This window comes from Eleutherodactylus coqui, chromosome 5, assembly GCF_035609145.1.
Source record: "Eleutherodactylus coqui strain aEleCoq1 chromosome 5, aEleCoq1.hap1, whole genome shotgun sequence".
In the NCBI taxonomy this organism is placed as follows: domain Eukaryota; kingdom Metazoa; phylum Chordata; class Amphibia; order Anura; family Eleutherodactylidae; genus Eleutherodactylus; species Eleutherodactylus coqui.
This window is the reverse complement of record NC_089841.1, coordinates 170982534-171054622: the sequence shown is the minus strand read 5'-3', so window position 1 is coordinate 171054622 and position 72089 is coordinate 170982534. Positions and strand designations below refer to the sequence as shown.

Sequence of the window (72089 nt, the reverse complement as noted above, 5' to 3'; positions counted from 1 at the left end):
AGCTTCCAAATGCAAACCCACACACCTGGAATCAACCCCAGACCTTTTAACTACTTAATTGATTACAGGTTAACGAGGGAGACGCCTTCTGAGTTAATTGCAGCCCTTAGATTCCATTGTCCAATTACTTTTGGTCCCTTGAAAAAGAGGAGGCTATGCATTACAGAGGTATGATTCCTAAACCCTTTCTCCGATTTGGATGTGGAAACTCTCATATTGCAGCTGGGAGTGTGCACTTTCAGCCCATATTATATATAAAATTGTATTTCTGAACATGTTTTTGTAAACAGCTAAAATAACAAAACTTGTGTCACTGTCCAAATATTTCTGGCCCTAACTGTATATAAATATACTTAAATATGCTCTTTCCTAGGCATACAAAATCTTCAAGATATAAAAATTCCAGAGATAGCCTACTCTATACTTAATCATATACACACTAAAATGACCACCCGGTCATTCTATGACACTCTTACAGACTTCTTGAGACCCGCAAAAAAAGGCCACTTGTTTAACTGGTAGACGGGCAGGACTCTTGGCATGAAACACTTATGTCCTCCTCCTGCACTAAGCCAAAGTGCCTAAATTCTATGTTATACAATAAATTAATTGCCCCCCCTGCAAATATCAAACTATATTTTGTGGGTGTATGGAAAAGGAATAGAGATGAGCGAGCACCAAAATGCTCGGGTGCTCGTTACTCAAGACGAACTTTTCTCGATGCTCGAGGGTTCGTTTCGAGTAACGAACCCCATTGAAGTCAATGGGCGACCCGAGCATTTTTGTATATCGCCGATGCTCGCTAAGGTTTCCATTTGTAAAAATCTGGGCAATTCAAGAAAGTGATGGGAACGACACAGCAACGGATAGGGCAGGCGAGGGGCTACATGTTGGGCTGCATCTCAAGTTCACAGGTCCCATTATTAAGCCACAATAGCGGCAAGAGTGGGCCCCCCCCTCCCCACAATTTTTACTTCTGAAAAGCCCTCATTAGCAATGCATACCTTAGCTAAGCACCACACTACCTCCAACAAAGCACAATCACTGCCTGCATGACACTCCGCTGCCACTTCTCCTGGGTTACATGCTGCCCAACCCCCCCTGCACGACCCAGTGTCCACAGCGCACACCAAATTGTCCCTGCGCAGCCTTCAGCTGCCCTCATGCCACGCCACACTCATGTCTATTTATAAGTGCGTCTGCCATGAGGAGGAACCACAGGCACACACTGCAGAGGGTTGGCACGGCTAGGCAGCGACCCTCTTTAAAAGGTGTGGGGCGATAGCCCACAATGCTGTACAGAAGCAATGAGAAATCCAATCCTGTGCCACCTCCATCTGGAGCTGCACACGTGGGCATAGCAATGGGGAACCTATGTGCCACACACTATTCATTCTGTCAAGGTGTCTGCATGCACCAGTCAGACCGCGTTTTTTTTATAAATAGTCACAGGCAGGTACAACTCCGCAATGGGAATTCCATGTGCACCCACAGCATGGGTGGCTCCCTGGAACCCACCGGCTGTACATTAATGTATCCCATTGCAGTGCCCAACACAGCTGATGTAATGTCATGCTTAATGCAGGTGGGCTTCGGCCCACACTGCATGCCCCAGTCAGACTGGGGTTCTTTAGAAGTGGACACATGCAGTTACAACTCCCTGTGGACCCAAGGCATGGGTGGCTCCCTGGAACCCACCGGTGGTACATAAATATATCCCATTGCAGTGCCCAACACAGCTGATGTAATGTCGTGCTTAATGCAGGTGGGCTTTGGCCCACACTGCATGCCCCAGTCAGACTGGGGTTCTTTAGAAGTGGACACATGCAGTTACAACTTCCTGTGGACCGACAGCATGGTTGGGTGCCAGGAAGCCACCGGCGGTACATAAATATATCCCATTGCATTGCCCATCACAGCTGAGGTAATGTCGTGCTTAATGCAGGTGGGCTTCGGCCCACACTGCATGCCCCAGTCAGACTGGGGTTCTTTAGAAGTGGACACATGCAGTTACAACTCCCTGTGGACCGACAGCATGGTTGGGTGCCAGGAAGCCACCGGCGGTACATAAATATATCCCATTGCATTGCCCATCACAGCTGAGGTAATGTCGTGCTTAATGCAGGTGGGCTTCGGCCCACACTGCATGCCCCAGTCAGACTGGGGTTCTTTAGAAGTGGACACATGCAGTTACAACTCCGTGTGGACCCACGGCATGGGTGGCTCCCTAGAACCCACCGGCGCTACCTAAATATATCCCATTGCAGAGCCCAACACAGCTGATGTAATGTCGTGCTTAATGCAGGTGGGCTTCGGCCCACACTGCATGCCCCAGTCAGACTGGGGTTCTTTAGAAGTGGACACATGCAGTTACAACTCCCTGTGGACCGACAGCATGGGTGGGTGCCAGGAAGCCACCGGCGGTACATAAATATATCCCATTGCAGTGCCCAACACAGCTGATGTAACGTCAGCAGTAATGCAGGTGGGCTAAAAATTAATTTGATTACACTGTAGGCGAGGACTCCCAAAAATTGGTGCACCAACAGTATTAAAGGGGTTGTCCCGCGGCAGCAAGTGGGTCTATACACTTCTGTATGGCCATATTAATGCACTTTGTAATATACATTGTGCATTAATTATGAGCCATACAGAAGTTATAAAAAGTTTTATACTTACCTGCTCCGTTGCTAGCGTCCTCGTCTCCATGGTGCCGACTAATTTTCGCCCTCCGATGGCCAAATTAGCCGCGCTTGCGCAGTCCGGGTCTTCTTCTCTTCTCTATGGGGCTCCGTGTAGCTCCGTGTAGCTCCGCCCCGTCACGTGCCGATTCCAGCCAATCAGGAGGCTGGAATCGGCAATGGACCGCACAGAAGAGCTGCGGTCCACGGAGGCAGAGGATCCCGACGGCCATCTTCACAGGTAAGTATAGAAGTCACCGGAGCGCGGGGATTAAGGTAAGCGCTCCGGTGAGCTTTCTGTACGTCCCTGCATCGGGGTTGTCTCGCGCCGAACGGGGGGGGGGGGGGTTGAAAAAAAAAAAACCCCGTTTCGGCGCGGGACAACCCCTTTAATGTACCTCAGAAAAATTGCCCATGCCCAACCAAGAGGGCAGGTGAAATCTATTAATCGCTTTGGTTAATGTGGCTTAATTGGTAACTAGGCGTGGAGGCAGCCCAGTTAAAATAAAAATTGGTTGAGGTGAAAGTTTCAACGCTTTAAAGAGCATTGAAACGTATAAAAATTGTTTAAAAAAATTATATGACTGAGCCTTGTGGGCCTAAGAAAAATTGCAGGAGGAGGAGGAGGAATATTATACACAGATTGATGAAGCAAAAAGGTCCCCGTTTTTGATGGGGATAGAGAACGATGCTTCCATCCGCGGGTGCAGCCTACGTATTGCTTAGGTATCGCTGCTGTCCGCTGGTGGAGAAGAGAAGTCTGGGGAAATCCAGGCTTTGTTCATCTTGATGAGTGTAAGCCTGTCGGCACTGTCGGTTGACAGGCGGGTACGCTTATCTGTGATGATTCCCCCAGCCACACTAAACACCTGCTCTGACAAGACGCTAGCCGCAGGACAAGCAAGCACCTCCAGGGCATACAGCGCGAGTTCAGGCCACGTGTCCAGCTTCGACACCCAGTAGTTGTAGGGGGCAGAGGCGTCACGGAGGACGGTCGTGCGATCGGCTACGTACTCCCTCACCATCCTTTTACAGTGCTCCCGCCGACTCAGCCTTGACTGGGGAGCGGTGACACAGTCTTGCTGGGGAGCCATAAAGCTGTCCAGGGCCTTAGAGAGTGTTCCCCTGCCTGTGCTGTACATGCTGCCTGATCTCCGCGCCTCCCCTGCTACCTGGCCCTCGGAACTGCGCCTTCGGCCACTGCGCTGTCGGATGGGAATTTTACCATCAGTTTGTCCACCAGGGTCCTGTGGTATAGCATCACTCTCGAACCCCTTTCCTCTTCGGGTATGAGAGTGGAAAGGTTCTCCTTATACCATGGGTCAAGCAGTGTGTACACCCAGTAATCCGTAGTGGCCAGAATGCGTGTAACGCGAGGGTCACGGGAAAGGCATCCTAACATGAAGTCAGCTATGTGTGCCAGGGTACCTGTAGGCAACACATGGCTGTCCTCACTAGGAAGATCACTTTCAGGATCCTCCTCCTCCTCCTCAGGCCATACACGCTGAAAGGATGATAGGCAAGCAGCATGTGTCCCCTCAGCAGTGGGACAAGCTGTCTCTTCCCCCTCCTCCTCATCCTCCTCATGCTCCTCCTCCTCACCGCGCTGAGACAGGAGGGTGCTCTGACTATCCAGCGACATACTGTCTTCCCCCGGCTCTGTTACAGAGCGCAAAGCGTCTGCCTTTATGCTTTGCAGGGAACTTCTCAAGAGGCATAGCAGAGGAATGGTGACGCTAATGATTGCAGCATCGCCGCTCACCACCTGGGTAGACTCCTCAAACTTTCCAAGGACCTGGCAGATGTCTGCCAACCAGGCCCACTCTTCTGAAAATAATTGAGGAGGCTGACTCCCACTGCGCCGCCCATGTTGGAGTTGGTATTCCACTATAGCTCTACGCTGCTCATAGAGCCTGGCCAACATGTGGAGCGTAGATTTCCACCGTGTGGGCACGTCGCACAGCAGTCGGTGCACTGGCAGATTAAACCGATGTTGCAGGGTGCGCAGGGTGGCAGCGTCCGTGTGGGACTTGCGGAAATGTGCGCAGAGCCGGCGCACCTTTCCGAGCAGGTCTGTCAAGCATGGGTAGCTTTTCAGAAAGCGCTGAACCACCAAATTAAAGACGTGGGCCAGGCATGGCACGTGCGTGAGGCTGCCGAGCTGCAGAGCCGCCACCAGGTTACGGCCGTTGTCACACACGACCATGCCCGGTTGGAGGCTCAGCGGCGCAAGCCAGCGGTCGGTCTGCTCTGTCAGACCCTGCAGCAGTTCGTGGGCCGTGTGCCTCTAATCTCCTAAGCTGAGTAGTTTCAGCACGGCCTGCTGACGCTTGCCCACCGCTGTGCTGCCACGCCGCACGACACCGACTGCCGGCGACATGCTGCTGCTGCTGACACATCTTGATTGTGACACAGAGGTTGCGTTGGAGGAGGAGGAGGAGGAGGGTGGTTTAGTGGAGGAAGCATACACCGCCGCAGATACCAGCACCGAGCTGGGGCCCACAATTCTGGGGGTGGGTAGGACGTGAGCGGTCCCAGGCTCTGACTCTGTCCCAGCCTCCACTAAATTCACCCAATGTGCCGTCAGGGAGATATAGTGGCCCTGCCCACCTGTGCTTGTCCACATGTCCGCTGTTAAGTGGACCTTGGCAGTAACCGCGTTGGTGAGGGCGCGTACAATGTTGTGGGAGATGTGGTCGTGCAGGGCTGGGACAGCACATCGGGAAAAGTAGTGGCGACTGGGAACTGAGTAGCGCGGGGCCGCCGCCGCCATCATATTTTTGAAAGACTCCGTTTCCACAACCCTATACGGCAGCATCTCCAGGCTGATAAATTTGGCAATGTGCACGTTTAACGCTTGAGCATGCGGGTGCGTAGCGGCGTAGTTGCGCTTGCGCTCAAACACTTGCGCTAGCGACGGCTGGACGGTGCGCTGAGAGACATTGGTGGATGGGGCCGAGGACAGCGGAGGTGAGGGTGTGGGTGCAGGCCAGAAGACGGTAGTGCCTGTGCCCTGAGAGGGGGGTTGGATCTCAGTGGCAGGTTGGGGCACAGGGGGAGAGGCAGCGGTGCAAACCGGAGGCGGTGAACGGCCTTCGTCCCACCTTGTGGGGTGCTTGGCCGTCATATGTCTGCGCATGCTGGTGGTGGTGAGGCTGGTGGTGGTGGCTCCCCGGCTGATCTTGGTGCGACAAAGGTTGCACACCACTGTTCGTCGGTCGTCTGCACTCTCAGTGAAAAACTGCCAGACCTTTGAGCACCTCAGCCTCTGCAGGGTGGCATGGCGTGAGGGGGCGCTTTGGGAAACAGTTGGTGGATTCTTCGGTCTGGCCCTGCCTCTACCCCTGGACACCACACTGCCTCTTGCAACCTGCCCTGCTGCTGCCCTTGCCTCCCCCTCTGAAGACGTGTCCTCAGTAGGCGTAGCATACCAGGTGGGGTCAGTCACCTCATTGTCCTGCTGCTCTTCCTCCGAATCCTCTGTGCGCTCCTCCCTCGCACTTACTGCCCTTACTACTACCTCACTGCAAGACAACTGTGTCTCATCGTCATCGGCCTCCTCACCCACTGAAAGGTCTTGAGACAGTTGCCGGAAGTCCCCAGCCTCATCCCCCGGACCCCGGGAACTTTCCAAAGGTTGGGCATCAGTCACGATAAACTCCTCTGGTGGGAGAGGAACCATTGCTGCCCAATCTGAGCAGGGGCCTAAGAACAGTTTCTGGGAGTCTGCCCGCTCCTCAGAATGTGTCATTGTAATGGAGTGAGGAGGCTGGGAGGAAGGAGGAGCAGCAGCCAGAGAATTCTGAGTTGCAGCAGTGGACGGCGCAGAACTGTGGGTGGACGATAGATTGCTGGATGCACTTTCTGCCATCCACGACAGGACCTGCTCACACTGCTCATTTTCTAATAAAGGTCTACCGCGTGGACCCATTAATTGTGCGATGAATGTGGGGACGCCAGAAACGTGCCTCACTCCTAATCCCACAGCAGTCGGCTGCGATACACCTGGATCAGGAGCTCGGCCTGTGCCCACACCCTGACTTGGGCCTCCGCATCCTCGGCCGCGTCCACGTCCTCTAGGCCTACCCCTAGCCCTCAGCATGCTGTATTACCAGTAATGCAGAAACAGAATGCTGTAATTAAATGTGCCGGTTATTGGCCTGTGTTTGGAGGCTGACTTCGCTTACGGAACGCCAGGAAATAATTTTGCGCAAGCCTGCTGTAACACTTAGCTGGCTGCGTATGAATGAGGAGGACTACTACACCCAGCACAGACCCAGAACACTGAGGACAGTCACAGCCAGCCCAAATAGATTTTTTCCCCAATTGTTTTTGCAAAGGCCCACTGCCTATATTCAATCAATATATCTCTTCTCTCTCTGCGTTACCACTTCTGGCCCTGGAGTATGTCAAAGAACTGCAGAGTGTTGCACTGTGGACTGCAATACAGCGGTGATTTAACAGCCCAGAGAGAGCCAGGAAATAATTTTGCGCAAGCCTGCTGTAACACTTAGCTGGCTGCGTATGAATGAGGAGGACTACTACACCGAGCACAGACCCAGAACACTGAGGACAGTCAGAGGCAGCCCAAATAGATTTTTTTCCCCAATTGTTTTTGCAAAGGCCCACTGCCTATATTCAATCAATATATCTCTTCTCTCTCTGCGTCACCGCTACTGGCCCTGGAGTATGTCAAATAACTGCAGAGTGTTGCACTGTGGACTGCAATACAGCGGTGATTTAACAGCCCAGACAGAGCCAGGAAATAATTTTGCGCAACCCTGCTGTAACACTTAGCTGGCTGCGTATGAATGTGGAGGACTACTACACCCAGCACAGACCCAGAACACTGAGGACAGTCACAGCCCAAATAGATTTTTTTCCCCAATTGTTTTTGCAAAGACCCACTGCCTATATTCAATCAATATGTCTTCTGTCCCTGCCTCACAATATATGTGTTCTGTCCCTGCCTCACAATATATGTCTTCTGTCCCTGCCTCACCACTACTGGCCCTGCACTATATCTAATTACTGCAGGGCGCAATGCTCTGCACGACCGATATACCAGAAAAAAAAATGTGCAACACTGCAAAAAGCAGCCTCCACAGTATTGCACACGGTTAGATGTGGCCCTAAGAAGGACCGTTGGGGTTCTTGAAGCCTAAAATACTCCTAACACTCTCCCTATAGCAGCTCCGGCACCAACAGCACTTTCCCTCCTCTATGTCAGAATAAATTTGTGGCGAGACGCGGGAGGGGCCGATTTTTATACTCGGGTGACACCTGATCTCGCCAGCCACTCACTGCAGGGGGGTGGTATAGGGCTTGAACGTCGCAGGGGGAAGTTGTAATGCCTTCCCTGTCTTTGTATTGGCCAGAAAAGCGCGCTAACGTCTCAGAGATGAAAGTGAAAGTAACCCGAACATCGCGTGGTAATCGTTACGAATAACGAGCATCTCGAACACGCTAATACTCGAACGAGTATCAAGCTCGGACGAGTACGTTCGCTCATCTCTAAAAAGGAGCTTATGTATTAAATTCTACGCAGAAGACACAAGGCAGATTCTGAAATGATCCCATGGTACCTCTCGATGTATTGCAATACAAGAAAACTTCCTTACGATGGTCTCTAGATGGTACTTTCCTCCCTTCAGAATTGCAAGAATGCATCCTAATGCCTCTTCAAAGTGTTGGAGATGAGGTTTAGACGTGGGGACCTTTCTCCATATTTGGTGGGAATGCTATTCAGTTACTTCTTATTAGAGGGCAGTTGAGAAGATGATAAATGAGGCATGTGACTCAGATGTCAAACTCATAATGCAATTGGTTTTTTTGAACCTGCTATCAGATAAATCCCCTGACCCGTCATTCCCTACCTGGACACATGCTCATAGCAGCTAAACTTATCATATGACTGTTTTGGTTGTCACAACACACACCAGACACACTGTACTGGCTTAATTGAATATCGCTGGTTCTGAATGGCAGAAGTCATTAAGGCATTCTGAGACCATATATGGGAAATAGAATGACATGAATCAGGGAAGACGCTGCCTGTGATCACTACAGGTAAGTACACTGTAATCACAAGACTGAAAGGCGTTCAGCAGTATAATGGGACTTTATGCCCAAAAGGAATAGAGAGGTTAGAAGAAACATAAGCAGTGGAGCTTGCCTGTTTAATGGAGCAGGCAATTGTTGATTTTGAAGCTTTATTCCCCTTATTAGGGCCTAAAAAGGCCAAAAGATTTTCTGCTTTCCTTAGCATCACTGTTGTAGCAATGCAGGTTAGAAGATAAAGTCCCAAATCTAAGAAACTCTTAGAAATTACTGTCTTTGCTTGAAGAGCAATTGGGAGACATATCTCCTGATTAATGTTTGTGAATTAAGGAATTTATTCCTGAAGGAAGAAAGAAACCTAAGGCAAGCTCTATCTGTCCATGAAGGGCAGATTCAGTGCTTGAAGCTACCCGTTTCTTTTAGCAGAATTGATTACAAGACTTAAGGAGATCTTCTAGAAACGATGCTTCAATTAATCACTATAAAGTGGTTCAAATGGGGGATTGCATAAGAACTGGATAATTAATGGGAGATCAGATAGAACATCCCGACTTAAAGGGGTTGTCCCGAGGCAGCAAGTGGGTCTATACACTTCTGCATGGCCATAATAATGCACTTTGTAATGTACATTGTGCATTAATTATGAGCCATACAGAAGTTATAAAAAGTTTTATACTTACCTGCTCCGTTGCTGGCGTCCTCGTCTCCATGGTGCCGACTAATTTTCGCCCTCCGATGGCCAAATTAGCCGCGCTTGCGCAGTCCGGGTCTTCTTCTTTTCTGAATGGGGCTCCGTGTAGCTCCGTGTAGCTCCGCCCCGTCACGTGCCGATTCCAGCCAATCAGGAGGCTGGAATCGGCAATGGACCGCACAGAAGCCCTGCGGTCCATGGAGACAGAGGATCCCGGCGGCCATCTTCAGCAGGTGAGTATGAAGACGCCGGACCGCCGGGATTCAGGTAAGCGCTGTGCGGGTTGTTTTTTTAACCCCTGCATCGGGGTTGTCTCGCGCCGAACGGGGGGGGGGGGGGTTAAAAAAAAAAAAACCCGTTTCGGCGCGGGACAACCCCTTTAATATACTAGGTCTTAATAATGGCCTCTGCTAGAGGCTTGATAAAGAAGTTAAGATAACACTGAAATGTGTTGCCCACCATTGTATGTGTTTTTTACTGTTTGCCTATGTATGGCTAACTAAACCTAGACATTGTATACTTCAATAAAGACTTGGAAATTCTACCCTGCTGGACTTCTGTGGAACTATTCCTGTGATTGATCTATTAACAGGATCAATGGGTGTTCTAATCTGAGACATCCCTGTGAAGTAAATGACCTATTTATCCACTCTCAGTTTATGGTTTACCCCCTGGAGCGCTGGGGTCATTTTTTGACGCATTGTTTACTCGCTTTCTTGTTACCCGATATTTGGATTCGGAGTCCTCACTGATGCTCTTCCTTCCTGTTGGATGTCCGTGTGACCAGGGCTGGCAGACTGAACAATCTATAATTAAAGGAGATGTCCCGAGGCAGCAAGTGGGTCTATACACTTCTGCATGGCCATAATAATGCACTTTGTAATGTACATTGTGCATTAATTATGAGCCATACAGAAGTTATAAAAAGTTTTATACTTACCTGCTCCGTTGCTGGCGTCCTCGTCTCCATGGTGCCGACTAATTTTCGCCCTCCGATGGCCAAATTAGCCGCGCTTGCGCAGTCCGGGTCTTCTCCTCTTCTCTATGGGGCTCCGTGTAGCTCCGTGTAGCTCCGCCCCGTCATGTGCCGATTCCAGCCAATCAGGAGGCTGGAATCGGCAATGGACCGCACAGAAGCCCTGCGGTCCATGAAGACAGAGGATCCCGGCGGCCATCTTCAGCAGGTGAGTATGAAGACGCCGGACCGCCGGGATTCAGGTAAGCGCTGTGCGGGTGGTTTTTTTAACCCCTGCATCGGGGTTGTCTCGCGCCGAACGGGGGGGGGGGGGGGTTAAAAAAAAAAAAACCCGTTTCGGCGCGGGACATCTCCTTTAATAACACTGCCTGCTGAGACTTCAGGCATGGTGGACTGCCCTCACTTTGGGCGGCACAGTCACGCCAGGTAAGTTACCTCTTACACTCCTTTGGTGCACTTTTACTCTGTATTCCTGATCCCAGAAGCGATGCCTTTGCTGACTGCCTTGATAATGATTGAAATGGTAACTTTATGTTCTTTGTTAATGGATGTTCAGTTTTAGGCAAACCACAAAGCAAACAACATGGAATTATTGTTTTGGTCCATCTCAACTGATACTCTGCTGTAAAGTAAATGCTCAACGAGACACAAAGCTAAGTATCATTGACCATTATCTATTATATAAATTCATTAATTGCCAGTTAAGAAATAAAAATGCTTCCTTTGTTGCCCTTCCATAGCAGGCGGGTCATTAAGAATCTACAGAAGATATAAGCTTTTCAGATGATGATATGACCTCTGTAGAGGCTGATTTAAGCTTTGTAGGGTTATCAGATACAGAAATCATCAGCTCTGGTCATATGTCTGCTCCCGTAGTTCAAAAAGATGTCAGCCTAACAGTCCATAGTATTGGCCTCACAGCACTAATATCAACCTCTCCTCCTTTGAGTAAATATTGATTAAACTAAGATTGGCAGCAACCCGATTGACCTACCAGGGTGCAGCAGGCCAGCAGTCTGCAGGAGCTGGCTACTAAAGGGTACAACTGTGAATGTACAATCAGTGGTGCCTGGCACACTACAGGTGAAAAGGGGAATGAAGCCAAGATATTTATTAGGGATCTGAGCCGAGCCACAAACGTAGTGAGACATTGATCTCTGCACATTGAGTCATGGTTAGTGTTGCTTGTCTTGTTCTGCCAGGTGATTTAATCATCACAATTTTAAGAAAATCCAATTAAGTAAGTTTGAACTGATTTATGGCAAAAATGTGGGAAAATCGGATTTCCCATAATGCCTGCCGCAGTGTTCAGCATGAAGACAATCAGCAGTCACCTTGTTGATATTAAAACAGAGGATATATTGTTGCTGATGTGAAAGCTTGTATACCAGCAGAGAAGTTAAATGGGGTTCTATTAGAGGGAGCAGAAAAAGAAGCTGCATTACGTTTATATAGGAAACATAGTCTATACATTAGGAGAGGGTATATTTCTGTTGCTGTCAATGTATATAGAAGCAAAGCAGATCAACAAACTACACTTTGGTGTGGGGAATATTGCAGTTCTCTGTTTGTGGCCTCAGACATCATTCAAAGTCCCCAGTCTGGTCACTACAAATTATTTGCAGGCTTTATGCAGCTAGCAGTGGGGTGCAACACCCCAGAGGGGTGACCTGGGGCCCCAGGATAACGTGAAGAGCTGGGAGGGATAAGTGCTGACTTGTCACAGTGGCACTTACCATGCTCTGGTCCCAGAGGGATGACATGCAGCCAAAGCCAGAGTAGGATTGCAGGCCAGCTTCGACACCCCTAGGTTAGGGAGTGCCAATAAACGGGATGGGAGGAGTAGTTGTACTTATCAATTGTGACACCACCGTTCCCACACACCCCTATGCTACACGGCAGAGAAATGAACACAGAGACTTGTGTATAGTACCTCGGGTCTCCAGTAACAGTTAGGGCCCGGTATAACTTTTACTCTATAATAACTGGTATAACAGGTAATGCAGGTACAATTCACTTTAAACAGTAACAGCCTATAGCTCAGAGGTACGGAGGATACACAAGATGAATACGGTCCTACAGCCCACATTATCTGTATCTCACAGGTCCTGAATTGGGAGGAAGGGGGTTACTCCGCAGACTCTCCGGCAGACAATTACTAAAGAAGGCTTAGCCAATAAACACCAAGTTTGGGAGTCGTGTGGGTGTCACACAATAAAGTATCTCTGCGGTGATCCTAACTATGGACATCTGCACAGGAAAAGCTTGCAGTGTGAACTGGTACCTGGTTTAGAACTTTGGTAGGGCTTTCTCTCTCTCTGCTGACGGGACTCACTCCTCTCACATCCACACTCCAAACGCTATGGGATATTGCTCCTCTTCCTCCATCTTCACCTACATGGAAGCTGAAGGTGCTTCCATGTGGCTCTGTGTTAACACTCTGTAGCAGGCAAGATGGAAGACCTCACTACTGCTCTCAAGCACTCATATTTATCACCTCACTTGTACCACATGACAAGACAAACTGATACACCTATATGCAGGCAGTGATTTTATTACTGTTAACCTCTCGAGTGCCGCAGCTGTGCAACACACACACTGGATATGACAGGACAAGCTTTGCACAGTGCATCTACATAGGACAAAACATGTATGAGATTTATGGAGGGGACCAGAATGGTATACTGGGCCACTACAGGGGTTTGGCGAATTCAATTATGCTACACCAAACAGGAACAGCTCACAAAGATACAAGCTGTACCCTGTCTCTTGCTGTCCTCACATATTGTGTCTCCCAGGGATTGCAGCTTATTTAGTTGGTGGTGCTATTTTATTAAAAGAAAACAAAAAGAAAACTAAACAGGGAAACAACAAAAACATACAGTGCATGTCAATGGCCTCTGACATCATTTGAAGTCGCCAGTCCAGCCACTGCAAATTATTTGCAAACTATACACAGCTAGTAATGGGGTGTGGAGAATTCAATCATGCTGCGCCAAACAGGGACAGCTCCCAAAAATACAAGTTATACTCTATAGCCTTCTGTTCTCATATATTATGCCTCCCAGAGATTGTGGCTTATTTAGTTGGTGGAAGAGGCAGAGGTTGCAGGGCAGCACCATACTAAGACAAGGAGTAGGGTATCACAGACAAACATAAGGGTTGTACCAAAACCATCAGCTACTACTAGTCACAGCAGCACCAACATTAGGCCCACAGCTAAGTCTACTCACAGGACTTGTTCAGCCTGGGCATGCTTGGAAACCACATGTGATGACAGAACATGTACCTTGCCTGGCCCATGTTATGAACCTGCTAGTGCAGTGCTTCCTAAACAATTACCCAGGATTACATTCAGTACTAGAAAAGACCAGGAAGACTGATGATGCAATGATCAGTATGACCATCCCTGTTGCTTGCCTGCTGGAACAGATGCTACAGGGCCTTAGTGATAATGATGTGTCGTAACTGGAGGAGAATGGGTTACCAATCTCCCAAGTGTTTGGCCATTCCACCATTACTCAACACTACAGGGAGGGTGGCTTTTGGGTAAGAAAGGGAGTGTCTTTTCCAACACATTTCTCCATATGTACACAGAAATGGCATTGGCTCTTTTGACCTATGGTTTTCTATGCTGGATATGTGGCCAGAGTTTGCTAAACATGCTTTATGTGTTTGCCTGCCCCACTGCCAGTGTGCTATCAGAAAGGGTGTTCAGATCTGCCCAATAGGAACGGTAATATGTTGGAACATAAGGATCTGGCTTGTCATAGATGGTAACAGGTGGGAACACCAGACAGCATGCACACTGAAACAGAACAGTTCACACCTAACATAGTCAACACCTACAGACATACACAAAACACAACCCCGTTCACACCATCTGACTGCAACATATAGGGGACACCACACAGAACACCTACTGCAGTTCACACCTTCAGACATACACTGAACAGGACCTTGTTCACACTTTCAGACATACACTGAACAGGACCTTGTTCACACCTTCAGACATACACTGAACAGGACCTTGTTCATACCTTCAGACATACACTGAACAGGACCTTGTTCACACTTTCAGACATACACTGAACAGGACCTTGTTCACGCCAAGTGCAATCCATACCTTCAGACATGCATTGAATAGGACAATAGGACATTGTTCACAGATAAAACAGCATATTGCCTTGTTTCATTCCACCAAATTCCGATAGATATGTAGAGCGCTTTTCTTTCATTCCTCGAGGAGAGTTTTATAAATGTGGTTTCCCCACTAAAAGGTTAACAAAACACATGTTGCTGGGGATTAACTATTCAAGCTCCAAAGCAGCTACCTAAAGACGCTAGATCTAAGCGGCAGTTTCCACCCAGAACCAGTAGAACGAAAGACCCTGAGGCCTTAGTCAGACGGGCGTTTTTTCGCGCGATTTGCGGATCGCATGACGGATGCGCATCCGCAAATCGCGTGACCGGTGCGCGCAAGTCGCCCGCAAATCGCCCGAAAATCTGCTCCTAGCCGCGTTTCATTAGAAACGGGCCGGAGCTATCCAGCGCATTGCATTCAATGGAGACGGCAATACAGCCGGCTCCATTTAAAGCAATGCGCTGCGGGCGAGCCTGGGATGAATTGTCGGGAAGGGCTTAAATATATAAGCCCTTCCCTGCAATTCATCCTAAAATGTGTAAAAATAAAAAAATATATGTATACTCACCTTCTCCCGGCAGCCGGAGCTCCGCGCGGCCGTCCTGCAGTGGGTGTGAAGGGGGTGTGAGTCAGACCTGCCCCCTGATTGGCTCAGCGCTGAGCCAATCAGAGGCATGTCTCACTCACACCCATTCATGAATTCATGAATGGATGTGATTCAGACCTGCCCCTGATTGGCTCAGCGCTGAGAGGCAGCAGTCACTCACCCATTCATGAATTCATGAATGGGTGTGTGAGTGAAACCGGCCTCTGATTGGTCAGGGCTGTGACCAATCAGAGGCAGATCATTCAGCAGGCGGGGATTTTAAAGCCCCGCCGGCTGAATAGTGTCGAGAAGCAGTTCAGGAGAACTGACAGCGGCCGCGGCTGGACTCCGGCTGCAGCGGAAAGGTGAGTATACAATTTTTTTTAATTTTAACACATTTTAGGATGAATTGCAGGGAAGGGCTTATATATTTAAGCCCTTCCCGACAATTAACCCCGCGCACGCCGGCAGCCCATTGCTTTCAATGGAGCGGCTGTATTGCCGGCTCCATTGAATTCAATGGGCAAACATCGTTCTTCTCTGTCACAGCTGTTACAGCTGTGGCAGAGAAGAATGATTTGTCTTCTATATGTTCTCAATGGGGTCGGCGCTGCTGCCGCCGGCCCCATTGAGCGCATATAGAGAAGAGAACAGGAATCGCAGATCGCAGATGGGTGCGATCTGCGATTTTTTGTTCTATAATTTATCGGACGAGCGCATAAAAAGCGCTCATGTGTCCGATACCATTGCAAGGCAATGGTTTTATAAAATCGCCGGACGCATGCGCATGCGCAAATCGCGGCTAAAAACGCCCGTCTGACTAAGGCCTGAACAAAGAAATGAACGTTGACACATCCAATGAGATAATCTCTTGACCCGTTAAGTCGCTGTAATGAGGGCACAGTGTTAGGAGTGCCCACCTTTTGTATTGCAAAACTTATCCACCCCACATGAAATGGCAAGCGATGACAGCTTGCTCTAAATGTACTGTTGATTTTATTTTTATTCTTATGGTTTTCTTTTGCCTTCTATGTGAAGGTTATGTTTTCAGCCCGGCCGGCCTGGAGCGAAATTATTGTGCTCTATTCATGTTCACATAGGGTGCATTTGGGCAATGCTTTTGAAGCCCTGAGGCAGTTTGACTTCAGCGAGGGGGTGGTTCATGCCATCTGGGCCCTGTATTCTTCCCCTACAGCGAGGGTGTTAGTGGACAGCACTTTGTCTGAATCCTTTAACATATCAAATGGAGCGAGGTAGGGATGCCCGCTGTCCCCATTATTGTTTTTTCTTATCATTGAACCATTAGCAGATGCCATAAGATCAAGCATAGAGATAAGGGTAGTCTCGATCGGATCACATCAACAAAAGATAGGGTTATTCGCAGATTATGTAATTCTGACAGTAACTAATCCCCTTGTATCACTGAGGAAAGCCATGACAGTCTTAGACCAATTTAACAAAATATCATTTTATAAACTTAATGTAGGGAAATCCCAAATTTTGGGTTTAAATATCCCCAAAGACCTTCAGCATACTATAAATGCAGAGTTCCCTTTTTGTTGGCAGGAAAAAGGCATATCGTATTTGGGGTAACCTAAACATACCCAATAACTAATATAGAAAAAGAAAACTTCCCACCGCTCCTGACCTCCCTGCAAATAGAATTAGACTGCCTCTCTAAGATATACATGTACTGGCTAGGAAAGGTAATGACATGCAAAATTCATCCTAAAATACTATATTGTTTCAGAGCCCTCCCTATATAGATATCCCAACTCACTCTGATTAAATTTCAGAAACAATTATCTAATTTTATTTGGGGAGGTAAAACCTCCAGAATTTCTTTATCAATTCTTGCTCTGCACAGGAAAAAGGGAGGCATAGATGTCACCAGTATAGAAGCATACTAAAAATCAAGCATACATCAGATAAAATATTGGATTAGCAAAGGGAGCACTTCCTGTCGGAAGGCAATGGAAGAGAGTACTCTGCCAGGAGCCAGACTTCATTCCCTATGATATGCAATGGCCCTAATAACCAAAAATAATCTTTTTGGGGTAAGGGTGGAGCCCCAAGGAATATCCCTCCCATGAGGGCCAAGATGGAGGCCTGGAAGTCCCTAACCCAGAAGTTAATTCCATATAGTAGATCATGAAAACCATCGATACCTATTGAAACTTTGAGCCATCTAATCCCCAATTTAGCTATATAAAATTGGAAACGATTAGGAATAAAAAGAGTAAATAATCTTATGTTGCCAGAAGGGATGAAATCCTTTGATGTGCTACAGTCACACTTCCGGGTACTGGACAGTGATAGGCTTTAATATATTAGAATTTAATCCTTCCTAAAAAACTATCCAATTACCAATAAAATAATACCTTCAGAGATCATATCTAGGCTCAACATGCAAACAAAAATGACCAAATCAGAAAGAAGAAGCTTCTATGATATGCTAACTGATAACCGTATACCGGGGGGAAAAAAAGCCCACATGCTCAGCTGGGAAAAAGAATTGGAGAGCAATTTTCCATGGAAGAGTGGTTGGGGGCTAGAAGAGGGGACGCTACAATCCACAAAGTAGGCAGCCATCCTAGAATCCCAACTTAAGGTACAGATGAGGTGGTATTTTACTCCTCACTTGATGGCAGATCATTTAAAAAAAGGGAGTGGCGCATGCTGGAGGGAATGTGACCAAAAAGGCACGTTATCACATCTATTCTGGTCTTGCCTGAAAGTGCTGGGATTCTGGGATGGAATATTTAAAAGAGATACAGAAAGTGAATGTCCCAAGGTCTCCGAAAATGGCTCTACTGCTACTAAACCTAGATAGTTTTTCTAAGCCAACTAGATATCTGATAGGACATGCTCTCATGATGGCAAAGACATTCATAGCAAGGAAATGGACCTCCCCTTGCCTCCGACAATAGAGGAGTTAGAAAATCATATGGCGGAATATTGTCTTTATGAAAAATGGTTAGCAAAATGCAGCAATTCATACTAGAAGTATTTAGATGTGTGGGGAGGGTGGATGACATATAAGGAAAAGTGAAAGTCACAGAAAAAGAAACAAGATGTCGAGTTGTTGTTGTTTGTGTTATATGTTGAAACTGATATTATGTATACTTATAAGAACAACATTTTCTTTGGGGACTATGCAGCGATCTATGATATAATTGAGAGCTATTAGCATACCAGGATCAAGAATTTCTATCTATGAATGATACTTTGTAATTTTTATGACAATCATATACTTAAATATTGCATTGAGATGTATAAGTTTGATAATTCACCAATAAAAATACTAATGGAAATAAAAACAAAGTGTGGAAAATGGTGTATTGTAATTCACCTATCCACAACACTTGCTTTCATTCATTTACAATGCAAGAATGACTCTCTAACTGTTGTGATGCTAAGCTTATGTGCAGCTGTTCATCAATAGTAACCCTTCTCATGCAATTCCCTACGAATGGTTCTGCTTCTAGTGGATATTCCAATGGCCTGTGAGACTTCCTGAGCCAGTGTTTCAGCAGACAATGTGCATGATGCCTTTACAGCTCATACAAGATTCCATTGCCCAAGTTTTGTCACTTTAAGAGGTCTTCCGGCATGTGACTGCACTACACACAGCAATAATGCTTGTGAAATTGGTCAAAGGCGTCCTTCATTTCCATCACACTTTTAAAAAAAAAACATTTAATACAACCTTATTTTTTCTTATAGAAAAGTGTATGAGAGGATTCTTAAAAAATAAATTGTGACTATTGAATACTGAGTTTAAAAAAAAATTGCCATGGATGTAAAATATGCACCAAAAGTAAGGAAAAATATTACAAAAAAGTTTGTATTGCATTTCAAAACTCCCTAATAACTTACAGCTAATATCTGATTAGCGTTTTTTTTTAAAAAAGGGTAAAAATTAGAAAAGTCCAAAAAAGTGCTTTTTTTTTAACTCTTGTTTTGCAAGTAGCATTTTTAGAAGATTCCGCATTTTTCTAGCTTTCTTTATAGTAACAAATATTTCTTATGTTAGCTATAGGCTAACATAACAAGTATTTGTTACTTCAGATGCTAGCTAAACGCCAATATCAAATCATGAAATGCACTTCAAGGAGTACATTTTTTGTAGCTTTTTGTTAGGTTGCATGTTTTTTAGGTTAAAAGTATGCTTAAATGCAACCACAGCAGCCTAGAGGTTTGTCGTTTCCTCTCACATTTTAGCATAGACTTTACTATTTTACAAGAAAAGCTTCAGAAAAAAATGTATGTTAAAAATCCGTGTATAAAAAAAACCCTGTAAAAACATATATTTTTTCATGTGTTTACTAAGGTGAAAAATACACCACATAAAACAAAGGCCTGGTAATCATGCATTGGACCCTAGACCCAAAAGTTAATTTGGGCTTTCCTAACCTAATATACACAATAATTCCCACCAGTATGTACCAGGTAACAGGTGTAGCAGTAGTACAATTATTTTTAGTTTGTTTTTTTTTAGATTGCATTTGCAAACTATTATCCATGTACAAAACAACAACCTTAGAAGGTCAGAATGAGATCAGAAATTCCTAAGTCAGAAAATGTGTTTGAGTTTTTCTACGAATTGCTTCCTCAAAATATTTTTTTTTCATCCATTCCATATTATACACAGTACTGCAACTGCATTTAAGCAAATCTGTCCAGTTTTCCTTCATACTGATGTGTTTCTGTGTGTGCTATACAGAGTTACAGTAGTAGATATCCTGTTTTCTTCATGTGCACTGTATAAAAGGCAGCATAACAGCAGGCTTATCCGACCAGGTCAGAGAGAACTGAAAAGTAGATATACAGCCTGCAGAGGGGAAAACTGGTGATAAATACTGGATATATAGTCATATAATGGCCAGATGTAATGTTACAACACATATACATAAACAGCAGCTTATTCTGAATCGTGGAGCTATGCTTTAATTCTTTGCTTACTTGCTTATTGAAGTGACTTATTGTGTCTATCCTATACAACTCTCATTTCCTTGTTTTTTATTCTTACAGAATCACACTCCTTGAAACATGAATTTAAAAAAGTGGTGTTTTATGTTATTAGTGTTTTTCTAACAATCTCAATTTCCAAAGATTTAATGCTTTTTAAAATTTTATAAAATGGTATTAGACTTTGTTCACATTTGAATATTTTTTACATCTTCCTGAGCCCCCATATTTCTGACCCTAGGCCGAATGGTGAAAATGACCTTGCACATAACATGTGTGAAGGATGCCTTACACTAGCTTCTGTGTAAGACCGTGTACAGATCTGTGTTGGAGGCTCTGTTTGGAGCCTGTGGCACATATTCAACACAAAATCCAAGACAAGATAGGACAGCATACTGCCTTGCTAAATTTGGGAAAATGCTGGGCACATGCTAAAAGCCTGGTGGACCCATTATGGTAAATGGAGCTCACCATACACTGTTTGAGTTTGGTATGTGCAGGACCCAGCACTTCTAATATTTTGTTTGTTCTTCTCCTATAATGTAACCAAACGATGGGAATTATTCCAAAGAAGCAAAGACGTAAACATGGCCTAACACTGCATTGCCTTTTCTGCAGGCAAAATATGCCAGTAGCTATGTTTATTTAATCTTCTACAGCCTATTTAACATGTGATTTTCTTGTTTTTGAGTAAGATAACAATATATCAGAGAGTGATCTTCTAACAGTCTGATTTCTTAACGTGTAGATAAATGGATTGAGCAAAGGAGCCACCACTGTATTCAGGATGGCAACTTTTTTATTAAAATTAGCATCCTGACCTTTTGCTGGTTTTGCATACAAAAATATGCAGCTGCTGTATATTACGGTCACCACAATTGCATGTGAAGAACAAGTGGAAAAAGCCTTTCCTCTTCCATCGGCTGTTTTAATTTTCAGTACTGCTAAAACTATCTTAAAATAAGAGATTAATGTCACAAGGACAGAAATATATAATGTGCTTGCACCAAGAAGTGATAGCAATTCAATCATAGTTGTATCTGTGCAAGAATTCTTTAGAAGAGGACTTGCATCACAGAAAAAATTGTCAATTAAATTATTGCAAAACTTCAATTTGAATGCTAAGACACAAGGCAAGACAATGGTGGAGAATGATCCGAGCCACAATCCAACTATGAGCTGAATACACATATATCTATGCATAATCATAGGGTAACGCAGAGGGTGGCATATAGCTAAGTATCGGTCAAAGGACATCACCGCAAAAAGGAGGGATTCTGCAGTCCCAACTAAGAAGTAAAAAAAGGATTGTGTGAAACAAGATCCTAAAGAAATGTGAACTCCTTGATGTAGAAATCCTTTCAACATACCTGGTACAACAGTGCTGATAAAGCAGATGTCCATGACAGCTAAATTGCACAGGAAATAATACATGGGGAAGTGAAGTCTTGTGTCAGAGAAGACTAAGTATACAATGACCAAGTTGCCCATCACTGTGAAGGTGTACGATAATAATATTAAGCAGAAGGAAAATATTCTCAAATGTGGTGCCATAGGAAAACCTAACAAAATGAACTCAGAAACAATAGTGGTATTCATTACGTTGTTAAATGAATATGGAGAGCAGTGGTGTTGGGAGTAAGATACTGTAGAGTCAAGCACTAAATCGATTTTGCAAGAACAGAAGTAGAAAATTATAGAAAGCCACTGACAGGTCAACTCTTTTTGGTTGATTTGGTTAATGAACAGCACTAGAAGGACAGATTTAAATCAATCCTCTCTAAATAGGTTTTTACAGATTTAATATACCATGGGGGCTAATCACACTGGTCTACAAGTAATTTACATCTGGGAAATCAGTATTTGAACTGAGCATTATATTGTGCACTTATTAGGAATGTACAACAGGTTTGTGTCTATGAAGTCTGGTTTTCCAGAGGGATGTATGTGTCCACAACAGTAATACATATAATGTCTGTGCTACTATGTAAACTTTATGAAAACTTTAAATAAGCTGCAACTGCAGCAATTGCCATCATGACTGGCACAGCATTGTAGTACATTGTAATTATCACAACATGTTAAATGTCAAGTTAACATTTGCTTCACTGCATTCCCCGGAACTTAGCTCCGCCCCCATTCCACCTCCTTTCTTTGCAAATAGTGCAGAGGCGGAGAGGAGGCAGGAGCTCAGAGCACTGCTCCCGGCTCTTCCAGCCTCCTCCCCCTGCAGAGAGAGACGCCGTATATCGGCTGGGCGTGAAAACCCAGCCGATATACGGTCGTCTGAATGCACCCTTAATATGTGAGGCTATGTTAAGGGAGAGATAGATAGGGACATAGTCTGACCATATTATAGTACCAATAGCACCAGCTAGTTGCACATTTTGAAGTTACTAGTTGTCCAGGAGAAACGTATATTCTCGAAAGTGTTCTGTATCTATTGGAATAAAAATTATGTTCTTTGGATGAGGCATTCAAGCATCTAAGGCTGCCTGCAGATGGGCAGAAATTCCACGGAGGGATTCCCGCAGGAATTCTGCCCCTGGAAGCTGCCATAGGATTGCGTTAACAAACACAATCATATGCAGACAACCGCGATTCGGCCGCGCGAAAGAGCCAGGGCCGCAGGAGCAGGTGAGTGTCACGCTGCTCTCTGCAGACGCTCGGGTCGGGTCCCACTCCGAGTATTCTCGCAGCTGGATCCGACCCGGCCGTTTGCAGGCGGCCTAAAGGAGTCATTTAGTCCACTTTGTATAGCCAGGGTGATAATACTGAAGAATAGCATGTCAGCTTATTTGTGCTGACATGTAATCTATCTGAAATAGTATTAAAATTCTCATATATTATTCATTTGCCCTGTTGAGCCTTCCTGATTCTTTTTATTACTCTATTTATGTCAGGATGTGCTGCTGGGATCTGTTGTACTATGTACTCCTAGCAGCACAGCTACAGGTGGTTGAGGGTTAATTGAGCTGGCTGGGTGTGGTACTTGCTGCTAGCCAATCTCCTGGGTCTGTGCTCACATATAAACCCAGCTCCTGGTCAGTCTTTGGCTGGGTCCCAAGGTGTGCAATCATGTTACTGCTGTTTTCTGTAACTTGTTATCAGTCATGTTCAGCTTGTTCCCACTCTGATCTGTGTGCGCAAATAGTTCTGTGTCTCTGCTTCCAGTGTGTCAGTTGGGTGATCCCTGACACAGCCCCCTGTCAGCTCTGGCTGACAGTCTATCCCCCCCTGGTATAAGGACACATAGACTTGCTGTGAGTTTCATCTGTGTTCATGTGAGCTCTTGGTAGAGTCTGTGCCGGTGGAGTCCGTGCCCTGGTTGTCTGTCCTGTTGCAAGCTTGCTGTGTCATCTGTGACCTGCTGGTTCATGTCCATTTCTACGTTTATTTCCTGTTAGTTTTCTATCAGCTTGCTGTGTGCCCTGTGCTCTGTCCTGTTCCTTATGCAAGCTTGCTGTGTGATCTGTGTCTTGCTGGTTCATGTCGGTTTGTACATTTATATTCTGTCAGTTTTGTGTTAGCTTGCTGTGTGACTTGCCATCTGTGTCCTGTTGCAGCTTGCTGTGTGAACTCTGTCCGGTTCTGCTGGACTCCTGGTTAGTGTAGGGACTAGCAGTATAACCAGGAGCCGTGAAGTGGCCTGCTAGCTTCCACGTTTTGTACAAAATGTCAACTAATACCTGGTATTTATATTCAGATTTTCATCTGTTACTAGTGGTTGCATTTTGTATGCTGTGTATTCTGGCTCTGTGTATCTTGTTCTGTCCCTGTTTTGTCATGTGAATGCGTCCTGTTCTGGTGTGTGACTCCTAGGATCAGCTAGGGCCCAGATCTAAAGACCGCTGGGCCACCCTCTTATTGGGGCGATGTTCTCGCTTAGGTAGGGCCACGTCATCCTCCCATGTAGCACAGAGTCAGTTGCCTGAAACCCGCGTGAATACAGTGTGCAACCTGTGTGCGTCCCACACCATCCCCAGTCCGATTTGGTCACGATCGTGAGGCCCCTGTTCTTAGTTGGCCCACACGATCGTAACAATTTAAGAACCACATTTGTGAGGAGTTGGGAGTGTTTAAGTTACCAGTTCAAAGAAAAGAAAAAGTTTCCCTGCACTCTGAGAATCGGACCCGGCGCGACGGATGGAATGACGTCATCACATTTTCAATGGAGCCCACGTTTCTCTCCAATTAATTTATGAATGAAGAAAGAGTAGGTGGAACACATGTTGCATTCCGCAGAGGGAAATCAATGGTCACATGGACGGAAAACTCATACCACCGTATGACGCGGCTGCTGCCGCTGCACTGGCGGCTGCTGCGAGCACCACATTTGTGAGTATACGCTATATGGTATATATATATATATATATGTTTATATGTGTATATATGTATATATGTATATATGTGTGTGTATATGTCTATATATGTATATATGTGTGTATATATGTATATGTGTATATATGTGCATTTTTAAAGTTGTGATGGTATTTATGCTTGAGAAAGGCGTGTTGGGGATGCCAAATGCGTTGCATCATTAAAAGTTGGTTAATATAACCTGTGGACCCTTGGGTCCATTACATTTCCTTTGATTCTCAGAGCACGGGGAAACGTTTTTCTTTTCTTTGAACTGGTTCCTAAAAAGGCATGGTTTTCCAGTGGGTTTTCTTTCCCGGGACGCCTCTCCAGGCGGCTGGATATGAGATCAAAGGAGTCGTGGTCTGGTACATAAGATGACCATAAAATGGTAAGAGGCAGGTTAGCAGGCACAAGGCTCAATAAATATGCAATGGTGCAGTGGAAGGGTCAGGCTTATATAGGAAGTCTAATCAGGGGCAGGGAGGAGCCAAGACAGGGAACTGGATCAGGGAAGGCTGGATAGCTCAGCAAGGAGAGCAAATAAAGAAAAAGTCCCTCACTTATGCATCAGGTTGTGATTGCTCCCATCTTATGTTCCGTCCGTATCCTCTCTTTAGCAGGAATGACCTTCCATCCTATACCGCTTGATCCCAGCAGTTCTTTACAATGTAGACAAATGAATGGCAGGATCTTGGATGTATGAAGGTAAAATTTCTTCTGCTTTTATTTAAATCGTGCTCATATCAACAAGGATACTATATACATGTTTCGATCTCCTCCCAGATCTTAATCACCTCATTTACATTATACTACTTCCTTCCTTAAGAAGCAATCTCATTAGGTTTACACCCATTGATTAACTCTTTGTTCTATTCAGACATGTACATAATCAATGGGCTCTTCGCTCCCATAAGAGCTACCACACATGTGCACAACTGTTCCAGATAATAAATAACTATTTCAGATAATAAATAACTCTTCACTATATATAATTGTTGATTAAATATCTTGCCCTTCTTACAATACTAATATTAATGGAATATTTATATTATATGCATACAGATAATCCTCCATAAGAAAAGACTTCAACATCATATGACTAAATGCCAGGGTAGGGAAGATAATGGAAGACAGCGATATCTATTACAGGGTATATACTTCTTTGTATCTCTTTGTCTTAAATCTCAAAATACCTCATATTTCTTATCCTAAATCTTTTTCTCCATATATTTTTCCCTATGCACCTTTTTCATATATTTATAGGGGGATTCATATCCAAATATTTTTTAGAACCCATTCACTTTTACACTTACACATCATATATCCATATTTAGGAATAGAATTTAGATGTTCTTCATACTAACTAAGTTTATACAGTTATGGAGGAATCTATGTTCTCAGTTGTCACAATATTACTATATTGACGTTTTCCATCGGTTTTCTCCATTGGGTAACTCAGAACTAGACAGGTTACAACTGGATCAATCCTTTCCTGTTGTGTAATCTTCTGTATCTGTAGTTGTAAACGTAACCCGATTCTGCTTTTCATTATGCTGTTTTTTCTTCAGGATTGGTCTAAATTCCTTGTATGATCTTCTTTTAAACCAGCTGTAAACTTCTTTCATTTCATAATCTTTCTCCTCCCGCTCCAATTTTGTTTTTTTAATATTCATTATTCCTTCTTCCATTTTAGCAAGATTGTCCTTTATTTTTCTATTTATTTTATCATAGTCCTCTGGTTTTGTAACGTTTAATAATTCTTTTTCTGTGTTATGTATATCCTTTTTTAGCTCTTTCAATTTGTCCTCCCCATATTCCACTATGGGCTCCCGTTTCTCACCGACCGTTGCTATATTAACAATGAGTTGGTGAGAAACAGATAATATCTATAATGAGAATAATCCTATGTATAACCATTTGATATGGTACAGTCGTTACCTGGATGATATCATTATATTATGTGAGGAGGAAAAGGAGAACAGATCGGAGTTATTAAAAAGATTCCTGAAGTTTATTAACGAGAATCCACATAACTTGAAATTCACAGGTAATTATGAGGAAAAGAGTGTCCTTTTTGGACTTGGAATTATTAGGTAATCAAGAGAAAGGCATCATAGAAAGCAAAATTTATAAGAAGGAAACTGCAGGGAACACAATCCTGCATGCGGAGAGTGCACACCCATCACACGTGATTAAAGCAATCCCGTTAGGAAAAATGATAAGGGCAAAAAGAGCATGTACAACAAATAATAATTATGATGCAACAATAAGAGAGATAAGGGGAAGATTAACTTTGGGATAGCTCAGAGAGAAGAGTAAAGAGAATGAATAGGAATGATCAAATATAAGGGAAACAGAGAAGGAATAATGATAAAAATGAGAATTTAGTGTTTGTCACTAGATATAGCAATGAATTTAACAAGATTAGAAGTTTATTCTATAAATATTTACCGGTTTTACGACAAGATTGAGTAACGGATGAATTATTAGATGGAAAAATATTAGTTGTGGCTAAAAGAGGAAAAAGTTTAGCTAATGTATTATCCCCAAGCAACTATACATCAAATGGTAAAGCTAAACAATGGTTAAATTCCAAGGGCTTCACTAAATGTGGTAAACCTCGCTGTAGTGTTTGCATATGGCAAAAAAAATGCAATAAGTTTAGTGATAAGGAAGGAGGAAAGGAATATGATATACAAAATTACATGAATTGCGATTCAGAACACGTAGTATACATGATTTCTTGTAATTTATGTAACATTCAATATATAGGTTGCACAATGAGAAAGTTGAGAATGAGGCTCACAGAACATGTGAGACATATAAAAAATGCTAATGTCAACCACTCAGGTGTGACTAAACACTTTATTGAGGAGCACTCACAAAAATTAGAGGGATTCAGCTATTGTGGTATTGAAAGAGTTACAAGTAATCGAAAACAAAATATAGACCAAACTCAGATGTTAAAGAGAGAAGGATATTGGATTTTGACCCTTGAGACACGTTACCCTAAGGGTGGATACCCACTGGGGTTTTTGTCTTCACTGCGCTGCGAGAGTAAGTGAAAACTCTCGCAGCGCAGTGCGAGGAAAAAAAACGGGATCACGCCGGGATATCGCCAGTCTTGTCAATGGGGCTAGCGGCAGCAGTGCTAGCCCCATTGAAAAGATATGGAGAATACAGTGGGCCTCTGCCACAGCTGTGACAGCTGTGAGAGCTATGGCAGAAGTGCAGCATGCTAGCCCATTGCTTTCATTGGGATCGGCGCTGCTGCCGGTCCCATTGAAAGCAGTGGTTTGTGGCAAACCCTGCAGTATGATTTTCGGGGAAGGGCTTGAAATATAAGCCCTTCCCTGAAAATCATTAGTAAGTGGTAAACAAAAATAATTTTAAAAAAATTACTCACCTCTCCGCCGCTCAGACGCATCCTCCAGCTGGCTCCCCGACACTGCTGTCCAGCACTTTCAGCAGGAGGGCATTTAAAAATCCGGCTCAGCCAATTACAGATAGCGCTTAGCTATTCATTCATGAATAGCTAAGATAGTGCAGGGATGAAGGAATCCTCTACCACAGCTGTCACAGCTGTGACAGCTGTGGTAGAAGTCCCAGTATTCTTCATATCTTTTCAATGAGGTTAGCGCTGCTGCCGCTGGCTCAATTGAAAAGATTGGAGATATTGCGGTCTTATTTCAGGGTCTTTCTTGCGCTGCGAGATTTTTCACGTGCTCTCGCAGCGCAAGAAAATATCGACAATGGGTGTGAGCCCCGAAGGTCTCAATAAGAAAACGGATTATATATTATTTTTTTTTTTTTTTGCTATTAGATCCCTTTATAGCCGCATAAACTTGGGTAATATGTAGAACATCTGAATTCTATTCTTAAATATGGATATATTATATATAAATGCATAAATATGGATTTATGCCATATTTATAAAGTAATATTGTGACAACTGAGAACATGAATGAATTTATATAGGATAGTTAAGCAATGGTTGCAGAAGGTTTTTTTTAGTTTTTTTTTTGCTATTAGATTCTTCTATAACTGTATAAACTTAGTCAGTATGAAGAACATCTAAATTCTATTCCTAAATATGGATATATGATGTGTAAGTGTAAAAATGAATGGGTTCTAAAAAATATTTGGATATGACTTCCCCAATAAATATATGAAAAGGTGCATAGGGAAAAATATATGGAGAAAAAGATTTAGGATAAGAAATATGAGGTATTTTGAGATTTAAGACAAAGAGAGATACAAAGAAGTATATACCCTGTAATAGATATCGCTGTCTTCCATTATCTTCCCTACCCTGGCATTTAGTCATATGATGTTGAAGTCTTTTCTTATGGTGGATTATCTGTATGTATATGATATCAATATTCCATTAATATTAGTATTGTAAGAAGGGCAAGATATTTAATCAACAATTATATATAGTGAAGAGTTATTTATTATCTGAAATAGTTATTTATTATCTGGAACAGTTGTGCACATGTGTGGTAGCTCTTATGGGAGCGAAGAGCCCATTGATTATGTACATGTCTGAATAGAACAAAGGGTTAATCAATGGGTGTAAACCTAATGAGATTGTTTCTTAAGGAAGGAAGTAGTATAATGTAAATGAGGTGATTAAGATCTGGGAGGAGATGGAAATGCATCCTCCAGGCCTATATAGTATCCTTGTTGATATGAGCACGATTTTACCCTTTTCAATCCAATTTGTATCCTGGTTTTCCTAGGGGGCTTACTCTTTTTCTGCTGCTATACAACAGCGCTATATGCTGGCTAAAGCCAGTATTGCATGGGGTGACACGTTGGATAGGCTACGACAGCAGAGACGCTGGCAATATACAGTAAGAGAACCCCAATGGACGTCTTCCAACATCGGAGCTGTACAGCCTTAAATCATAATGTCTTCAGGAGGTCAGACAGTGGATTGGAAAGGGTTAAATAAAAGCAGAAGAATGTTTACCTTCATGCATCCAAGCTCCTGCCATTCATTTGTCTACAGCAGGGAGAGCCACTGCTTGGGGCACAGGAGGTCCCAGGTTTGATCCCTGACACTGCATGCATTATGCAGTGTGGTTTCAGATTAATAGATTTCAGCACTTGCTGCCATGTTGTTCATGATACATCTGTTACATTTGTGCAGGTCGTGGAAACCACTATCTACATGAACACAACCTAAATAAGGGCTGTAGGGAAGAGAAACAGAAAGAATATACACTCAGATACACAGATACATAAAGTGAACATGCATTCAAACAACCACAAAGACAACAAATGCCAAAATACTTACCAATGTACTAAACTACCAGACAGGTGGAAATACCTACAAGTAAGTAAGATGTATTGCTTTGTATTTTAGCCAGAATACGTAAGCTCACAATCCCATGTCAGGGGTCATCATTCTCTTGTGAGTCCCTACTCTAACAAGACAACTAAAACTACAAAAGGGAAAACCGGCAACAAGCGGGGCAATCATCTAAATAGGGACAGCCCCATGTTAGAACCTAGGGGTCTGGCTTGCCCTAAATGGTAACATGTAGGAACACCAGACAAAGGAAGTACAACATACACACTAAAAAAGGACAGTTCACACCTAGTATAGTCAACACCTTCAGACACACACAGAACACAGCCCTGTTCACACCAAGTAACTGCAACATAAAGGGAACACCACACAGAACAAGACATTATTCACACTAAATACAGTCCACACCTTCAGACATACACTAAACAAGTCCTTGTTCACGTCAAGTGCAGTGCACACTTTCAGATATAAACTGAACAAGTCATTGTTCACACCAAAAGTCTGCTCACCTTACAAACCAAGGGAAACTCCACTCAGAATCTCATGAATGCATAGATAAAACAGGAGCTAGTTCAAGTGTCCACATAACGAGAAAGGGGCAAGAGCATCAGACACAAATGTGATCTAAAAGACACATGTTGTCAGATATAACACATCTGACAATGTATAAGGACATCAAATATCTGGAGGCCACACCTGGTAAAAGGAAAGGGAAAAGGGGCCTGCAAACATGCAGACAGGGAGATCAAGTGTCCAGACCATCTTCAGGGAAGGTGGGGGATGCAACTCGAAGCTAGCAGCATGCATGGCACCAAGTACTTAGAGGGAAAGGAATAATAGATAAATGACCAGTAACATCTACAAAGAAGGGCTTGTATTTATGTGCACAGACTGATGGTGATTTGGCTGGCTGGAGAACTGCACAACATCAGCGAACCAAATCAACCACACATGCAACAGTCTGCTCCTAAAAGTCCTAGAACTGCATGTTCCAGGAGTAGAACATGACAGCACTAACTTGCTGGTATAGTCTCTAAGTTTATTTTCAAGGGCTACTTGCAATCTGCTGCTGTATTTCACAGATGATTTCAGACATCCGGACTAATGGAGGCCTTGGTTTGTTTATGTTTGTGACAGACCCCGTTTAGCGCCATTTCTGAACCGGTATTTGAATAAAATGTTTAGTAAGTGCTTTTGTTCCTGGGTACTTGTCAGTTTCTTAATTGATCCATTTCATATATAGTTCTCCAAAGTAACTATTCGCTGTTAAAGGAAGAACACCATGGAGCAGATTTATGAAAATCTTTGTTGCCAATAGAAACCAATCAGAGTGTAGCTTTCACTTCTTTAACTGCTAAAGTAAAATGAAAGGGCTACAGCCCCCTCCAAAGAGTGAATGCTGATATTGAAGATGGGCAACTTTTACATGGCCCACCCTTTACCTATAGTATAATAGTAGTGCCTCCTGCTATGTGCTTCACTGTCTTTGTTGACCCTCCCATGTTGAATTCAATAAAGTATTGTGAACAGACAGACACTTCAAAATGGTGAATGAGAGAAGTCATTATGGTGGTCTATGTTGGATAGAGAAAAAGGGAAGGAGAGAGTATAAGATTGGTTCTGGTATTGCATTCATGCACAGAACTTGGTACTGGATCTGGAACTATACTTATTCACTGAGTTTTGTTTTGCTGCTATATCTGTGTAGTTTACTAGGTTCTGGTAGCATATTGTGGCGGGACGACATAAAGTAATATTGTAACAACTGCTATTGCTCTCCATTTTCAGACAGAAAGCTGAGGTATATTATAGACATTTCTGCTATTTCTAAATGTTTCTATGCACATAGGATATATCTACTGCATACTTACTTTTGCCTTATTAACTTCTCTTCCTCTTATGCAAAGTGTAGTTAACTAAAATGTTTTCTTCTAAAGATACTACATACAGTACTTCTGTTAGCTGAGTGTAAACTGCATCAAACAGACACTATTGTAATTGGATACTGAGAAGGCCCAATGTTACATTCCCACCCTTGTACTTTTGTTGAAAGTGAAAGTAGAATTTCTCTTCCTGGTCTTTATTTAAAGTGTTAACCAATATTTACGAAGCTGTGAATAAGCCAGCCTACTTGCTATGAAGCTATATGAATTTCTCTGTTAACTCACTTTGGGCTTTGGAGGTGATATTCCCCAGGGTCTGTGCGCACACAAATAAACTTATTCACTTCCTGAAGAGAGATCCTTGTGTGTCCGGTCTAATCTTGTACCACAATATCTATTGTTATGAATCAGGGCCATAGTCTCTGACTTTCCTCACCTCCTCCCACTGGCAGTCATGGTTCCTGTTTATGTGCTACTGGTGACAAATACTGCCCCTCTCTTTGTCCCTGACTCACTGCATCTCTGTCCTGTAGGGCATGTTAATGTTGAATAATGGTAGTAAAAGGATAAAAGTCAATTTATGAAATCTGATAGGCCTATCTAAAAAGATGAGTTTTAAATGTCCAGTTAAAACTATGAGTATTAGGAGATATCTGATTGTCTGGGGTAGCGCATTTCTGAGAACTGGTACAACATAAAAAAGGCTTGAAGATAGAAATAAGAGATTTAGGTTATATAGGAATATAATGGTCTCAGTTTTTGAAAGATTCAGTCACCCATAGAGAGGGGACATGATGTGAGAGACAGCAGAGATGCCGGAAGAAAAGCAATAGAGAGCACTATCCTGAAGGCCAACAAAGTGTAGCATACTACAGAGGGCATTTTTTGTGGCATGTGGAAACCAAATACTGAGAGGCTGAGAGGAGAGTTTGGAAGGCAGCACAGTAATTAACACAGCTGCCATTGACTGAAAGGCAGGCATTTTTGATTGGGCAATTTTTGAAGAATAGGACCAGGAGCAAATGGGTGATAAATGGCTATTTTGAATAAAAAGGGGCATGTATGAAAGGGAGGAGGGAATCAAAAGTAGAGGAGCAAAAAGGAGCTGTATCCTTCTGCCCTTAGAGCTCGGATGAGAAGTCTGAGAGCATTTCTGGAGAGGAAGGAAGAGAAGGAGAAGGACATTGATACTTTAGCATCACAGATCCGTGAGGCAGTGTCATTGAAGGGCCATGGATGGCTGGAGGAGATCCTGGAATCTTGCAGGCCTTCCTCATCGGCAGGACCATCAGAGCAGCATATGCCTGTAGAGGAGGAAGCGGTGTCCAGGGTAGGCCTCGGCATTGCTGTAACCCGTCTGCATATCTCAGCCCCAGCCCCGCGGTGAAGTGAGGTGAGGGATGGAGAGCCCAAGGGAGTAGATACTTGTCCGGCTCTGCTAGGTGCCAGGACTTTGCACGGCTCCCTTCCACAGGAGTTCACAACGGACAAACAGAACTGCTGTCAGCGGTCGCACGACGCCGGGACCTCATGTCACGTGGTGGAAAAGTATGGGAGGAGAGGTGGAGGGAGACCACGGTTTGTCCCCAGTAGGAGCATTCAGTAGGGACTCGGCAGCTGATCTCCTTAGTGTGTGGGATCAGCAGCAGGCAGGCGATAGTGATGGCGATAGTGATGGTGGAGAGCCAGAAGTAGCGGAGGTGCAAAAATGGGGGTTGGGCAGCAAGTGGAGCAGAGTCAGGGGGACTAGGTCAGTGGGGTGTCAATCAGGCATGGGTCTGCTTCTCTGGCAGATAAAAAACAAAAGGTAGCAAAAACCTTTCGAAATGGGTTACAGGTCTTTATGGTGCTGACACATACTGTGTGACAAAGTTAACCGAAGAAAAGCCCTAAGTTGTTAACATATATTAATACCATTTATAGTGCTGACAAGTTGCAGAGAGGTGTGGCTTGGTGGCGCTGTAACGAAGATCTTCGTCAACGGATCTCAGGGTCATCTTCAAAAAATTGGGCACCAAAAGCAATGGATGTTTGGATGCAACTAATATTAGCTCAATGTCGACGGCGGTCAGGTGTTTTCGGAGACAGAGAGGCTCGACCTCGGTGGTTTCGGCCGGTGGCACAGCGAACACCGGTAAGAAGCAGCTACCTTCAACTGTGGTTAGACAGTTACCACAGGAGGCAGGAAGCATACATTCTCAGTGAATGTTTTTCCAGCGGTTTTCCACACCAATTACAGACAGCTTTATCATTGTATGCAAACTTGAAATCGGCATTGGATAATTTGGAGTTAGTAAAAGAGAAGTTGTTAAAAGTAGTTGCGCTGGGCCGTATGGTCAGCTCTTTTGCCACCACTACCCAATTTGCAGGTGTCCACTTTGGACCTGGTTCCATAAAAGGAGGCTGGTAAATTCAGATTAATACATCATTTGTCGTTCCTGGTTGGGGAATCGGTCAATGATGGTATACCAAAGGAGCAAGCGGCGGTTTCATACACCTCGCTTTCTCATTCAGCATACGGAACCAGGGGCTTGTTTAGCAAAGTCTTACATTGAGTTTGCTTTACTCAGGTGCTAGATAGAGGACCAGTTTTTTTGTGGATATGTGGCTGCCGATGGGATGCTCCATATTGTTTTACTATTTTGAGAGTTTTGGCTCATTTTTAGAATGGATGGTGATATATGATACAAACATCACATCGGTCATCCACAATCTTTGTGGGCCTGAAGGAGTCCACGATTTGCAATTTTTTTTTGCTGCTTACATTTCATAGGGTTGATGATAAAAGCTCGTGTACCATTGTCAGAAGAGAAGACAGTCGGCGTGGTTACACAGCTGGAATTTTAAGGGATCGAAATGGACACGCAACTCATGGTTTTCCACTTGCCAGAGGACAAGGTGGTGCGTCTAAGACGGACGGTCGAGTCGGTTATTGTCATAAAAAAGACACGTTGCATCAGATGCAGGTTCTGTTGGGTTTATTAATTTCTGCATGTAGAGTTCTTCTATGTCTGGCAGGTGTTCCTACGATCTCTCAATGGAAGGATCATCTGCCAAGAAGCAGAGGTAGCGAACAAGGAGTTACGTTTATTTTCAGACACAGTGGGAGCGGATGGTTTCAGCGTTATTTTTGAGAATCACTGGTGCAGGTTTCCCTGGCCAGCATCGTGGCAGGAAAGTAGCTTATTGAAAAACATAGCTATGCTGGAGTTTTTTCCCATTATAGTGGCAGTCGAGCTTTGGGGTACAATGTTTTTGGATCGAAAAATTTGTTTTTGGACAGATAATGAGGCTGTGGTGCAAGTGACCAATAAACAGACTTCCTTATCACTCACAGTTTTAGCCTTGATCAGGCATTTAGTTTTGAGGTGTTTACAATGCAACATTATGTTTTGGGCTAGCCAGGTGCCAGGTTGTCAAAATGTGATGGCTGACGTGCTCTCTTGTGCTCGGATGACGGTATTCAGAGATGTTCACCCAGCGGCGGACGTCAAGGCGAACCACTACCGCATTTTCTTATGGGAGCTGATAGAGTAGAATTATTGAAGCTGCTTCATTCGTTGGTTACTGAGATGATGTGGAGGAGCTACAGTGCAACATGGTCATTATGGTTGTCCTACTCAGGTGGTCATTTTCCAGTTTAAGAGCAAGCATTGCATGTTACATTAGAGTTGCTGTCTCTGCTGAGGGATCGTGGTGCATCAGTGGGAGTAGCACGTAAGCACCTTTTGGGTGTCGCTTTTCTGTTGAAGTTGCATGGAAGCAGAGATGTGACTAAGGATTTCATCGTAACGCAAATCTTCAAAGGATGGAGAAAAGAGCAGAATGTTTTGGATGGGAGACACTTGGTATCTTTTTCTCTTTTAAGTCGTTTGTTCGCCATTTTGGAGGTGGTGTGTTCTGATGAGTGGGATTGCCTTTTTTTTGGGGGGGGGGGTGTTTGCACTAGCATTTTTTATTGTGCTACAGGTAAGTGAATTGATTCTGTCTAGCAAGGAAAAAACTGGGGGATTATCAGATAAGAATGTTTTATTGGTTCAAGGGGTAGTTCAAGTGAGTGTGAGAAAGTCAAAAACGGATGCTTTTGGCAGGGGTTACTGTTGTCAATAAAGGCCTTGGGTTCGCAATGGTGCACAATTTTGTTAGTTAAGGAATTTCTGGTGCAGCGTCCGGTGGTGAGACATTTTCTGGTGCATGCCTCCGGGGCCACACTGACTCGCTATCAGTTTATGAGGGTTTTTCATTCGGGCCCACGGGAACTGGGCCTCAATACGAAGGAATTCGAAACTCACTCGCTTAGGCTACGGGCAGCAATGATGGCAGATGCCTGTAGTTTGGATGCAGAAGGAGTAAAATGTGTGTGGATTTGGAAATTGGAGGCTTATCGATCCAACGTTTGTATGGATTTAATGACGTTACAATGGTAATGGCGATCTTCCTCCCCATCCCTCCCACTTCCCCCCTATAATGACAAGGTTAGTTAAGTGGTTGGCCAATAATGTGCGGAGAAATGTGGTTTTCGTTTGCTTCCGATCTCTTATAGGATCAGAAATGTGGCAAATATGGATCCTCAGCCATTCTTTCATTTATTGGGACAAACAAGACTGTGACCAATTGGAGTGAATCTAGCTATTGCCAAGATGCAGGTACACTGGCGTGGCATCAGAGGACTGCACTGAGAAAGGATTTTGCCGGAGGTTATTTGAATGCACCAGTGGAAATCTGGTCTAGTCATCCTGCTAATATATGCTGGGGGTAATGATCTGGGTTCCACAAAGATAGGAGAGTTAATTGCATTAATCAAGCAAGATATACAGCGTTTCGGGGAATTCTTTGAGCTGATGGTGTTAAGGCTGATTTGGACACAATGATTCTCGCTCAAAAATCGCTCAAAGACGCCTTTTGAGCAATAATTGTTGTGTCTAACTGCACTGACATCATGCAGTTTTTGTTAAGGAATGGCTGATCTTTCTCTTTCAGCATGCTGAAAGAGAATGATCAGCCTTATCAGGAATTCACGGCGGGATACAGCTGATACAATTGTTTCCCGTTCCTGAACACAGGCGGGGTATGAAGGACACAGCTGCCCACAGGTGTTCTGCATACCCGACTCAGAGCTCTCAGCTGTATAACATCCGGGCGCTACAAGCAGAGAAAAGCTGGATGCAGAAGACAAGCAGCCCCGCTTGTCTTCTGTATATCCCTCTCAGAGAGCAAAATGATCACTCAACATTTGAGCAATCACCTTGCGCTGTAAAGGCACACAATGATTGTAGCTCAAAAGACATCTTTGAGCGATAATTGTTGTGTCTAAACGAGGCTTTAGTTTGATCCGAAGTTATGCCACAGAGAGTATGGAGGGGAGCCAGGAATCCGGGGGCAATTGACAGGGCCAAAAAGGTCCTGAACATAAAAGTATCTAAATTTATGCAGTTGTTGAGAGGGGTAACTATATGACATATAGAGTTGGAGGGGGATAATGCTAGCTTGCTTGGGGAGGATGGGGTCCACTTGAAAAACATAGACCTAGACATATTCTTATCAGGGCTTCAGGATGGTCTCGAGAGGGCGGTGGTGCGGGAAAGTGGGGTAGGGTGGAGTGCAGCATAAGTCATACACTGCATCCTTCATGGCAGAAAATTTCCATGCCAGGAATAATTTTTAAGCCAAGATAGCAGGGCTTTCTGAGTTCTCTCATTAATTATGGACAAATTTTCTTGGGTAGCGAATAAGGATTAGCAAGTATACTCGCTAAGGCACTACTCGTTCGAGTAATGTGCCTTAGACGAGTATCTCCCTGCTCGCCCTTAAAGATTCGGGTGCCGCCGCGGGGCGGGGAGCTGCGGGGGAGAGCGGGGAGGAACGGAGGGGAGATCTCTCTCTCCTTCTCTCCCGCCCACTCTCCCCTGCTCCCCGCCGCGACTCCCCTGTCAGCCGCGGCGGTCCCCGAATCTTTATGGACGAGCAGGGAGATACTCGTCTAAGGCACATTACTCGAGCGAGTAGTGCCTTAGCGACTATACTCGCTCATCCTTAGTAGCGAAGCATTGAAAGAGTTTGTTCAAAATTGGTTATAAAAGAGTTAATAAAGCTGTGGCCTATCCCACTGAAACCATAAAATAAGTGTGGAGTTTTTTATATTTTGTATTAAGTGGGAGTAAGATAGTTGTCATGGTGGAAAATAATTTAATCTTTCAGTCAGCAGCGGATAAGTGCAGCTGATTACGCAAGAGCAGACAAGTGTGTAAATTGTGAAGGACAGAAGGCTGTGGGATGACATGGAAATGATGGGAGGTGGAGGTAGAGTAGATTCCTTTCAGCATTTCAACTTTACTTATATAAATATGGCGGTGCATCAGTAATTATTTACAATACAGCTATAAACTTTATTTCAACACAAGGTAACACAGCATATTGCCTTGTTTCGTTCCACCAAATTCTGATAGATGTGTAGAGGGATTTTCTTACATTCCTCTAGGAGAGCTTAAGATAACAGTGTGGGGGCTGATTAGTGTGCTGGTCACGCACAGACACAGCATTTTAGGTCATCCCAAAGATGCTTGTTTAGATTGAGCTTCGGACTTTAGGCTAGCCAATGAAATTTACAGATGTTTTGCTCCTCAAACCAAGCCTCAACACTCCATGCTGTATGACAAGGTGCTTGGTTATGTTGGTACAGACAAGGATCCAAAGTATTGCCACAGGGTAGGTAATACCATATTGTCTAGAATGTCTCTATACCCATTGGTGTTGAGGTTTAACTTCACTATAACCAAAGGCCCTAGTATTTTCCCAGCAGCAACATCTCCATATGATAACAGAACAGTTAAGATTTTGCGTCTGCGACCTGTGGTTCTACAGGTTTCCTTGTGCACACCTTCACAGGTAGGGGTTAAAGGGGTTGTCTCGCGAAATCAAGTGGGGTTATACACTTCTGTATGGCCATATTAATGCACTTTGTAATATACATCGTGCATTAAATATGAGCCATACAGAAGTTATTCACTTACCTGCTCCGTTGCTGGCGTCCCCGTCTCCATGGTTCCGTCTAAATTCGCTGGCGGCTTGCTTTTTTAGACGCGCTTGCGCAGTCCGGTCTTCTGCTCTCAGCATGAGCCACTTCAGCCTGCTAGCCGCTACAGCTCTTCTGCGCATGCGCAGACGAGCTGTCACTTCTCGGGAGCGCGCTGGAGCGGCCATTCTGTACCATCCTCTCTTAGAGAAGGGTGCAGTAACTTGAGCCGCCCAGCTGTCCCGAGAAGCCGCCCAGCTGTCCCGCCGCCCTGCCACCCAGGTAAGTGATGGGTCGGGGAGCCTAAGACAGGTGAAGGCCCCGGAGCCTAGCGCTGGGCCCCAGAGCCTAGTGCTGGGCCCCGGAGTCTAGCGCTGGGCCCCGGAGCCTAGCGCTGGGCTCCGGAGCCTAGCGCTGGGCTCCGGGGCCTTCACCTGTCTTGAGGGGACTGCCGCTGGGCCGAGGGGACTGCCGCTGGGCCGGGGGGACTGCCGCTGGGCCGGGGGGACTGCCGCTGGGCCCCGGAGCCTTCGTCTGTTGTCAGGGGCCTAGCGCGGGGGAGGCGGGGCCTAGCGACGGTTACCTGCTGCCTGGCGGTGGGTGACTGTGTGCCGTGGTCGGCCACGTTCAATCCCGGGGTCCGGTCGGCGGCTGGGGGGCGTCTGGTTGTCAGGGAAACACAGCTGGTAGCGTCTCGGGAGCGCGCACGTCGGGCTACAGCAAGCGCGGTGCACCATGGGAAAAGAACCGGCGGCCATCTTTGGGAAACGTGATATAAGTTGCTGAAATACAAGAACTGTGAGTAGAATCCAGCTTTAACCCCTTCCCGCTGCAGGGCGTAAGTTTACGTCCTGGCAGCCTGGTACTTCCCGCAACAGGGCGTAAACTTACGTCCTGTAGATAGCGCGGGATCACATATGATCCAGCGCTATCCCGCAGCGGGAGCCGGCTGTCAGTCACAGCCGGCGTCTCGCTGCAACAGCGGGGGGACATCGGAGATGCGCCCGCCACTGTTAACCCCTTCCCTGCCGCGATCTAAGTAGATCGCGGCAGGGAAAGAGTTCACAGAGGGAACACGGCTCCCTCTGTGTTTCCGGCCGGAACTCGCGATGTCATCGTGAGAGCCCGGCCTGTCACCATGGCAACAGGACGCCAGACACTGGCGTCCTGTATTGCCTATGCCTGAGATCGCTGTATGAGCGATAAGGCATGGGAGAGCAGTAGCTCTGCCATGCCTTATGACAGCGATCATCAGGGCAGTGGTTAAAGTCCCTCAGAGGGACACAAACAGTGTAAAAAAAAGAAAGATTTAAAAAATGAATTAAAAAAATGTAAAAAAAAGAGTAAAAAAAACATTTTTTATGCTTTTTCTCAGATTAGCATAAAAAAAGGTAAAAAAAATAAATAAAACCCCACATATTTGGTATTGTCGCATCCATAACGATGCGTACAATAAGTTGCACATGCTTCTGACTGTGCACAGAAAAAAACGCTAAAAAAAACGCTAAAAAACTGAGGCAAAATGCTCATTTTTAGCATTTTGCCTCACTAAAAACGCAATAAAAGTGATCAAAAAAGCCGTATGTACGCCAAAATGGTACCAATAAAATTTACAGCTCGTCTCGCAAAAAATAAGCCCTCATAGACCTCTGTACATCAAAAAATAAAAAAGTTACGGGACTTTGAATGCAGCAATTTAGAATAGAAAAAAGATTTCCAAAAAAAAAGGGTTTTTATTGCAGAAAAGTGGGAAAACCTAAAAAAAATGTTAGAATTTTTGGTATCGTTGTAACCGTACCGGTCTGCAGAAAAAATGGAAAGTCTCATTTATGCTGCATGATTAACGATGTAAAAAAAAAAAAAATCTATGGCAGAATTGATGCGTTTTCTCTCTCTGCTATCATTAAAAAAAAAATTTACAATATAGTCTATGTACCCAAAATTGGCATTGATGAAAACTACAGTTCGCCACGCAAAAAGCAAGCCCTCATACGGCCGCGTCGACGGAAAAATAAAAAAGTTATGGCTTTTGATAAACAGAGAAGAAAATCCGCCAAAAATTGTTGCGTCCTTAAGCCCAAAATAGGCCATGTCATGAAGGGGTTAAAACCCATTTACATGTGTGCATAGTTATGTATGCTTAAAAAGGGGGACTGGGCAATAAAAAAATTCCACTCTTGCCTCGAGACAACCCCTTTAATTGAGCTGGCTAGGTGTGGTATTCTCCACCAGCCAATCCCCCTTGTCTGCAGCAGATTAAAGGAGATGTCCCGCGCCGAAACGGGTTTTTTTTTTTTTAAACCCCCCCCCCCCGTTCGGCGCGAGACAACCCCGATGCAGGGGTTAAAAAAACCACCCGCACAGCGCTTACCTGAATCCCGGCGGTCCGGCGTCTTCATACTCACCTGCTGAAGATGGCCGCCGGGATCCTCTGTCTTCATGGACCGCAGGGCTTCTGTGCGGTCCATTGCCGATTCCAGCCTCCTGATTGGCTGGAATCGGCACGTGACGGGGCGGAGCTACACGGAGCCCCATAGAGAAGAGGAGAAGACCCGGACTGCGCAAGCGCGGCTAATTTGGCCATCGGAGGGCGAAAATTAGTCGGCACCATGGAGACGAGGACGCCAGCAACGGAGCAGGTAAGTATAAAACTTTCTATAACTTCTGTATGGCTCATAATTAATGCACAATGTACATTACAAAGTGCATTATTATGGCCATGCAGAAGTGTATAGACCCACTTGCTGCCTCGGGACAACCCCTTTAATACCAGCAAACTCTTGGGAGAGATTGATGGTCATTTTAGTGCTTTATGTATCACTGTTAATTCCACTCAGAGCTGGTGAGTGCATACTTGTCTGTAGTGTCTCTCTCCTTCCCTAAAGACGGTCTGGACACCTATATTCCTTGTCTGTATCATATGCAGACCCCATGTTCCCTTCCCTTTGACAGGTGCGGCCTCCAGACGTCTTATGTCTTGTGTGTGTGTCAGATGGGTGATGGCTGACACTGTTTCCTATGTCAGCACGGTGGCTAACTCTCTATCTCCCTGGTGTGAGTACACTTGGACTGGTTTTGGTTTACCATCTGTATGCATGTGAGCTCTGGTTGGGGTCCCTGTTATATGTTGTATGCGCAACCTGGTACATTGGTGTGAACAACGACGTGTGTGGTATGTCTGTGCAAGTGGCCTGGCATGTGGTTTATGTGCAGTCCTGTTCTGTGTATAGTGTGTGTGTGTTTGTGTGAACAGTGTTGTGTCCTGTGTGTTTTGGGCACTTTTCCAGGTTCCTGATCAGCGATAGCTAGGTCCCAGATGAAGACAGAGGGGCCCTGCTTTTGAGCAGGGGTGCCCCACTTTCCTGATTAGTGAGGGACAGGCTTCCTACCATCTTAGCCTGGAAAGGTGCAGTTTATAAGTACAAATCTATATATATAAAGCTGAAAGCCCTCACTGACTGACTCACTGACTGACTGACTGACTGACTGACTGACTCGCCAAAAGTTCTCCAACTTCCCAATATCGTAGAAACATGAAATTTGGGGCAAGCATAGATTATCTCCAAAATAGGAAAAGAAATTGGGTCCCAACTCGATTATTCAATTCTAGCGCAAAAGAATTGGCGTCGAAATTTAACGTACATAATCTAAATCACTCACTTCCCAATGTCATAGAAACGGGAAATTTGGCACGAGCATTGATTATGTCATAAATGGGAAACACTAATGGGTCCCAACTCGACTAGTCAATTCTATGCGCAAAAGAATTAGCGTCCAAATTTTACGTGCGGAATGCAATTTTCTCACTTTCCGATGTCATAGAAACGTGAAATTTGGCACGAGCATTGATTATGTCATAAATAGGAGAAATTAATAGGTCCCAACTCGATTATTCAATTCTAGCGCAAAAGAATTGGCGTCCAAATTTTACGTGCGGAATGTCATTTCTTCACTTTCCAGTGTCATAGAAGCAGGAAATTTGGCACGAGCATTGATTATGTCATAAGTAGGAAAAGCTAATGGGTCCCAACTCCATTATTCAATTCTATGCGCAAAAGAATTAGCGTCCAAATTTTACGTGCGGAACGTAATTTTCTTACTTTCCGGTGTCATAGAAACGGGAAATTTGGCACGAGCATTGATTATGTCATAAATAGGAAAAGCAAATGGGTCCCAACTCGATTATTCAATTCTATGCGCAAAAGAATTAGCGTCCAAATTTTACGTGCGGAATGTAATTTTCTCACTTTCCGGTGTCATAGAAACGTGAAATTTGGCACGAGCATTGATTATGTCATAAATAGGAAAAGCGAATGGGTCCCAACTCGATTATTCAATTCTAGTGCAAAAGAATTGGCATCGAAATTTTACGTGCCAAACGTAATTTCTTCACTTTCCAGTGTCATAGAATCAGGAAATTTGTCACGAGCATTGATTATGTCATAAATAGTAAAAGCTAATGGGTCCCAACTCGATTATTCAATTCTATGCGCAAAAGAATTAGCGTCCAAATTTTACGTACGGAATCTAATTACCTCACATTCCGGTGTCATAGCAATGGGAAATCTGGCACGAGCATTGATTATGTCATAAGTAGGAAAAGCTAATGGGTCCCAACTCGATTATTCAATTCTATGCGCAGAAGAATTGGCGTCCAAATTTTACGTGCGGAATCTAATTTCTTCACTTTCTGGTGTCATAGAAACAGGAAATTTGGTAAAAACATTGATTATGTCATAAATAGTAAAAGCTAATGGGTCCCAACTCCATTATTCAATTCTATGCGCAAAAGAATTAGCGTCCAAATTTTACGTACGGAATCTAATTTTCTCACATTCCGGTGTCATAGAAACAGGAAATTTGTCACGAGCATTGATTATGTCATAAATAGGAAAAGCTAATGGGTCCCAACTCCATTATTCAATTCTATGCGCAAAAGAATTAGCGTCCGAATTTTACGTGGGGAATGTAATTTTCTTACTTTCCGGTGTCATAGAAACGGGAAATTTGGCACGTGCATTGATTATTTCATAAATAGGAAAGGTTAATAGGTCCCAATTCCATTATTCAATTCTAGCGCAAAAGAATTGGCGTCCAAATTTTACGTGCGGAATGTAATTTTCTTACTTTCCGGTGTCATAGAAATGGGAAATTTGGCACGAGCATTGATTATGTCATAAATAGGAAAAGCTAATGGGTCCCAACTCCATTATTCAATTCTATGCGTAAAAGAATTTGCGTCCAAATTTTACGTGCGGTATGTAATTTTCTCACTTTCCGGTGTCATAGAAACGGGAAATTTGGCACGAGCATTGATTATGTCATAAATAGGAAAGGTTAATAGGTCCCAATTCCATTATTCAATTCTAGCGCAAAAAAATTGGCGTCCAAATTTTATGTACGGAATCTAATTCTCTCACTTCCCGATTCGATAGAAACTTGAAATTTGGCACGATCATTGAATATTTCACAGGTAGGAAAAGTTAATGGGTCCCAACTTGATTATTCAATTCTATGCGCAAAAGAATTTGCATCCAAATTTTACGTACATAATCCAAATCTCTCACTTCCCCATGTCATAGAAACATGAAATTTGCAACAAGCATTGATTGTGTCATAAATATGAAAAGTTAATAGGTCCCAACTCGATTATTCAATTCTAAGCGCAAAAGAATTAGTGTCCGAATGTTATGTACGTAATCTAATTCTCTCACTTCCTGATGTCATTTTATATGAAGGAAACGTTGCATTGTTACCTCCACGTGGTGTTTCCTGGGTAACGCAGAGAACTATGCAAAATGGTGAACATATGTTTTTCCTCAGTATCTCTAAAGTAAGCACGACTTCATAAGATTTTCCGTGTGAACACCAGATAAACACCAGTACCAAATTAACTCGGGCGAACCCGGGTATATCAGCTAGTCTATATATATAAAGACGAAAGCCCTCACTGACTCGCCAATAATTCTCCAACTTCCCGATGTCATAGAAACATGAAATTCAGCACGAGCATAGATTATGTATAAAATAGGAATAGTAAATGGGTCCCAACTCGATTATTCAATTCTAGCGCAAAAGAACTAGCGTCCAAATTTTATGTACGTAATCTAATTTTCTCACTTCCCGATGTCATAGAAACTTGGAATTTGGCTCGAGCATTGATTATGTCATAAATAGGAAACGTTAATGGGTCCCAACTTGATTAATCAATTCTAAGCGCAAAAGAATTAGCGTCCAAATTTTATGTACGGAATCTAATTCTCTCACTTCCCGATGTCAAAGAAACTTGAAATTTGGCACGGGCATTGATTATGTCATAAACAGAAAAAGCTAATAGATCCCAACTCAATTATTCAATTCTAAGCGAAAAAGAATTAGCGTCCAAATTTTACGTACGTAATCTAATTCTCTGACTTCCCAATGTCATAGAAACTGGAAATTTGGCATGAGCATTGATTGTGTCATACATAGGAAACGCTAATGGGTCCCAACTTGATTATTCAATTCTAGCGCAAAAGAATTAGCGTACAAATGTTACGTACGGAATCTAATTCTTTCACTTGAAATTTGGCACGGGCATTGATTATTATGTCATAAATAGGAAAAGTTAATGGGTCCCAACTCGATTATTCAATTCTAAGCGCAAAAGAATTAGCGTCCAAATTTTACGTACGTACTCTAATGCTCTCACTTTTAGATGTCATAGAAATTTGAAATTTGGCACGGGCATTGATTATGTCAAAAATAGAAAAAGTTAATGGGTCTCAACTCGATTATTGAATTATAAGCACTAAAGAATTAGCTTCCAAATTTTACGTACGGAATCTAATTCTCTCACTTCCCGATTCGATAAAAACTTGAAATTTGGCACGATCATTGATTATTTCATAAGTAGGAAAAGTTAATTGGTCCCAACTCGATTATTCAATTCTAAGCGCAAAAGAATTAGCGTCCAAATTTTATGTACAAAATCTAATTCTCTCACTTCCCAATGTCATAGAAACTTGAAATTTGGCATGAGCATTGATTGCATCATAAATAGGAAAGCTAATGGATCCCAACTCGATTATTCAATTCTAGCGCAAAAGAATTAGCATACAAGTGTTATGTATGGAATCTAATTCTCTCACTTGAAATTTGGCACGGGCATTGATTATTATGTCATAAATAGGAAAAGTTAATGGGTCCCAACTCGAATATTCAATTCTAAGCGCAAACGAATTAGCGTCCAAATTTTACGTACGTAATCTAATGCTCTCACTTCCCGATGTCATATAAATTTGAAATTTGGCACAGGCATTGATTATGTCAAAAATAGAAAAAGTTAATGAGTCTCAACTAGAGATGAGCGAGCACCAAAATGCTCGGGTGCTGGTTACTCGGGACGAAATTATCGCGATGCTCAAGGGTTCGTTTCGAGTAACGAACCCCATTGAAGTCAATGGGTGACCCGAGCATTTTTGTATTCCGCCGATGCTCGCTAAGGTTTTCATGTGTGAAAATCTGGGCAATTCAAGAAAGTGATGGGAACGACACAGCAACGGATAGGGCAGGCGAGGGGCTACATGTTGGGCTGCATCTCAAGTTCACAGTTCCCACTATTAAGCCACAATACCGGCAAGAGTGAGCCCCCCCCTCCCAACAACTTTTACTTCTGAAAAGCCCTCATTAGCATGGCATACCTTAGCTAAGCACCACACTACCTCCAACAAAGCACAATCACTGCCTGCATGACACTCCGCTGCCACTTCTCCTGGGTTACATGCTGCCCAACGCCCCCGCACGACCCAGTGTCCACAGCACACACCAAATTGTCCCTGCGCAGCCTTCAGCTGCCCTCATGCCACGCCACCCTCATGTCTATTTATAAGTGCGTCTGCCATGAGGAGGAACCGCAGGCACACACTGCAGAGGGTTGGCACGGCTAGGCAGCGACCCTCTTTAAAAGGGGCGGGGCAATAGCCCACAATGCTGTACAGAAGCAATGAGAAAAATAATCCTGTGCCACCGCCATCAGGAGCTGCACACGTGGGCATAGCAATGGGGAAACTATGTGTCACACACTATTCATTCTGTCAAGGTGTCTGCATACCCCAGTCAGAGCGCGGTTTTTTATAAATAGTCACAGCCAGGTACAACTCCGCAATGGGAATTCCGTGTGCACCCACAGCATGGGTGGCTCTCTGGAACCCACCGGCTGTACATTAATGTATCCCATTGCAGTGCCCAACACAGCTGATGTAATGTCATGCTTAATGCAGGTGGGCTTTGGCCCACACTGCATGCCCCAGTCAGACTGGGGTTCTTTAGAAGTGGACACATGCAGTTACAACTCCCTGTGGACCGACAGTATAGTTGGGTGCCAGGAAGCCACCGGCGGTACATAAATATATCCCATTGCATTGCCCATCACAGCTGAGGTAATGTCGTGCTTAATGCAGGTGGGCTTCGGCCCACACTGCATGCCCCAGTCAGACTGGGGTTCTTTAGAAGTGGACACATGCAGTTAGTACTCCCTGTGGACCCACGGCATGGGTGGCTCCCTGGAACCCACTGGCGCTACCTAAATATATCCCATTGCAGTGCCCAACACAGCTGATGTAATGTCGTGCTTAATGCAGGTTAGCTTCGGCCCACACTGCATGCCCCAGTCAGACTGGGGTTCTTTAGAAGTGGACACATGCAGTTACAACTCCCTGTGGACCGACAGCATGGGTGGGTGCTAGGAAGCCACCGGCGGTACATAAATATATCCCATTGCAGTGCCCAACACAGCTGATGTAACGTCAGCAGTAATGCAGGTGGGCTAAAAATTAATTTGATTACACTGTAGGCGAGGGCCCCCAAAAATTGGTGCACCAACAGTACTAATGTACCTCAGAAAAATTGCCCATGCCCAACCAAGAGGGCATGTGAAACCCATTAATCGCTTTGGTTAATGTGGCTTAATTGGTAACTAGGCCTGGAGGCAGCCCAGTTAAAATAAAAATTGGTTGAGGTGAAAGTTTCAACGCTTTAAAGAGCATTGAAACGTATAAAAATTGTTTAAAAAAATTATATGACTGAGCCTTGTGGGCCTAAGAAAAATTGCCCGTTCGGCATGATTATGTGAGGTTTCATGAGGAGGAGCAGGAGGAGGAGGAGGGATATTATACACAGATTGATGATGCAAAAAGGTCCCCGTTTTTGATGGGGATAGAGAACGATGCTTCCATCCGCGGGTGCAGCCTACGTATTGCTTAGGTATCACTGCTGTCCGCTGGTGGAGAAGAGAAGTCTGGGGAAATCCAGGCTTTGTTCATCTTGATGAGTGTAAGCCTGTCGGCACTGTCGGTTGACAGGCGGGTACGCTTATCTGTGATGATTCCCCCAGCCACACTAAACACCCTCTCTGACAAGACGTTAGCCGCAGGATAAGCAAGCACCTCCAGGGCATACAGCGCGAGTTCAGGCCACGTGTCCAGCTTCGACACCCAGTAGTTGTAGGGGGCAGAGGCGTCACGGAGGACGGTCGTGCGATCGGCTACGTACTCCCTCACCATCCTTTTACAGTGCTCCCGCCGACTCTGCCTTGACTGGGGAGCGGTGACACAGTCTTGCTGGGGAGCCAGAAAGCTGTCAAAGGCCTTAGAGAGTGTTCCCGTGCCTGTGCTGTACATGCTGCCTGATCTCCGCGCCTCCCCTGCTACCTGGCCCTTGGAACTGCGCCTTCGGCCACTAGCGCTGTCGGATGGGAATTTTACCATCAGTTTGTCCGCCAGGGTCCTGTGGTATAGCATCACTCTCGAACCCCTTTCCTCTTCAGGTATGAGAGTGGAAAGGTTCTCCTTATACCGTGGGTCAAGCAGTGTGTTCACCCAGTAATCCGTAGTGGCCAGAATGCGTGTAACGCGAGGGTCACGAGAAAGGCATCCTAACATGAAGTCAGCCATGTGTGCCAGGGTACCTGTACGCAACACATGGCTGTCCTCACTTTCAGGATCCTCCTCCTCCTCCTCAGGCCATACACGCTGAAAGGATGACAGGCAAGCAGCATGTGTACCCTCAGCAGTGGGCCAAGCTGTCTCTTCCCCCTCGGGTGACACCTGATCTCGCCAGCCACTCACTGCAGGGTGGTGGTATAGGGCTTGAACGTCGCAGGGGGAAGTTGTAATGCCTTCCTTGTCTTTGTATTGGCCAGAAAAGCGCGCTAACGTCTCAGAGATGAAAGTGAAAGTAACCCGAACATCGCGTGGTACTCGTTACGAATAACGAGCATCTCGAACACGCTAATACTCGAACGAGTATCAAGCTCGGACGAGTACGTTCGCTCATCTCTAAAAAGGAACTTATGTATTAAATTCTTCGCAGAAGACACAAGGCAGATTCTGAAATGATCCCATGGTACCTCTCGATGTATCGCAATACAAGAAAACTTCTTTACGATTGTCTCTAGATGGTACTTTCCTCTCTTCAGAATTGCAAGAATGCATCCTAATGCCTCTTCAAAGTGTTGGAGATGAGGTTTAGACGTGGGGACCTTTCTCCATATTTGGTGGGAATGCTATTCAGTTACTTCTTATTAGAGGGCAGTTGAGAAGATGATAAATGAGGCATGTGACTCAGATGTCAAACTCATGCTGCAATTGATTTTTTTGAACCTGCTATCAGATAAATCCCCTGACCCGTCATTCCCTACCTGGACACATGCTCATAGCAGCTAATCTTATCATATGACTGTTTTGGTTGTCACAACACACACCAGACACATTGTACTGGCTTAATCGAATATCGCTGGTTCTGAATGGCAGAAGTCATTAAGGCAGTCTGAGACCATATATGGGAAATACAATGACATGAATCAGGGAAGACGCTGCCTGTGATCACTACAGGTAAGTACACTGTAATCACAAGACTGAAAGGCGTTCAGCAGTATAATGGGACTTTATGCCCAAAAGGAATAGAGAGGTTAGAAGAAACATAAGCAGTGGAGCTTGCCTGTTTAATGGAGCAGGCAATTGTTGATTTTGAAGCTTTATACCCCTTATTAGGGCCTAAAAAGGCCAAAAGATTTTCTGCTTTCCTTAGCATGACTGTTGTAGCAATGCAGGTTAGAAGATAAAGTCCCAACTCTAAGAAACTCTTAGAAATTACTGTCTTTGCTTGAAGAGCAATTGGGAGACATATCTCCTGATTAATGTTTGTGAATTAAGGAATTTATTCCTGAAGGAAGAAAGAAACCTAAGGCAAGCTCTATCTGTCCATGAAGGGCAGATTCAGTGCTTGAAGCTACCTGTTTCTTTTAGCAGAATTGATTACAAGACTTAAGGAGATCTTCTAGAAACGATGCTTCAATTAATCACTATAAAGTGGTTCAAATGGGGGATTGCATAAGCACTGGATAATTAATGGGAGATCAGATAGAACATCCCGACTTAATATACTAGGTCTTAATAATGGCCTCTGCTAGAGGCTTGATAAAGACGTTAAGATAACACTGAAATGTGTTGCCCACCACTGTATGTGTTTTTTACTGTTTGCCTATATATGGCTAACTAAACCTAGACATTGTATACTTCAATAAAGACTTGGAAATTCTACCCTGCTGGACTTCTGTGGAACTATTCCTGTGATTGATCTATTAACAGGATCAATGGGTGTTCTAATCTGAGACATCCCTGTGAAGTAAGTGACCTATTTATCCACTCTCAGTTTATGGTTTACCCCCTGGAGCGCTGGGGTCATTTTTTGACGCATTGTTTACTCGCTTTCTTGTTACCCGATATTTGGATTCGGAGTCCTCACTGACGCTCTTCCTTCCTGTTGGATGTCCGTGTGACCAGGGCTGGCAGACTGAACAATCTATAATTAATAACACTGACTGCTGAGACTTCAGGCATGGTGGACTGCCCTCACTTTGGGCGGCACAGTCACGCCAGGTAAGTTACCTCTTACACTCCTTTGGTGCACTTTTACTCTGTATTCCTGATCCCAGAAGCGATGCCTTTGCTGACTGCCTTGATAATGATTGAAATGGTAACTTTATGTTCTTTGTTAATGGATGTTCAGTTTTAGGCAAACCACAAAGCAAACAACATGGAATTATTGTTTTGGTCCATCTCAACTGATACTCTGCTGTAAAGTAAATGCTCAACGAGACACAAAGCTAAGTATCATTGACCATTATCTATTATATAAATTCATTAATTGCCAGTTAAGAAAGAAAAATGCTTCCTTTGTTGCCCTTCCATAGCAGGCGGGTCATTAAGAATCTACAGAAGATATAAGCTTTTCAGATGATGATATGACCTCTGTAGAGGCTGATTTAAGCTTTGTAGGGTTATCAGATACAGAAATCATCAGCTCTGGTCATACGTCTGCTCCCGTAGTTCAAAAAGATGTCAGCCTAACAGTCCATAGTATTGGCCTCACAGCACTAATATCAACCTCTCCTCCTTTGAGTAAATATTGATTAAACTAAGATTGGCAGCAACCCGATTGACCTACCAGGGTGCAGCAGGCCAGCAGTCTGCAGGAGCTGGCTACTAAAGGGTACAACTGTGAATGTACAATCAGTGATGCCTGGCACACTACAGGTGAAAAGGGGAATGAAGCCAAGATATTTATTAGGGATCTGAGCCGAGCCACAAACGTAGTGAGACATTGATCTCTGCACATTGAGTCATGGTTAGTGTTGCTTGTCTTGTTCTGCCAGGTGATTTAATCATCACAATTTTAAGAAAATCCAATTAAGTAAGTTTGAACTGATTTATGGCAAAAATGTGGGAAAATCGGATTTCCCATAATGCCTGCCGCAGTGTTCAGCATGAAGACAATCAGCAGTCACCTTGTTGATATTAAAACAGAGGATATATTGTTGCTGATGTGAAAGCTTGTATACCAGCAGAGAAGTTAAATGGGGTTCTATTAGAGGGAGCAGAAAAAGAAGCTGCATTACGTTTATATAGGAAACATAGTCTATACATTAGGAGAGGGTATATTTCTGTTGCTGTCAATGTATATAGAAGCAAAGCAGATCAACAAACTACACTTTGGTGTGGGGAATATTGCAGTTCTCTGTTTGTGGCCTCAGACATCATTCAAAGTCCCCAGTCTGGTCACTACAAATTATTTGCAGGCTTTATGCAGCTAGCAGTGGGGTGCAACACCCCAGAGGGGTGACCTGGGGCCCCAGGATAACGTGAAGAGCTGGGAGGGATAAGTGCTGACTTGTCACAGTGGCACTTACCATGCTCTGGTCCCAGAGGGATGACATGCAGCCAAAGCCAGAGTAGGATTGCAGGCCAGCTTCGACACCCCTAGGTTAGGGAGTGCCAATAAACGGGATGGGAGGAGTAGTTGTACTTATCAATTGTGACACCACCGTTCCCACACACCCCTATGCTACACGGCAGAGAAATGAACACAGAGACTTGTGTATAGTACCTCGGGTCTCCAGTAACAGTTAGGGCCCGGTATAACTTTTACTCTATAATAACTGGTATAACAGGTAATGCAGGTACAATTCACTTTAAACAGTAACAGCCTATAGCTCAGAGGTACGGAGGATACACAAGATGAATACGGTCCTACAGCCCACATTATCTGTATCTCACAGGTCCTGAATTGGGAGGAAGGGGGTTACTCCGCAGACTCTGCGGCAGACAATTACTAAAGAAGGCTTAGCCAATAAACACCAAGTTTGGGAGTCGTGTGGGTGTCACACAATAAAGTATCTCTGCGGTGATCCTAACTATGGACAGCTGCACAGGAAAAGCTTGCAGTGTGAACTGGTACCTGGTTTAGAACTTTGGTAGGGCTTTCTCTCTCTCTGCTGACGGGACTCACTCCTCTCACATCCACACTCCAAACGCTATGGGATATTGCTCCTCTTCCTCCATCTTCACCTACATGGAAGCTGAAGGTGCTTCCATGTGGCTCTGTGTTAACACTCTGTAGCAGGCAAGATGGAAGACCTCACTACTGCTCTCAAGCACTCATATTTATCACCTCACTTGTACCACATGACAAGACAAACTGATACACCTATATGCAGGCAGTGATTTTATTACTGTTAACCTCTCGAGTGCCGCAGCTGTGCAACACACACACTGGATATGACAGGACAAGCTTTGCACAGTGCATCTACATAGGACAAAACATGTATGAGATTTATGGAGGGGACCAGAATGGTATACTGGGCCACTACAGGGGTTTGGCGAATTCAATTATGCTACACCAAACAGGAACAGCTCACAAAGATACAAGCTGTACCCTGTCTCTTGCTGTCCTCACATATTGTGTCTCCCAGGGATTGCAGCTTATTTAGTTGGTGGTGCTATTTTATTAAAAGAAAACAAAAAGAAAACTAAACAGGGAAACAACAAAAACATACAGTGCATGTCAATGGCCTCTGACATCATTTGAAGTCGCCAGTCCAGCCACTGCAAATTATTTGCAAACTATACACAGCAAGTAATGGGGTGTGGAGAATTCAATCATGCTGCGCCAAACAGGGACAGCTCCCAAAAATACAAGTTATACTCTATAGCCTTCTGTTCTCATATATTATGCCTCCCAGAGATTGTGGCTTATTTAGTTGGTGGAAGAGGCAGAGGTTGCAGGGCAGCACCATACTAAGACAAGGAGTAGGGTATCACAGACAAACATAAGGGTTGTACCAAAACCATCAGCTACTACTAGTCACAGCAGCACCAACATTAGGCCCACAGCTAAGTCTACTCACAGGACTTGTTCAGCCTGGGCATGCTTGGAAACCACATGTGATGACAGAACATGTACCTTGCCTGGCCCATGTTATGAACCTGCTAGTGCAGTGCTTCCTAAACAATTACCCAGGATTACATTCAGTACTGGAAAAGACCAGGAAGACTGATGATGCAATGATCAGTATGACCATCCCTGTTGCTTGCCTGCTGGAACAGATGCTACAGGGCCTTAGTGATAATGATGTGTCGTAACTGGAGGAGAATGGGTTACCAATCTCCCAAGTGTTTGGCCATTCCACCATTACTCAACACTACAGGGAGGGTGGCTTTTGGGTAAGAAAGGGAGTGTCTTTTCCAACACATTTCTCCATATGTACACAGAAATGGCATTGGCTCTTTTGACCTATGGTTTTCTATGCTGGATATGTGGCCAGAGTTTGCTAAACATGCTTTATGTGTTTGCCTGCCCCACTGCCAGTGTGCTATCAGAAAGGGTGTTCAGATCTGCCCAATAGGAACGGTAATATGTTGGAACATAAGGATCTGGCTTGTCATAGATGGTAACAGGTGGGAACACCAGACAGCATGCACACTGAAACAGAACAGTTCACACCTAACATAGTCAACACCTACAGACATACACAAAACACAACCCCGTTCACACCATCTGACTGCAACATATAGGGAACACCACACAGAACACCTACTGCAGTTCACACCTTCAGACATACACAGAACAGGACCTTGTTCACACTTTCAGACATACACTGAACAGGACCTTGTTCACACTTTCAGACATACACTGAACAGGACCTTGTTCACACCTTCAGACATACACTGAACAGGACCTTGTTCACGCCAAGTGCAATCCATACCTTCAGACATGCATTGAATAGGACAATAGGACATTGTTCACAGATAAAACAGCATATTGCCTTGTTTCATTCCACCAAATTCCGATAGATATGTAGAGCGCTTTTCTTTCATTCCTCGAGGAGAGTTTTATAAATGTGGTTTCCCCACTAAAAGGTTAACAAAACACATGTTGCTGGGGATTAACTATTCAAGCTCCAAAGCAGCTACCTAAAGACGCTAGATCTAAGCGGCAGTTTCCACCCAGAACCAGTAGAACGAAAGACCCTGAGGCCTTAGTCAGACGGGCGTTTTTTCGCGCGATTTGCGGATCGCATGACGGATGCGCATCCGCAAATCGCGTGACCGGTGCGCGCAAGTCGCCCGCAAATCGCCCGAAAATCTGCTCCTAGCCGCGTTTCATTAGAAACGGGCCGGAGCTATCCAGCGCATTGCATTCAATGGAGACGGCAATACAGCCGGCTCCATTTAAAGCAATGCGCTGCGGGCGAGCCCGGGATGAATTGTCGGCATGGGCTTAAATATATAAGCCCTTCCCTGCAATTCATCCTAAAATGTGTAAAAATAAAAAAATATATGTATACTCACCTTCTCCCGGCAGCCGGAGCTCCGCGCGGCCGTCCTGCAGTGGGTATGAAGGGGGTGTGAGTCAGACCTGCCCCCTGATTGGCTCAGCGCTGAGCCAATCAGAGGCATGTCTCACTCACACCCATTCATGAATTCATGAATGGATGTGATTCAGACCTGCCCCTGATTGGCTCAGCGCTGAGAGGCAGCAGTCACTCACCCATTCATGAATTCATGAATGGGTGTGTGAGTGAAACCGGCCTCTGATTGGTCAGGGCTGTGACCAATCAGAGGCAGATCATTCAGCAGGCGGGGATTTTAAAGCCCCGCCGGCTGAATAGTGCCGAGAAGCAGTTCAGGAGAACTGACAGCGGCCGCGGCTGGACTCCGGCTGCAGCGGAAAGGTGAGTATACAATTTTTTTTTATTTTAACACATTTTAGGATGAATTGCAGGGAAGGGCTTATATATTTAAGCCCTTCCCGACAATTAACCCCGCGCACGCCGGCAGCCCATTGCTTTCAATGGAGCGGCTGTATTGCCGGCTCCATTGAATTCAATGGGCAAACATCGTTCTTCTCTGTCACAGCTGTTACAGCTGTGGCAGAGAAGAATGATTTGTCTTCTATATGTTCTCAATGGGGTCGGCGCTGCTGCCGCCGGCCCCATTGAGCGCATATAGAGAAGAGAACAGGAATCGCAGATCGCAGATAGGTGCGATCTGCGATTTTTTTGTTCTATAATTTATCGAACGAGCGCATAAAAAGCGCTCATGTGTCCGATACCATTGCAAGGCAATGGTTTTATAAAATCGCCGGACGCATGCGCATGCGCAAATCGCGGCTAAAAACGCCCGTCTGACTAAGGCCTGAACAAAGAAATGAACGTTGACACATCCAATGAGATAATCTCTTGACCCGTTAAGTCGCTGTAATGAGGGCACAGTGTTAGGAGTGCCCACCTTTTGTATTGCAAAACTTATCCACCCCACATGAAATGGCAAGCGATGACAGCTTGCTCTAAATGTACTGTTGATTTTATTTTTATTCTTATGGTTTTCTTTTGCCTTCTATGTGAAGGTTATGTTTTCAGCCCGGCCGGCCTGGAGCGAAATTATTGTGCTCTATTCATGTTCACATAGGGTGCATTGGGGCAATGCTTTTGAAGCCCTGAGGCAGTTTGACTTCAGCGAGGGGGTGGTTCATGCCATCTGGGCCCTGTATTTTTCCCCTACAGCGAGGGTGTTAGTGGACAGCACTTTGTCTGAATCCTTTAACATATCAAATGGAGTGAGGTAGGGATGCCCGCTGTCCCCATTATTGTTTTTTCTTATCATTGAACCATTAGCAGATGCCATAAGATGAAGCATAGAGATAAGGGTAGTCTCGATCGGATCACATCAACAAAAGATAGGGTTATTCGCAGATTATGTAATTCTGACAGTAACTAATCCCCTTGTATCACTGAGGAAAGCCATGACAGTCTTAGACCAATTTAACAAAATATCATTTTATAAACTTAATGTAGGGAAATCCCAAATTTTGGGTTTAAATATCCCCAAAGTCCTTCAGCATACTATAAATGCAGAGTTCCCTTTTTGTTGGCAGGAAAAAGGCATATCGTATTTGGGGTAACCTAAACATACCCAATAACTAATATAGAAAAATAAAACTTCCCACCGCTCCTGACCTCCCTGCAAATAGAATTAGACTGCCTCTCTAAGATATACATGTACTGGCTAGAAAGGTAATGACATGCAAAATTCATCCTAAAATACTATATTGTTTCAGAGGCCTCCCTATATAGATATCCCAACTCACTCTGATTAAATTGCAGAAACGATTATCTAATTTTATTTCGGGAGGTAAAACCTCCAGAATTTCTTTATCAATTCTTGCTCTGCACAGGAAAAAGGGAGGCATGCATGTCCCCAGTATAGAAGCATACTAAAAATCAATCATACATCAGATAAAATATTGGATTAGCAAAGGGAGCACTTCCTGTCGGAAGGCAATGGAAGAGAGTACTCTGCCAGGAGCCACACTTCATTCCCTATGATATGCAATGGCCCTAATAACTAAAAATAATCTTTTTGGGGTAGGGGTGGAGCCCCAAGGAATATCCCTGCCATGAGGGCCAAGATGGAGGCCTGGAAGTTCCTAAACCAGAAGTTAATTCCATATAGTAGATCATGAAAACCATCGATACCTATTGAAACTTTGAGCCATCTAATCCCCAATTTAGCTATATAAAATTGGAAACGATTAGGAATAAAAAGAGTAAATAATCTTATGTTGCCAGAAGGGATGAAATCTTTGATGTGCTACAGTCACGCTTCCGGGTACCGGACAGTGATAGGCTTTAATATATTAGAATTTAATCCTTCCTAAAAAACTATCCAATTACCAATAAAATAATACCTTCAGAGATCATATCTAGGCTCAACATGCAAACAAAAATGACCAAATCAGAAAGAAGAAGCTTCTATGATATGCTAACTGATAACCGTATACCGGGGGGAAAAAAAGCCCACATGCTCAGCTGGGAAAAAGAATTGGAGAGCAATTTTCCATGGAAGAGTGGTTGGGGGCTAGAAGAGGGGACGCTACAATCCACAAAGTAGGCAGCCATCCTAGAATCCCAACTTAAGGTAAAGATGAGGTGGTATTTTACTCCTCACTTGATGGCAGATCATTTAAAAAAAGGGAGTGGCGCATGCTGGAGGGAATGTGACCAAAAAGGCACGTTATCACATCTATTCTGGTCTTGCCTGAAAGTGCTGGGATTCTGGGATGGAATATTTAACCCCTTCATGACATGGCCTATTTTGGGCTTAAGGACGCAACAATTTTTGGCAGATTTTCTTCTCCGTTTATCAAAAGCCATAACTTTTTTATTTTTCTGTCAACGCGGCCGTATGAGGGCTTGTTTTTTGCGTGGCGAACTGTAGTTTTTATCGATGCCAATTTTGGGTACATAGACTATATTGTAAAATTATTATTTTTTTTTAATGATAGCAGAGAGAGAAAACGCATCAATTTTTTTTTACACTGTTAATCATGCAGCATAAATGAGACTTTCCATTTTTTCTGCAGACCGGTTCGGTTACAACGATACCAAAATTCTAACATTTTTTTTAGGTTTTCCCACTTTTCTGCAATAAAAACCCTTTTTTTTGGAAATCTTTTTTCTATTCTAAATTGCTGCATTCAAAGTCACGTAACTTTTTTTATTTTTTGATGTACAGAGCTCTATGAGGGCTTATTTTTTGCGAGACGAGCTGTAGATTTTATTGGTACCATTTTGGCGTACATACGGCTTTTTTGATCACTTTTATTGCGTTTTTAGTGAGGCAAAATGCTAAAAATGAGCATTTTGCCTCAGTTTTTTAGCTTTTTTTTTAGCGTTTTTTTCCGTGCACAGTCAAAAGCATGTGCAACTTATTGTACGCATCGTTACGGACGCGACAATACCAAATATGTGGGGTTTTATTTTTTTTTTACCTTTTTTTATGCTAATCTGAGAAAAAGCATAAAAAATGGTTTTTTTACTCTTTTTTTTACATTTTTTTTAATTCATTTTTTAAATCTTTCTTTTTTTTACACTGTTTGTGTCCCTCTGAGGGACTTTAACCACTGCCCTGATGATCGCTGTCAAAAGGCATGGCAGAGCTACTGCTCTCCCATGCCTTATCGCTCATACAGCAATCTCAGGCATAGGCAATACAGGACGCCAGTGTCTGGCATCCTGTTGCCATGGTGACAGGCTGGGCTCTCGCGATGACATCGCGAGTTCCGGCCGGAGACACAGAGGGAGCCGCGCTCCCGCTGTGAACTCTTTCCCTGCCGTGATCTACTTAGATCGCGGCAGGGAAGGGGTTAACAGCGGGCGGCGCATCTCCGATGTGCCCCCGCTGTTGCAGCGAGACGCCGGCTGTGACTGACAGCCGGCTCCCGCTGCGGGATAGCGCTGGATCATATGTGATCCCGCGCTATCTCCAGGACGTAAGTTTACGCCCTGTTGCGGGAAGTACCCCGCTCCCAGGACGTAAACTTACGCCCTGCAGCGGGAAGGGGTTAAAAGAGATACAGAAAGTGAATGTCCCAAGGTCTCCGAAAATGGCTCTACTGCTACTAAACCTAGATAGTTTTTCTAAGCCAACTAGATATCTGATAGGACATGCTCTCATGATGGCAAAGACATTCATAGCAAGGAAATGGACCTCCCCTTGCCTCCGACAATAGAGGAGTTAGAAAATCATATGGCGGAATATTGTCTTTATGAAAAATGGTTAGCAAAACACAGCAATTCATACTAGAAGTATTTAGATGTGTGGGGAGGGTGGATGACATATAAGGAAAAGTGAAAGTCACAGAAAAAGAAACAAGATGTCGAGTTGTTGTTGTTTGTGTTATATGTTGAAACTGATATTATGTATACTTATAAGAACAACATTTTCTTTGGGGACTATGCAGCGATCTATGATATAATTGAGAGCTATTAGCATACCAGGATCAAGAATTTCTATCTATGAATGATACTTTGTAATTTTTATGACAATCATATACTTAAATATTGCATTGAGATATATAAGTTTGATAATTCACCAATAAAAATACTAATGGAAAAAAAAAACAAAGTGTGGAAAATGGTGTATTGTAATTCACCTATCCACAACACTTGCTTTCATTCATTTACAATGCAAGAATGACTCTCTAACTGTTGTGATGCTAAGCTTATGTGCAGCTGTTCATCAATAGTAACCCTTCTCATGCAATTCCCTACGAATGGTTCTGCTTCTAGTGGATATTCCAATGGCCTGTGAGACTTCCTGAGCCAGTGTTTCAGCAGACAATGTGCATGATGCCTTTACAGCTCATACAAGATTCCATTGCCCAAGTTTTGTCACTTTAAGAGGTCTTCCGGCATGTGACTGCACTACACACAGCAATAATGCTTGTGAAATTGGTCAAAGGCGTCCTTCATTTCCATCACACTTTAAAAAAAAACAAAACATTTAATACAACCTTATTTTTTCTTATAGAAAAGTGTATGAGAGGATTCTTGAAAAATAAATTGTGACTATGGAATACTGAGTTTAAAAAAAAATTGCCATGGATGTAAAATATGCACCAAAAGTAAGGAAAAACATTACAAAAAAGTTTGTATTGCATTTCAAAACTCCCTATTAACTTAGAGCTAATATCTGATTAGCGTTTTTTTTTTAAAAAAGGGTAAAAATTAGAAAAGACCAAAAAAGTGCTGTTTTTTTAACTCTTGTTTTGCAAGTAGCATTTTTAGAAGATTCCACATTTTTCAAGCTTTCTTTATAGTAACAAATATTTCTTATGTTAGCTATAGGCTAACATAACAAGTATTTGTTACTTCAGATGCTAGCTAAACGCCAATATCAAATCATGAAATGCACTCCAAGGAGTACATTTTTTGTAGCTTTTTGTTAGGTTGCATGTTTTTTTAGGTTAGAAGTATGCTTAAATGCAACCACAGCAGCCTAGAGGTTTGTCGTTTCCTCTCACATTTTAGCATAGACTTTACTATTTTACAAGAAAAGCTTCAGAAAAAAATGTATGTTAAAAATCCGTGTATAAAAAAACCCTGTAAAAACATATATTTTTTCATGTGTTTACTAAGGTGAAAAATACACCACATAAAACAAGGGCCTGGTAATCATGCATTGGACCCTAGACCCAAAAGTTAATTTGGGCTTTCCTAACCTAATATACACAATAATTCCCACCAGTATGTACCAGGTAACAGGTGTAGCAGTAGTACAATTATTTTTAGTTTTTTTTTTTTTTAGATTGCATTTGCAAACTATTATCCATGTACAAAACAACAACCTTAGAAGGTCAGAATGAGATCAGAAATTCCTAAGTCAGAAAATGTGTTTGAGTTTTTCTACGAATTGCTTCCTCAAAATATTTTTTTTTCATCCATTCCATATTATACACAGTACTGCAACTGCATTTAAGCAAATCTGTCCAGTTTTCCTTCATACTGATGTGTTTCTGTGTGTGCTATACAGAGTTACAGTAGTAGATATCCTGTTTTCTTCATGTGCACTGTATAAAAGGCAGCATAACAGCAGGCTTATCCGACCAGGTCAGAGAGAACTGAAAAGTAGATATACAGCCTGCAGAGGGGAAAACTGGTGATAAATACTGGATATATAGTCATATAATGGCCAGATGTAATGTTACAACACATAAGCATAAACAGCAGCTTATTCTGAATCGTGGAGCTATGCTTTAATTCTTTGCTTACTTGCTTATTGAAGTGACTTATTGTGTCTATCCTATACAACTCTCATTTCCTTGTTTTTTATTCTTACAGAATCACACTCCTTGAAACATGAAATTGAAAAAGTGGTGTTTTATGTTATTAGTGGTTTTCTAACAATCTCAATTTCCAAAGATTTAATGCTTTTTAAAATTTTATAAAATGGTATTAGACTTTGTTCACATTTGAATATTTTTTACATCTTCCTGAGCCCCCATATTTCTGACCCTAGGCCGAATGGTGAAAATGACCTTGCACATAACATGTGTGAAGGATGCCTTACACTAGCTTCTGTGTAAGACCGTGTACAGATCTGTGTTGGAGGCTCTGTTTGGAGCCTGTGGCACATATTCAACACAAAATCCAAGACAAGATAGGACAGCATACTGCCTTGCTAAATTTGGGAAAATGCTGGGCACATGCTAAAAGCCTGGTGGACCCATTATGGTAAATGCAGCTCACCATACACTGTTTGAGTTTGGTATGTGCAGGACCCAGCAATTCTAATATTTTGTTTGTTCTTCTCCTATAATGTAACCAAACGATGGGAATTATTCCAAAGAAGCAAAGACGTAAACATGGCCTAACACTGCATTGCCTTTTCTGCAGGCAAAATATGCCAGTAGCTATGTTTATTTAATCTTCTACAACCTAATTAACATGTGATTTTCTTGTTTTTGAGTAAGATAACAATATATCAGAGAGTGATCTTCTAACAGTCTGATTTCTTAACGTGTAGATAAATGGATTGAGCAAAGGAGCCACCACTGTATTCAGGATGGCAACTTTTTTATTAAAATTAGCATCCTGACCTTTTGCTGGTTTTGCATACAAAAATATGCAGCTGCTGTATATTACGGTCACCACAATTGCATGTGAAGAACAAGTGGAAAAAGCCTTTCCTCTTCCATCGGCTGTTTTAATTTTCAGTACTGCTAAAACTATCTTAAAATAAGAGATTAATGTCACAAGGACAGAAATATATAATGTGCTTGCACCAAGAAGTGATAGCAATTCAATCATAGTTGTATCTGTGCAAGAATTCTTTAGAAGAGGACTTGCATCACGGAAAAAATTGTCAATTAAATTATTGCAAAACTTCAATTTGAATGCTAAGACACAAGGCAAGACAATGGTGGAGAATGATCCGAGCCACAATCCAACTATGAGCTGAATACACATATATCTATGCATAATCATAGGGTAACGCAGAGGGTGGCATATAGCTAAGTATCGGTCAAAGGACATCACCGCAAAAAGGAGGGATTCTGCAGTCCCAACTAAGAAGTAAAAAAAGGATTGTGTGAAACAAGATCCTAAAGAAATGTGAACTCCTTGATGTAGAAATCCTTTCAACATACCTGGTACAACAGTGCTGATAAAGCAGATGTCCATGACAGCTAAATTGCACAGGAAATAATACATGGGGAAGTGAAGTCTTGTGTCAGAGAAGACTAAGTATATAATGACCAAGTTGCCCATCACTGTGAAGGTGTACGATAATAATATTAAGCAGAATGAAAATATTCTCAAATGTGGTGCCATAGGAAAACCTAACAAAATGAACTCAGAAACAATAGTGGTATTCATTACGTTGTTAAATGAATATGGAGAGCAGTGGTGTTGGGAGTAAGATACTGTAGAGTCAAGCACTAAATCGATTTTGCAAGAACAGAAGTAGAAAATTATAGAAAGCCACTGACAGGTCAACTCTTTTTGGTTGATTTGGTTAATGAACAGCACTAGAAGGACAGATTTAAATCAATCCTCTCTAAATAGGTTTTTACAGATTTAATATACCATGGGGGCTAATCACACTGGTCTACAAGTAATTTACATCTGGGAAATCAGTATTTGAACTGAGCATTATATTGTGCACTTATTAGGAATGTACAACAGGTTTGTGTCTATGAAGTCTGGTTTTCCAGAGGGATGTATGTGTCCACAACAGTAATACATATAATGTCTGTGCTACTATGTAAACTTTATGAAAACTTTAAATAAGCTGCAACTGCAGCAATTGCCATCATGACTGGCACAGCATTGTAGTACATTGTAATTATCACAACATGTTAAATGTCAAGTTAACATTTGCTTCACTGCATTCCCCGGAACTTAGCTCCGCCCCCATTCCACCTCCTCTCTTTGCAAATAGTGCAGAGGCGGAGAGGAGGCAGGAGCTCAGAGCACTGCTCCCGGCTCTTCCAGCCTCCTCCCCCTGCAGAGAGAGACGTCGTATATCGGCTGGGTGTGAAAACCCAGCCGATATACGGTCGTCTGAATGCACCCTTAATATGTGAGGCTATGTTAAGGGAGAGATAGATAGGGACATAGTCTGACCATATTATAGTACCAATAGTACCAGCTAGTTGCACATTTTGAAGTTACTAGTTGTCCAGGAGAAATGTATATTCTCGAAAGTGTTCTGTATCTATTGGAATAAAAATTATATTCTTTGGATGAGGCATTCAAGCATCTAAGGCTGCCTGCAGATGGGCAGAAATTCCGCGGAGGGATTCCCGCGGGAATTCTGCCCCTGGAAGCTGCCATAGGATTGCGTTAACAAACACAATCATATGCAGACAACCGCGATTTGGCAGCGAAAGAGCCAGGGCCGCGGGAGCAGGTGAGTGTCACGCTGCTCTCTGCAGACGCTCGGGTCGGGTCCCACTGCGAGTATTCTCGCAGCTGGATCCGACCCGGCCGTTTGCAGGCGGCCTAAAGGAGTCATTTAGTCCACTTTGTATAGCCAGGGTGATAATACTGAAGAATAGCATGTCAGCTTATTTGTGCTGACATGTAATCTATCTGAAATAGTATTAAAATTCTCATATATTATTCATTTGCCCTGTTGAGCCTTCCTGATTCTTTTTATTACTCTATTTATGTCAGGATGTGCTGCTGGGATCTGTTGTACTATGTACTCCTAGCAGCACAGCTACAGGTGGTTGAGGGTTAATTGAGCTGGCTGGGTGTGGTACTTGCTGCTAGCCAATCTCCTGGGTCTGTGCTCACATATAAACCCAGCTCCTGGTCAGTCTTTGGCTGGGTCCCAAGGTGTGCAATCATGTTACTGCTGTTTTCTGTAACTTGTTATCAGTCATGTTCAGCTTGTTCCCACTCTGATCTGTGTGCACAAATAGTTCTGTGTCTCTGCTTCCAGTGTGTCAGTTGGGTGATCCCTGACACAGCCCCCTATGTCAGCTCTGGCTGACTGTCTATCCCCCCCTGGTATAAGGACACATAGACTTGCTGTGAGTTTCATCTGTGTTCATGTGAGCTCTTGGTAGAGTCTGTGCCGGTGGAGTCCGTGCCCTGGTTGTCTGTCCTGTTGCAAGCTTGCTGTGTCATCTGTGACCTGCTGGTTCATGTCCATTTCTACGTTTATTTCCTGTTAGTTTTCTATCAGCTTGCTGTGTGCCCTGTGCTCTGTCCTGTTCCTTATGCAAGCTTGCTGTGTGATCTGTGTCTTGCTGGTTCATGTCGGTTTGTACATTTATATTCTGTCAGTTTTGTGTTAGCTTGCTGTGTGACTTGCCATCTGTGTCCTGTTGCAGCTTGCTGTGTGAACTCTGTCCGGTTCTGCTGGACTCCTGGTTAGTGTAGGGACTAGCAGTATAACCAGGAGCCGTGAAGTGGCCTGCTAGCTTCCACGTTTTGTACAAAATGTCAACTAATACCTGGTATTTATATTCAGATTTTCATCTGTTACTAGTGGTTGCATTTTGTATGCTGTGTATTCTGGCTCTGTGTATCTTGTTCTGTCCCTGTTTTGTCATGTGAATGCGTCCTGTTCTGGTGTGTGACTCCTAGGATCAGCTAGGGCCCAGATCTAAAGACCGCTGGGCCACCCTCTTATTGGGGCGATGTTCTCGCTTAGGTAGGGCCACGTCATCCTCCCATGTAGCACAGAGTCAGTTGCCTGAAACCCGCGTGAATACAGTGTGCAACCTGTGTGCGTCCCACACCATCCCCAGTCCGATTTGGTCACGATCGTGAGGCCCCTGTTCTTAGTTGGCCCACACGATCGTAACAATTTAAGAACCACATTTGTGAGGAGTTGGGAGTGTTTAAGTTACCAGTTCAAAGAAAAGAAAAAGTTTCCCTGCACTCTGAGAATCGGACCCGGCGCGACGGATGGAATGACGTCATCACATTTTCAATGGAGCCCACGTTTCTCTCCAATTAATTTATGAATGAAGAAAGAGTAGGTGGAACACATGTTGCATTCCGCAGAGGGAAATCAATGGTCACATGGACGGAAAACTCATACCACCGTATGACGCGGCTGCTGCCGCTGCACTGGCGGCTGCTGCGAGCACCACATTTGTGAGTATACGCTATATGGTATATATATATATATATATGTTTATATGTGTATATATGTATATATGTATATATGTGTGTGTATATGTGTATATATGTATATATGTGTGTATATATGTATATGTGTATATATGTGCATTTTTAAAGTTGTGATGGTATTTATGCTTGAGAAAGGCGTGTTGGGGATGCCAAATGCGTAGCATCATTAAAAGTTGGTTAATATAACCTATGGACCCTTGGGTCCATTACATTTCCTTTGATTCTCAGAGCACGGGGAAACGTTTTTCTTTTCTTTGAACTGGTTCCTACCAGTGTACGCATGTGGTCCCTGTGACGAAGTGGGCCCGTGATTAAGTGTGACTTCCATGCAGTTTAACATGGCATGAATTAATATCTGCTTATCCTTTCCTTCTCAACAGGTATGTGTTTTCTCCTGCAATTGATGTCCACCCACCCCCCTGCTGCTTTCATCTCTGCTTAACCTGCACCATTGCTATTTTCCTGCATCTTTTCACTATTATGCTTATGGTATGTGTTTCTTGCCTAGCTTGACTACTGGCCATATTTGTGCATCTCCCCCCCTCATATAGTATCATCCCCCACTTCTATGCCCATTTTTTAGTGTGGAGGTGTTTATTTATGTAAGCGAGCCATAAAACCTCTGGGTGGGTCACTAGCCAGTCGCTTAACGAACCTAAATTGAACTAGTCCCTCCCAGGTGTTGGCTGTAGCTTGGCTTTAAAAGTAGAATCCCTTCACTGACACGCATGTGGCAGTGGACGCATGTGGTCCCTGTGACGAAGTGGGCCCGTGATTAAGTGTGACTTCCATGCAGTTTAACATGGCAGTTCAACAGGGCAAGAGACAGGTACGCCACAAACTCTGCTTTAATTCCTCTCGTTGCAAAGCTATTGAAAATGCTTTCACCTCTCTTCTAATCCTTGCTCTCAGTCTCAGAACTTCTTCCAAGTGCCCACAACCGGGGCACACTATTCACATCAGCCCCTCTCTCCTGTCCTCCCCTATGCACAGCCCGCACGCACTCTATACTTTCTTACTAAGCCTCACACCCCCTAATACCACTAACAAACATTACTGCCACCCCCATAAATCTCCTAATCATCTGCTTACGCTTGCTATCTTGCTGCTACTAGCAGCTGGGGATATCTCTCCCAATCCTGGCCCTCCCTCCATTGCTCCTAACTATTACTCCCTACCTGACTCACTAGGACACCCCTCAAGCCCCACTGCTAGCCCATGCATACCCTCCCCCGACTCCTTTCAATGTGCCCTCTGGAATTGCCAGTCAGCATGTAACAAACTCCCCACCATCCACGACTATTTTACTGCCCATTCTTTTAATCTGCTCGCTCTCACAGAAACGTGGGTACAGCAGTCTGACACGGCCTCCCCTGCTGCACTGTCCTACAATGGCCTGCAGTTCTCCCATACCCCGAGACCAGACGACAGGCGTGGCGGAGGAGTAGGTGCTCTTCTCTCCCCGAAATGTACCTACCAGGTCATCCCCCCTGTACCCTCACTCACTTTTCCTTCATTTGAGGTACATATGCTACGGCTTTTCCGCCCGCTGTCCATGCGAGTAGCAGTCATCTATCGCCCCCCAGGTGCTGCTCGCCTGTTTTTGGACCACTTTGCTGCCTGGCTCCCCCACTTCCTATCCTGCGAAATCCCAACCCTCATCTTAGGCGATTTTAACATCCCCACTAATGACCCCATCTCCCCATCTGCCTCTCAGCTTCTTTCGCTCACCTCCTCCCTTGGTCTCTCTCAACTCACAGCCTCTCCCACTCACAGGGATGGCAATACTCTGGATCTGGTCTTCCTCCGGCTCTGCTCGGCTTCCAACTTCACTAACTCCCCTCTCCCACTCTCAGATCATAACATCCTCTCTTTCTCTGTCACACTCCCTAACATCTCTCCACACCCACCTACCTATCGTACCTACAGGAACTTAGAGGCCATCCACACACAAGACTTTGCTGAATCCCTACAGTCCTCTCTGTCCCCCATCTCTCTCCTCTCCTGCCCCAACCTGGCTGCCGCTCACTACAACACCGCTCTCAAACATGCCCTGGATGAAGCGGCGCCCCCCAGGACCCGAGCCATCCGATGTAGACCACGGCAACCCTGGCTCACACCTCAAACGCGCTTCATCCGGCGGTGCTCTAGAAGTGCCGAACGGCTGTGGAGGAAGTCGCAAACGTCTGCAGACTTTCTCCACTACAAATTCATGCTCAAAACCTACAACTTCGCCCTCCACCACGCCAAACAAGTCTACTTTACCTCTCTCGTCTCCTCACTATCGCACAACCCTAAACAGCTCTTTGATACTTTTCACTCCCTTCTCAGCCCTAAACCGCAGCCCCCGGTGACGGATCTCAGTGCTGTTGAACTGGCTGCCTATTTCAAAAAGAAAATTGATGACATCCGTCAAGAAATAACCTCCCAATCCCAGACTAGCCCTGACCTTAGTCTTGTCAGCACTGCAGCTAGCTCCTGCTCACTGTCTGTACTCAGACCAGCAACAGAGGAAGAAGTCTCCAAACTGCTCTTCTCTGCTCGCCCCACCACCTGCGCTAGCGACCCTCTCCCCTCACACCTCCTCCGATCCCTCTCCCCAGTGGTCATCTCGCATCTCACCACTATATTCAACCTCTCTCTGGCCTCTGGCATCTTTCCCTCTTCTTTCAAACATGCCATCATATCCCCATTGCTAAAGAAGCTGACTCTTGATGCAACTGACGTTGCCAATTACCGACCCATCTCAAACCTCCCCTTCATCTCCAAATTACTAGAACGGCTGGTTTACTCCCGCCTTGTAAGCTATCTATCAGAGAACTCTCTCCTCGACCCCCTACAGTCTGGCTTCCGACCCCAACACTCCACAGAAACTGCCCTTACAAGGGTATCAAACGACCTACTGTCAGCCAAATCGAGGGGTGACTACTCCCTACTGATCCTCCTCGATCTCTCTGCAGCATTTGACACAGTTGACCACAAACTCCTCCTCAGTATGCTTCGCTCCATCGGCCTAAAGGACACTGCTCTCTCCTGGTTCTCCTCCTACCTATCTGACCGCTTTTTCAGTGTCTCCTTTGCTGGCTCTACCTCTCCTTCTCTTCCCCTTGCTGTTGGGGTCCCCCAAGGCTCGGTCCTTGGCCCCCTCCTTTTCTCTATCTACACAGCCCCTGTTGGACAAACCATCAGGAGATTTGGCCTCCATTACCACCTCTATGCTGATGACACCCAGTTATACACCTCTTCCCGTGACATCTCTGCACCTTTCCTCCAAAACATCACCAACTGTCTGTCTGCTGTCTCTAACACCATGTCCTCTCTCTACCTAAAACTAAACCTCTCTAAAACTGACTTACTGGTGTTTCCTCCTTCCACCAACCGACCTCCTCCTGACATCTCCATCTCAGTGTGTGGCGTCACCATAACTCCTAGACAACATGCCCGCTGCCTTGGGGTCATATTCGACTCAGATCTCTCATTTACTCCCTACATCCAGTCAGTGGCCCGAACATGTCGGCTGCACCTAAAGAACATCTCAAGAATCCGCTCCTTTCTCACCATAGACACGCTGAAAACGCTTGTTGTTGCCCTCATCCACTCACGGCTCGACTATTGCAACTCCTTGCTGGTCGGCCTCCCCTGCACCAGACTCTATCCTCTACAATCCATCCTGAATGCGGCAGCCAGGCTCATATTATTGTCCAGCCGCTACTCAGATGCCTCTGCCCTGTGCCAGTCACTGCACTGGCTGCCAGTTAAATACAGAATTCAATTTAAACTTATTACCTTCATCCACAAAGCCCTCCACAGTGCAGCGCCCCCCTATATCGCCTCCCTCATCTCAATCCATCACCCAGCCCGGGCTCTCCGCTCGGCAAACGAAACTAGACTGCACACCCCTCTAATTCGAACTTCTCACTCCCGCCTCCAAGACTTCTCCAGAGCAGCACCGGTCCTCTGGAACGCACTACCAAAGAACATCCGGGCAATCCAGGACTCGAAAAACTTCAGGCGTGCTCTAAAGACGCACCTCTTCAGGGAGGCATACCGCATTCCCTAAACAAACCCTTCTGTACACCGCCTGATAACATGTTCCCTGACCTACTGACTGCAATCCCTGCTAGCCATCATAAACCGCTCCTGTAGTCATATTGATCCTGCCGTCGCATAGCTAAATGTCTGACTGTTGTCTGTATATAGCATCCCTCACTCTCCAGCACGCGATACTGTGCACACCTCCAGCCATTTTACCTTCTGTATCACCCCATTACTTGTAGTATGTAAGCTCGTTGGAGCAGGACCCTCACCCCTATTGTTTCCATCAGCTGATTACGATTGTAACCGTGGTTCTGTAATTTTTTGTACTTTTGTCTTTCTGTATTTCCCCTGTCTATGTAAGCGCTGCGGAATATGTTGGCGCTATACAAATAAAGATTATTATTATTATTATTACCAAGCCATGGTTTTCCAGTGGGTTTTCTTTCCCGGGACGCCTCTCCAGGCGGCTGGATGTGAGATCAAAGGAGTCGTGGTCTGGTACATAAGATGACCATAAAATGGTAAGAGGCAGGTTAGCAGGCACAAGGCTCAATAAATATGCAATGGTGCAGTGGAAGGGTCAGGCTTATATAGGAAGTCTAATCAGGGGCAGGGAGGAGCCAAGACAGGGAACTGGATCAGGGAAGGCTGGATAGCTCAGCAAGGAGAGCAAATAAAGAAAAAGTCCCTCACTTATGCATCAGGTTGTGATTGCTCCCATCTTATGTTCTGTCCGTATCCTCTCTTTAGCAGGAATGACCTTCCATCCTATACCGCTTGATCCCAGCAGTTCTTTACAATGTAGACAAATGAATGGCAGGATCTTGGATGTATGAAGGTAAAATTTCTTCTGCTTTTATTTAAATCGTGCTCATATCAACAAGGATACTATATACATGTTTCGATCTCCTCCCAGATCTTAATCACCTCATTTACATTATACTACTTCCTTCCTTAAGAAGCAATCTCATTAGGTTTACACCCATTGATTAACCCTTTGTTCTATTCAGACATGTACATAATCAATGGGTTCTTCGCTCCCATAAGAGCTACCACACATGTGCACAACTGTTCCAGATAATAAATAACTATTTCAGATAATAAATAACTCTTCACTATATATAATTGTTGATTAAATATCTTGCCCTTCTTACAATACTAATATTAATGGAATATTTATATTATATGCATACAGATAATCCTCCATAAGAAAAGACTTCAACATCATATGACTAAATGCCAGGGTAGGGAAGATAATGGAAGACAGCGATATCTATTACAGGGTATATACTTCTTTGTATCTCTTTGTCTTAAATCTCAAAATACCTCATATTTCTTATCCTAAATCTTTTTCTCCATATATTTTTCCCTATGCACCTTTTTCATATATTTATAGGGGGATTCATATCCAAATATTTTTTAGAACCCATTCACTTTTACACTTACACATCATATATCCATATTTAGGAATAGAATTTAGATGTTCTTCATACTAACTAAGTTTATACAGTTATGGAGGAATCTATGTTCTCAGTTGTCACAATATTACTATATTGATGTTTTCCATCGGTTTTCTCCATTGGGTAACTCAGAACTAGACAGGTTACAACTGGATCAATCCTTTCCTGTTGTGTAATCTTCTGTATCTGTAGTTGTAAACGTAACCCGATTCTGCTTTTCATTATGCTGTTTTTTCTTCAGGATTGGTCTAAATTCCTTGTATGATCTTCTTTTAAACCAGCTGTAAACTTCTTTCATTTCATAATCTTTCTCCTCCCGCTCCAATTTTGTTTTTTTAATATTCATTATTCCTTCTTCCATTTTAGCAAGATTGTCCTTTATTTTTCTATTTATTTTATCATAGTCCTCTGGTTTTGTAACGTTTAAAGGGGTTCTGACATGAATAATGTTTTTATGCTTTAGCAGCCATTGTTCCCTGGTCTGCCTAATGGACCCAGGGAACCCACGGGTTAATGGCTGCTAAAGCATAAAAAGATAACACTTACCTGTTCTCCTGTTGTTGTTGACATCGGGGGGGGGGGGGGGGGGGGGTCATCTCCCGGCAGCATATTAGCACTTTCTGCTTAGGTTAAGCAGCCTGACTAGAGCCACCTGATTGGTGCACGCTGTGCAGTCACGTGGTGCCGAAGAGCCAATCAGGTGGCTCTAATCAGCAGCGCTGCTTAACCTAAGCAGAAAGTGCTAGTATGCCTCCCGGCAGGCAGTCTTCTTTCTCCAGCAGCCGCGCCGCTCCGGGATCGCGCGCATGCGCAGTGGAGAGGTGCCCTCTGACAGGAGTCAGGACGGGCCGCGTCTCCACTGCGCATGCTCAGCACTCCGGAGTTCAGCCGGACGGACGGGCCGCCCACAGCAAGCACTGCTTGTGACGTGCTTGCTGTGGCGGTCCGTCCGTTGACCTCGGAAGTGCCTGACGGACGGACCAGAGCAGGAAGCGGTCTTTTTGACCGCTCCTGCTCTGCTTTAAAGGCACAGAAGAAGATGCCGGCTGGAGGGGACATGCCTGGCGATCAGGCCAGGCCAGGCAAGGTGAGTACA

The 72089-nt window shown here is 44.2% G+C and overlaps 2 protein-coding genes across 2 annotated transcripts; both read right to left on the bottom strand.

Annotated features, from left to right (window-relative positions):
* Positions 1-20769: 20769 nt before the first annotated feature.
* On the bottom strand, positions 20770-21513 carry LOC136628836 (olfactory receptor 6S1-like). The gene has a single exon (XM_066604929.1). It carries the CDS (start codon positions 21511-21513, stop codon positions 20770-20772), a length of 744 nt encoding a protein of 247 aa, XP_066461026.1.
* Positions 21514-25952: 4439 nt separating this feature from the next.
* Positions 25953-62525, bottom strand: LOC136628835 (olfactory receptor 6C74-like). The gene is made up of 3 exons (XM_066604928.1): positions 62492-62525; positions 61848-62410; positions 25953-26357 (listed from the first exon to the last, which is right to left on the bottom strand). The coding sequence occupies exons 1-3, from the start codon at positions 62523-62525 to the stop codon at positions 25953-25955; spliced, it is 1002 nt and encodes a 333-aa protein (XP_066461025.1).
* Positions 62526-72089: the final 9564 nt, after the last annotated feature.

Bases quoted from the DNA above. Each gene is read 5' to 3' on its own strand.
- LOC136628836 (XM_066604929.1), bottom strand. From the start codon at position 21,513: ATGGACATCTGCTTTATCAGCACTGTTGTACCAGGTATGTTGAAAGGA.
- LOC136628835 (XM_066604928.1), bottom strand. From the start codon at position 62,525: ATGGACATCTGCTTTATCAGCACTGTTGTACCAG. The intron at 62,411-62,491 runs GTATGTTGAAAG...TTTACTTCTTAG, and splicing joins TATCAGCACTGTTGTACCAG to TTGGGACTGCAGAATCCCTC. The intron at 26,358-61,847 runs GTTAGAAGATCA...TTCTCATTATAG, and splicing joins ACACGTTAAGAAATCAGACT to ATATTATCTGTTTCTCACCA.